We start from the raw sequence: 70,545 nt of genomic DNA, 5'->3' as shown, positions 1-70,545 counted from the left end.
CAACGTTACATATGTGATCACACGCAACCTGGCAACTTCAGACAATTCCCAAAGCACTCCATGTGCACTTGGCTACTAAAGTACAGAAAAAGGAATTAACATCAGAAATAGCTGCAGTCAAAACCATCTAAGAATCCAAGTCTCCAGGAAACAAGGAAAGCAAATCCTCTCCAGGACTATGTTCTAAAAGGAAACAGATCAGAAAGGTGAGTTCTTCCCCCCTTTGACCACCCACTCATGGAACGTCCATGTCATTTCTAAGTATGCTGCCCAGACCAAGACTGAGGATGCTTCAGAAGAAGACCTTCCCTGCTAAGCCAAACAGAACAAGTAAGGTAGCAAAATATGTAGAGCCAAACGAGGAAAGGTGCTCTAAGAAGGTAAGCATCACAAGAGACCAACAGGAATACTTACACAATCCAAACAATGCACAATTTCTGTTCCACAAGCTGCCAAGAGGAATGTGTGCAGTACTCACAGCGCACCATGTACACTGCTTACTGCAGTCATACTGCTTCGTAGGACCAGTCCAACTTACTAAAACATTTTAATGAGCAGTCCGAACTGTCTGGATCAGCACGGTTCACTTGGAAGGGACCTTCAGAGATAAACCTGAAGAGGTGAGGCGACTGCACTATCTAAACCTTAAAGCATATAGGACCTTAAAGCATAAGCTTAAAGCACAGAAGCATGACCAGCAGGTCTAGGGAGGTGGTGCTGCCCCTCCACACTCCTCTCATTGAAACCCCATCTGGAGCACTGCACGCAGTTCTGGAGCCCTCAACACAAGAAGGACTTGGAGATGTTCAGGCAGGTCCAGAGGAGGGCCATGAAGGTGATCAGAGAGGGCTGAAAGCACCTCTACTATGTGCACAGGCTGAGAGAGATGGGGCTCTTCAGCCTGGAGAAGACTCCAAGGAGACCTTAGAGTGGCCTTCCAGTATCTGAAGAGGGCCTACAGGAAAGGCTGGGGAGGGACTTTTCATAAGGGCAGGTAGCAACAGAATGAGGGGAAATGGCTTTACATGGGAAGAAGGTAGATTAGGATTGGATATTAGGAAGAAATGCTTTACTGTGGGTGTGGTGAGACACTGGAGCAGGTTGCCCAGCAAGGCTCCAATATGATTGCTTTGCAAGTTCCAAACTATGGCTAACAGCTAATGGAAGTCCTCAGTCCAGCAGCACAAAATTTTATATTATCTTCTTAATATTCTAATTGTGGATTTGACGTTCATATAAAGAGCAGAAGGGAAATTACTCTTAGAGCTCAAGTCATCTTTCACAGCCTGCGTCAACAAGAGCAGCACCTCACAGCCTTTGGTTTGAAGACCCGGACCACAAGCTAGCTAATGATTTTACACAGAATTCCAGAGTTCAAGTCATTGTTTATGCTAGGGCTGCAATTCTACTGAAAGCCTTCCAGTTCATCACACTTCATTATCAATGGCAACACAGATACCTCACAAAGAAGCATTATGACATCACAAAGGGGCATTATGATGTCAGAAAGGGCATTATGACATCACAAAGGGCATTATGAATCACAAAGGAGCATTATGACATCACAAAGGAGCATTATGACGTCACAAAGTAGCATTATGGCATCACAAAGAAGCATTATGACATCACAAAGGGGAATTATGACGTCAAAAAGGGTCATTATGACGTCTGAAAGGGGCATTATGACGTCACAAAGGGGTGTTATGACATCACAAAGGGGTATTGTGACATCACAAAAGAGCATTAAGACATCACAAAGGGGCATTAAGACGTCACAAAGGGCATTATGACGTCACAAAGAGGCATTATCACGTCACAAAGGGGCATTATGACATCACAAAGGAGCCTTATGACGTCTCAAATGGCATTATGACATCACAAAGGGCATTATGATGTCACAAAGGGGCATTAAGACATCACAATGGGTCATTATGACATCAGAAAGGTGCATTATGATGTCACAAAGGGGTGTTATGATGTCACAAAGGGGCATTATGACGTCACAAAGGGGCGCTGGGAAAGGATCTCTGTGTGGAGATTGCTTCTACTAGAGGTAGTTCTATAAGACTGTTATATAGAGCTGTGCAGGGGCTGTAAATCTGTCTGCAGAGGCTGATGATCAGTTCCAAGTGTCTGCAGTCAATGCTCATGGACAGAGCCCATCCAACCTGGCCTTGAATGCCTGCAGGCCTTGAATGGGGCATCCACAACCTCCTTGGGCAACCTGTTCCAGTGCGTCACCACCCTCTGAGCAAAAAACATCTACTTAAGATCCAACCTAAACCTCCCCAGTCTCAGTTTTAAACCATTCCCCCTTGTCCTATCATTATCCACCCTCATAAACAGCCATTCCCCCTCCTGTTTATACGCTCCCTTCAAGTACTCAAAGGCCACAATGAGGTCTCCCCACAGCCTTCCATTCTCCAGGCTAAACAAGCCCAGATCCCTCCACCTTTCCTCATAGGAGAGCTGCTCCAGCCCTCTGATCATCACAGTGGCCCTCCTCTGGACCCCCCCCAACAGCTCCACATCCTTCCCAGGCCTGGACACAGTGCTGCAAATATGGCCTCACAAGAGCTGAGCAGGAGTGGACAATCACCTCCCTCTCCTGCTGGCCACCCCTTTTTCAGTGCAGCCCAGAACACACATGGATCTATCTTTTCCATACGGATATTCCCATCTGTGTACATATATATACCACACCTACACCCCCGCAATCTGCTACAACTCCATAGAATTTTCAAGGTTGGAAAAGACCTGGATGATCTTATGATCTTATGATCTCAGATCTTATGATCTGGATGATCTTATGATCATCCAGTCCAACCATCACCAATACTTCCCAGTTAAATCACATCCCTCAACACAACACCCAAACTTTTTGTGAACTTCCCAGGGTTGGTGACTCTACATGAGAGAAAAGGGCACTCAGATAAGGGATTCTGCATTTGCTATTAGCAGAGGTGGGATGAGACCGAGCACTGCCCCAGCTCCTGGGATAACGCAGAAGGGCTGAGACCTTCCAGCTGCTTCCACCCAGGGTCACACAGCAAAGCCGACCCTGCAGGAGTCTGCATCATTCTTTGCATGGCATTGCTAAGAGGAAGATCCCCCCCCTACCCTTGGCTCTACACTCCAGCTGCTGTCTGCCATCTGTAAAGCCACCACAGCTCTCCTACTGGAGTTCCCATCTGCACAGTGACAGCTTGGTTTCTTCTTACTGTCAAAGCAGCCACAGCCTCAGTGCTTCTAAAATCTCCCCTTTTCAGCTGATTTCCACTTTCTAGTGGCTGGGCAATTCCTCCCTCTCACAGTCATCCCTCTGCCCCACTCTGTGCCCACAGACCCAGAGAGGGCACACAGAGCCAGCCCTGTCCCAGCTGCTGCTGCTGCTTCACATCTGACAGTCTCAGGAGCTGAGATCCAGGCCGAGACAGCAATGCCCAGACATGGTTTGTAGGACGTTTGTGATAGGAAATAGGGAGGTTTGTGATTAAACCTGCCCCCTAAGGAGGAAGGCAATGCTGCCTGCAGCCCCAGCAGGCATTACAAAACATCCCCATTTACAGGAGGGTTTTAAATAGCACAATTCAGGAACTACAACTGCACAAATTCCCGCATGCCCTGGAATAAGTTTGGGAATGGACAAGGTTCTACCACCTGTGCAGTGCCATAGAAATAACAACCATCCACCTGTAAACCTCCATCCTCTCCCCTGCTGCACAAAGGGAAGCTCAACAGCAGTGCACAAATGTCCCAGCAATGTCTGAGCACTGCTCTGTGCATCCCAACCTGCTCATCCCATCCACTCCTGGCTGGGCAGCAGGATTGGGGTGGCACACTGCAATGGGCACAGAGGAACATGGAAGCCCCACACATGTGAGGAAGGGGCTGGCTGTGCTCCACACTCACGTTATCAGACGTGATTTGCCCTTCTGTGGGGAGCCTCTGCTCTTTCCCAGCTCATCCTCCAGCGTCTGGGACTCCAGGATCTCATTCAGGCTGTTGTTGGCTGCGGGGCAGCTCCATGAAGAGCCGCCCCTCCACCGACCGGCACACAACAGCCGCTCCCGCGCACTGCGGCTCAGCCAATTGGAGCCGGCGGAGCTGCCGCTGCCCGATGGGACCCCCCCCCCCCCCACATATTGACCCCCCAGACGAGGAAGAGGAGGAGGAGAGCGACGAGGAGCTGCCGCAGGAGCTGACGTTGGGGCGGGGGGTCGGCAGTGGGGGGTGTTGGAGGGGGTGGGGCAGCATTACCCCTGGACCCCGTGGACCCCCCCCAGCCAAAGTGCTGCTCTCCGACCCCCGCGGGCTCTTTGTGCAGCCGCTGCCCTCCAGTTATAGGACCCCCCCCCCCTATATTGCGCTTTGCTCACCCCCACCCCCCAACTCCAGAACCCCCCCCCCCCACTCACCACATCGCCCCCTCCCCCCCTGGGTGGGGTTATGGGGGGTGAGGGTGGGGTCGACGATGTGCCGTAAGCCGCGCCGGGGTCATGTGACAAACCCCCCCCCCCCCATCAAGATGAATGGGGAGCTGTCGGGGGGGGGCTCAGCCGTAAGGATAAAGCGGGGGGGTTAATGATGGGGGGGGGGGGGCAGCGCTATAGGGAACGCAACTAATCTAAGCCCCCCCCCCCCACATTAACACCCCATTGTGTGTGGGGGTGGTGGGGGTGGGGCACACAATAACCCCCCCAAAGGCCAAACAGCCCCAACCCCCCCCCCTCAATGCCGCTGCCTTACGCTGTGCCCCCCCTGCATGAAGGGCCCCCCCCCATCGATTGAGCCCCCCCCAATCCCATCTATAGTTGAGAGCTATGCTTTTTGTAACCCCCCCCTTTTAAAGCCCCCCCCCCAATGTTGTCCACGTTGTGCTGCCCCCCATGAGCCCCTGACCCCCCCCCTTAAAAGATGGGGTGTGGGGGGGTGGTCTCGGACCCCCCCTCCTTTAAACGATGGGGTGGGGGGGGGATTGTCACTGCCCCCCCCCCCCCCCCCACCAAAATGGACACCCCAATTTTAAAGGATGGGGTGGGGATGGGGGGGGGGTGAAGGTGGTCTCGCCCCCCCCCCCAATAAACGGAACCCCCCACCCCTTTCACCCCTTTAAAGAATGGGTGGGGGTCAGTTACGGGCCCCCCCGGCGCTGTGTGTGTATGTGGCCCCCTCCCCGTTTTGCCCCCCCCCCGTGTCGGAGTGTGCTGGGAAAGGATCTCTGTGTGGAGATTGCTTCTACTAGAGGTAGTTCTATAAGACTGTTATATAGAGCTGTGCAGGGGCTGTAAATCTGTCTGCAGAGGCTGATGATCAGTTCCAAGTGTCTGCAGTCAATGCGCATGGACAGAGCCCGTCTCTGGAATTCCCATGGAGCGTGCACCTTGGTAAGCACAAAAACCCCAATGGAAATGGGTCAGTGTGTGCTGAGCAGCTGTGTTAGTTCCCTTAAGATGTTTCCTTTGACTTTAAGGATAGTAGTGCATTAACACACCAAAGGCTTTCCTTTATTCCTAGTTCTCCTATCTCCTATCAACCTCCAGCTACCACTAAAGTGATACAAGTTCTGTTTCTGTGACAGAGACATGAATATCCTTATCTTTTGATATCTCACATGTGCAAGAGGCAGAACTTTCTGTAACAGATCTTAAGCATAGAAATGCTTTTTCCAGCACTCATGCAGAGGGAGAAGTAGAAATGTACCTATGATTTAATATTCCATTTCTAATTGAGTAGAATTAGAGTAGAATTGAGATACCAGACTTGCATCTCAAGAGCATTAAGACATCCATGTTGTTCTTCCTCAGACCCAGTCCTGGCTGTGAAATCCCCCTAAAACTGGTGAAGCTGTACCTAACTACTCACAGCCTAATCATAAAGAATGTCACCAAGAACAATGATGGAGCAGAAGTGAAATTTGTTGCCAAAAATGTTGATGTCAGCACCAAGATGAGAGTGAGAGGTATTTCCTCTTACAGTCAAGGCATAGTTGCTGTGATGTGATGATTAGAACTGGGGCTGCAGGCATTCACTGACTGTACCAAATACCTGAAATTGCATCCCATGGACTGACGTGAGTCCTGGTAATGACCTAAACATGATAGCACTGAGTGTAGGGTAAGCCAATCTACCCAGCTGCTTGGTATCTGAACCAGATTGCTTCATGCCAGCTGATGAATGTCTGCAGTTCACAGCTCTTGGCCAGTGCATTCAGTCACCAGGTTTACCACTGCATCACCATAGAGCAGTACTTTCAGCTCCAGGTTCAGACAGCCTTTCTGATTGCACTGGAATAGTTTAGAAGTAGGGGAGCAATAATTCCAATAATAACTCTTTCAATCAGATTTGTGTGACCAAATAGAACAATTAAACATTCATTATGGGAGGAGCTGTTTGTCATTGGGTGGAAACCTCTGCAGAAGCATGTTTAGAGCATTATTAATCAGTAGAAGGAGATGTTTGGTTGATTTTTACTTAGTAAATCTGGCAAGAAGACCAAATGAAATATCTTGAATTGCTCAGCACTGACACAATGATGAGTGCAGGAACAGAAGGTGATACTTTTTCAGAGATGTTGCAGCAAACATTGACCACGTTAGCCTGATATCAATTGAAATAACGAGGCCTTTGCTCCTGACAGGTGCTGCAGTGAGATTTACCAAGAAGAGCAAAGATGTAGAAAAGATCTGCGCTCGGCTGCGTGAGGAAGCCAAACTGCAGGCTGAGCTTTCAGACACAGGTGCTACTGTGGAGTGGATGAAGGATGGGAAGGAGCTCAAGGCCAGTGAAAATTATGAACTGCAAATTGTGGGGAAGAAACACACCCTGAAAATTCACAACGTCTCAATGGATGATGCTGTAAGATGTCAGTGCATCTGTGAGGGGGATAAAATGCTCTATCAGCTTTCAGTGAAAGGTATGTGACAGTCTGGGCTGTCCTCTTCCTGCCCAGGGCCAGCAGACTGCATTCACCTGACTCCCCGACAGTCCAGCTGTTGTCAGACAGCATCTGGGGTGTTTTCAGTGGCTGTTTTGACTTGAACTGGCCAATCTGCTTTGTAGAGCCATTTGATTTCTGTGTTCTGTCCTGTGATTCGTCCCTAAGATATAGAGGAAATCAAGGGAAAGATAGGAAAAAGAGCATCCCAGCCTTCCTGCTCTTCTGTCAGGGTGGCCACAAGAGATGATGTCAACAGCTCTTTTTGTAGAAGTGATCCAAAATGTAGAAAACACCTGTGAAGAGTCACAGGGACTAAATTGATGGAGAGCAGAACTTCCTGCCAAGGCTTGTCAGCTAGTCTTAATTTTGCTTTTCTTCTCTCTCTTTGTCATGTTAGCATAATATTTCATACTGGCAGGTCTGCCCACAGAATTAACTGGCACAGGCTGCCCAGGGAGGTGGTGGGATCCCTGGAGGTGTTCAGGAGCTGTCGAGATGTGGCCCTGATGGATGTTATCAGGGGGCATGGTGGGGTGGGTTGGGGTTGGAATCAAAGGAGGACCCCCATGTATTTCATCGGGAAGCACTACTGGTAATAAGACCTTTGGAGCAAATCCTGGTAGGGCCACGCTCAGCTGGTCCAGTCCGGAGGCTGTTTCTCCTTACTGCAGTATCTGCAGTGAAAACCAGCAGCTGCTTTTGTGTGGTTGGGCTCACATCCAGCAGTGGTGACGGGACTACAATGATAAGAGACAGTTCCTGAAAAAATGAATGAAATTTGACTGTATGATAGGACGGAGTTAAATGTATTGACAGGATCTCAGGCATCCCAGTGTCCATCAGCTGGCTCTCGAGCTCCTAAATACAGGCATTCTGTAGAACGTTGTTGAATTTGTATTATACATGCGTGTTCTTGGAACTGCAGAACAAATGCATGCATAATCCAGACTTTGATTTTAGCAGCTCTGACTGTGCTGTCTCAACAGACCCAACTCAGTTGTGTGTGCTGTTTTGAAATGATATGTTAACAAGAAGTTGGAAAACAAGCTCAATTACCCTCAGTAAAATAGGACTGTGGACTTAGGCTTAACCTTTTGGCTAAGACAGTGGTGAGATTTTGAATCTTTGAAGTCAATTATTCCACTGTGTGTTAATAGGGGCCAGTTTTATCATCTAACTTTTGCGCTCCAATTAATTTCCATAAAGGAATTCTGTTTTTCTTTTCAGTCCTAAGTGATATCTCTATCTTTTAGGCTCTATTTGTTTGCCAGGGGGTTACAGTGCAGTAATAGATACCCCCTCCATTGATTTCCTTCTAGTTTGCTTGTTCCAATTCTTTCCTCAGTTTTCCTATTTTAGACATTTTCTGGAAGCCTTGGGCTTCTTCCTTTGGCTCTGTCCCCTGTACAGTGTATGTCCTTAAACTTGTGGAGATAAGGTAATCTGGTACGTGGTTTATAAAAGCTGCCAATTTGCCAGCATCTGAATTAGAATCTAGCAATTAGAACTAGGAATAAACGTGTATGTTTGGTCTTATGATAAATGAATGCCTCATGGTCACCAATGTCCCTGCAGTTCTTTACCATCATATGTATTTTTTGTCTTCATATTTTGTTTCAGCACTGGCAAACTTCATAATCAAAGAGACAACTGGAGGAGTAATCAGGGCCGTTGCTGGAAAGCAAGCTGAATTTGTTTCTGAGACCTCTGAAGCCAGTGTCATGGTGAAGTGGTACAAAAATGGCAAAGAAATCACAACCAGTAAGAAATTCACAATGGAAGATAAAGGGAAACTGCATAAGCTTGTGGCTTCAGTTGTAACGAAAGAAGACGAGGGAACATCTGCAAAATTGGAGATGACACTCTGATTTCTGATTGGAATGTCTCAGGTAAGTTTGTGAGGCAAACATAGGATCACAATCCATGTAAAGCACTTCAGACTTAATTCATTTTATTTGTCCAGCCCTGTGGGTTTCCAGTATTTAGGACAAAGATTGCATAGCTCTATTGAAGCAATTCTGATCTTACTGTTGTCCCTATGCAAATCCACAGCATGAGCAAATAATGTAACTGTGTTGTGATGAATTCAGGACAGCCTTAGCTCCAACTGACGCTGGAGTCACGACTTGAGCCCTCACATCTGGGTTTCATTCTTCTAGTTCATGAATTGCCTCAGCGCTTACATCATCTTTAAACCTCTGACTGAAATGGTCCTAAGTTATTAGCATTGGAATCCTGTCTCCTCTTTGGACAAAGTAAACTCCATATTTGGAGAGTTCAGTGTCTCCTGCTGTACCCGAAGGATGTTGTGATCTCTGAGGTGTCTCCCTGAGGTGCTGTAAGCACAGCCATTAGCTCATAGTACAAGTAAAGCACTGTCAGGTCAAGCCTGGAGGAGTAATGCTTGTCACTGACCTGTTCCTGTTCAGGGTGGAGCTGGAGGGTAAAATAACACAAGAAATTGTCATTGAAATTCAATATCTGTGAAATTCAGCTGGCTGCATTCACAGAACCTGGCGTTAAGATCTGTTTTCTGGTTTCTATCTTGAGCCTATTTTCCATAACCCAGTCCTCATTTATGAACTGAAGCTCTACTGAAAGCCTTTCGCTGTGTATGCTCATGCTGCAGTGCAGCCCTTGTGACCATTAACAGCACATTCACGTTCCTCTGATCACAGGATCCTTAAGGTTGATTAAGACCCTCTAGTCCGACTGCTCACCCATCACCACCATGATGCTCACCATCAGCTAGCTAAAAACTCAGCAGAGATGATAGATCAAGCACAACACTGGATTTGGGATGGCTAGAGATTCCTAAGATATTGAAGGATTGCTTGCAGGTGGTGTTGGCTCAGGTACTCACCCTGCATCCCACCTCCCGTTCTGTTTGGTTGAGAATCATGCATTCTGCAATTTCACTTTGTAATTCAAAGACCCTGGCTTTACCTGTTGAAAAACTGATCTAAAACAAGCCAAGAAGACTCCGTTGGAACTGGTTGATGCAGAACAAAGGCATCCCCAAAGGACAAGTTGCACTGTTTGATGAACATTATTGGATGAGAGCTAAGCTAAGATTTAAAAGGTTCTGGAGCTGTCTCTGAGCATCAAATACAGAGGAAGCCTGCATGATTCCCTGAGAATGGATACCTCCTACTTTGGTGTAGGGTGAAGGGAACACTAGCAGTAACTCCTATCACAAAATGTCACATGGCTCAGACAAAAAAGCCATCAAGAGGGCTTAATTAGGAGCACCAAATGGTCACAAGATGGTCTTAGGGCAGGGAAGTAATCTATGTATGTGATATTGGTTGGTGCTATTAATTCTTAACAACTTGACTCTAGAGGGACTGTTCTTCTTTGGTCACCTAGTTTTAAAAGCATAGATGTCTCCTGTCTATTACAATTTTTAAGGCATTATTTGTTCACTGATGCCATAAATGTGCCTGGCATAGCAATTGGCCTTGGTATATTCAGTGACTGAAAGCGACAGTTGTTGCTCTAAGAAATGCAATACTAAGCTAGGTCTGCCTGTAGCTGACAGTCATCAGCTTGCTCCTCAGGCAGGTTCTGTGTGGATGGAATGAAGGGCATGAAATACTAATGTGCTCATCAAACGCTGCTTGTTAGCTTAGAGACAAGTTGTTAAATAGGTTTGTTCATGTATTGCAAACATGTTACTTATCTGCCTTCATTTTAGGTTCAGAAGAACATGTGCAGAATACAGAATTGATTAAAAGAAATAAGAACTGTCTGCATAGAACTTACTCTTTCCTTACACAGGAGAATCAAGCAGATGTTTGTATGTGAGTACCTCCAGAGGTGAAACTCGATCACCCAATTGTAATGAGCAGAGACATTACAATCAGTTCTAACTGTATCTTAATGCTGTGCTGAATAAGCCTGAGTCAGGATGTAAACCACTTTCTCTTTTTTTCTTCAGATGAAGCCATAAATTCTGTCAACAAGCCCAAAATGACTCCAGAAATATCAGTCAGTCCTTCTGAAGACCTGGAGCTGGTGTGTGAGGTGTCAGCTGCAAGCGGAGCTGTCGTATGGAAGAAAGATCAAACAGAGGTGAAGCAGGACCAGAGGACAACTATCATCTCCCAGGGGACTCACCGCAAGCTCATGGTCAAAAATGTGACCCTGAAAGACCAAGGGAGCTACAGCTGTGAAACAAAAGATGACAAAGCAACATTCCAAGTGAAAGTCAGAGGTGAGAAAATGCTTGAAATCCCAGAGATAAAGGAATGCTTCATTTTATGTTTCTTGCATTTGGAGGATCAACTGACAGCCTCTCTGGTGCAAAACACTTTGGCTATAGGACTTTCTTTGTCATCTAGTGTCATAACAACACTTTTCTACATGTGCTTTTCCATCCAGGAATGAATTACTGCAACAAACCATAGTCAAGGAGGGTAACTTGTGCAGCTCTTGTAGTCAGCTGGTGTCTGCAGGGTACAGTGCAAGAGCACACCAGGCATGCAAGGAGTGAGAAAAGGGGAGGTGTTTGAAGGGAACTGGTTACAAAATTTGAATGACACAATTAGGTGGAAAATGCCACTAAGCAGACTCATAAATGGCCTGGGTTGCAAAGGCCCACAGTGCTCATCCAGTTCCAACCCCCTTCTTCCTATGTGCAGGGTTGCCAAGCAGCAGCCCAGGCTGCCCAGAACCACATCCAGCCTGGCCTTGAATGCCTGCAGGGATGGAGCATTCACAGTCTCCTTGGGCAACCTGTTCTAGAGGACCGTTCCCTTCTGATTTACTGGAAATGTAGAGAGACATCAGAAGAAAAAAAGATAAGGGAGGAGGTTCAGCAGTGCATGCAGGTGTTCTAAATCTCATGTCCAAATCTGCTATCAGACTGTGAAATGTTTAGCTTTGTGATATGATGTGATATGATATGATATGAAATGATATGCTTATCATTTCCCAAGGCAAAATAGAGGGGAAAGTATTTTCCTGTCTTAATGAGGCATCACGATGCTCCCTGTGAAGGGTAAGTATAGTGAAAACGGGGAACTGGAGTAATCTCTGCAGCAGACTACAGCAAAACGGTGTGACTGTTGTGATGTCCCTGCAGAGAAAGAAGATGTGTTTACAAACAAGGACAAGGTACAAAAAGAGGTGAAGGCTGTACTGACTCAAAATGCCACGCTGAGCTGCGAGGTGGCCCAGGAGAAGACGGAGGTGAAGTGGTACAAGGAGGGGAAACTGATTACCTCGAGCAAGAAGTTCAAGGTGGAGTCAGAGGGCAAACAGCGTCGGCTGGTGGTGAGCCAGGTGGAGAAGAAAGATGCAGGGGAGTACAGCTGCGAGGCTGCTGGCCAGAAACTCACCTTCAAGATTCATGTAACTGGTAGGAAACACATTTTGGTTGATATTCTTTGATTATTCCATAGTCTGGCTGTGGAAACGTCTGTGTGAACGTGTCCTCTTGATTCTTCCATGAAACTGTTTTGGGGAGGATGAAAAGAAATGCTTACAAACGTGCAGCTAAAATGATTATTTGTTTTTAACAGTGTTTCATCCAGCTCTTCCCCTACGACTACTTTTATCATCAGCTGTCCATGGATGTCCAACTGTGATGTGTACAATGTGCAACACTGCTCTACCAGTTGATATTTCAACAGTAGTAGTTACAGATCTCTACTGTGGCTGCACTGAGAAGGTTTGGTTGTCGGTGTCCTAAGAACTTTTAGTCAGAGCCATTGCACTTGCCTTTGGCTTGTTGAATCCCATGTTGACGACCATTCGTTCCATGTTCTGTAAATGTAATGACCAGTCATGAATCCATTGATACCTTTCTAATTGTACATTTCTCATTAGTCTGAGGGTTTAGAACAGAGGCAGATCTCTCACTCCAGCTGCAGTAGAGATTGCTCTGGTGTCAGTATATTTTGCACAAGATCCGGTAAATTTTAACTTAGACTCCAGATAGCCATGGGCACATCAGCTGCATTCTGAGTGACCATTAGTGAGCTGGCTGATGACGAGGGTTTGTCTTCTGTTTTATTTGAAGCTGCACTCTGCTGGTTTTTGCTCGTAAGTCAGCTTGTTCTCTGTTAACTTTACAGTTCTTGTCTTGTATTCTGAGCTGATCAGGACAGGGAATCTGTTTTCTCCTCTTCTTTCTTATGGCAGTGAACACATTGGAGCTTAATCCTGGTCAAGGTTTGGCATTTGATCAGCTATGTGGAGGAGCAACTGTACTGGGAGTCTACTGCCTTTCTGCTCACACAGACCTGGTGTCCTTGCCGGGCATAGCTTGCGTTCTGTTCCCTTGTAAAGGTTGCAGTCTTTGCTCTCTCCATCTTGGGGCATTCTGCTCCTTCAGTCCCTGGTGTGCAATGTATCTCTGCTCCTGTAGTAGACAGTTTTGCTGCTGCCTGTGGTGTAGACTCTAAACCATCAGCTCTTACTATTCCCACACCACGTGGATGTGATTCTGGGGCCTTTGGATCTGTTCCGTGAGTTGTGTCGCTCATGCTTTTGGCTCAGGAAATTGGCAGTTTCAGCAAAGAGTGGATTACAGAAAGGGTAGATTTGGGAGATATCTGTCAGAGAAAATGAAATATGAACAATGACAGAAAGACTATGGCAACAGCTGGAATCTACCAAGTTAATCCTCAGCAGCCAAAGCCAGCCCACGTCTTATTGCAGAGGTGTAGGGAGAAAACCCAGAAATGTAGTGCTTTTACACTTGAATTTTGCTAGCTGAGGGCTATTATTAGCTGTTTGCCTCAGAAACCAAAGGTTTTCTGTTCTCTTTCAGACCGGATGAGCTCATGGCTGCACAGGGTAATGTAATACCTCCTCCTCTGCCATACGTGGGGAGTGCTTGCCTAGCTACCGTTGCTGTATTTCTCATGTGTACCACTGTAACATGACGTGCAAGTCCAGCCCTCACTGCAGAATGATGTGGTGTGAAAGTCAGGAGGGATTATGAGTACTCTTGGAGTGGTTGGCTCTTTCACTACAGAAATCCTCATCTTACTAGCTTCTCCCAAAGTGCAATGGCTTCCTGAGTCTTAATTTCTCCTCTTACCATTGCACTCAGAAAGATTTTCAGGGTTCCTCTACCCCAGGGTTCCACTGGTAGCACAGAACAATCCCATTTTAAGGACATGTTGAATGTTAGGTGCTGAGTGTTGAGCATTACGGGATGCAGATTAGACCTTCTTGCTTAAAAGAAACAAGTGCTGCACACCTTGGAAACCTATAGAAAACTAGAGTAAAAAGGGCTGATTCTGCCATCTCATTATCTCAGTATTTGTGGTGCACGCTGAAATCCTTATTTGAAGTGGGCCAAAGCTCCATTGCATTTGTGAGAAGTTTTGTATCACCTGGTTGGTCTAGGCCACGTTTGTTGTCTTGCTAATAAGCAAGCCTTCTGATCATCATCAAATCATTGCGTTTGGAAAAGACCACAAAGATCCCCACATCCAGCCTCACCCCATCCCACCATGCACACTGCCCACGTCCCTCAGTGCCACATCTCCATGTTTATTGAACACTTCCAGGGATGGTGACCCCACCACCTCCCTGCAAAGCTGTGCCACCACATCACCATTCCTCTTCAGAAGAAGTTTTTCTTAACATCCAACTTGAACCTCCCCTGAAAATCATCAGTCAAAACAGGGGCTGTTGAAGATGGGCAGAGAGAATGATGCTTCTGCAGTCAATACAAGCAGGGAGATCAAATGTAGAGTGTATCAACTGCATTCTTGCATTGGCTTGCTGCCCTGCTCCCTCGCCTTCAGTGGACTGCAGTGCTGGTGGTAGAGCTGTGGTGTGAATCCTGGGATTGCACGTACTGCAACGGTCAGCAGCACAGCAACTTGAGCTGAACTTACCCTCCTGGGCAGCTGCTGCCACTCAGAATTCAGACAGCATGCAGAGGAGAAAGTCATGAAGGAAGGGAAAGGGATGGCAGCAGAAGGCTTCACAGAGTGACAGCGGGGAGGAAGGAGATAGGGGACAGGTCATGGAAGGGTTTGCCATGACTGCTGGGGAGCAGGAGCCTTCCCGGTCACCTGAGCTGTGTATGCCTGAAGATGCTTGCATGAATGATCTGAATGAGTGGTCTTCCATGTCTCCACTGCAAATAAAAGGCAATGTCAATCCCCCTCACACCTGCTAGTCCTGCATTCATGCATGGAGCCTCTGTCTTGGTATCAACATCAGGACCCTGGGATCTTTCCTGGGACCCAAACAAGCATAGGAAGCTTATTCAAAATTGCTCTGCTGTTAGAAGCTGGCTAGCACTAGAGAAGTCCATGATGTAAGTGCGTCAGAAATATTCTGCACTTCTACAGCCTTTTGTAGGGCAAACCATGGAATAGAAATGGAAGCCCATTTATTTAGGGTTTATCTGTTCTCCCACGCCTCAAATAGGAACTAGCATGAACACTCTCAGCAACCAGTTGTTGGTAAAAGGAGAACCAGATAAAACAGTCATTAAAGTAATCAATAAAAGATTCAATTGATCCCACTTAGCAAAGTGATTAACTGAATCCCCTTAACTGAAGTGTGTATGCCTAACTAATTACACTTGATATCTTTCTGATGCTAACTCCATTTGTTGACACAAAGGGTAAGGTGGGCTTTAAACACTTTCTTCTATATGTGTTAGGTATTAAGAGGAGATTACCTCAGCCAGTTCTCTGAAGAATCAGGGGTTGCTGAGAGTACAAAACCATGCTTTATGCATAAAACCGAGCTACAAAATCTAATGTAGGCCAAGTATTCACCATATTAAGGGCTATATCATTACCATAGGGTAGAGTCAAAAGATGGTTTTCTGCTCTTAAATTTCTATGGTTTCCTGATTTTGAGGTCTTCACTTCATAATTGAGCTGTATTTGGCTGATCTCCAGTGTAGAGTGGAGCAATATCAAAAAGACAGACAGATCTGTCATTGTCTTCATTAGAAGAAATCGGAAAATTAGGAGTCCAAGCTGATAGTAAAGACTACCCAGAGGGATGGGATGACCATAGGGACTGTGCTGAGGATGCATTATAATGTGTGATAAACACTGTGAAGCAGTGTTGCTCCAGGAAATGGTCCAATACAACATAGAAGCAACTTTTAATGTCTACCAGTCACAAGTTGTTCATATCTAATGTATATTTTACCAATGTTTTCCAGTTCCAGAAGCAGAGGATGACTTTATCAACAAGCAGAAGGTGCAGAAGGAGATGAAGGCTGCACCAACAGAAAATGCCACGCTGAGCTACAAGGTGGCCCAGGAGAAGACGGAGGTGAAGTGGTACAAGGAGGGGAAACTGATCACCTTGAGCAAGAAGTTCAAGGTAGAGTCAGAGGGCAAACAGCGTCGGCTGGTGGTGAGCCAGGTGGAGAAGAAAGATGCAGGGGAGTACAGCTGCGAGGCTGCTGGCCAGAAACTCACCTTCAAGATTGATGTCACAGGTGAGAGAAATTGTTTCGACTGTATTGAACCCCCCAACAAAGAAGGAGGGGAAATTTAAGTGGTTTGACACATTCAACCCCAGCATTCAGTGATGTAGACGGTGCTTAAATTCTGTTTAATTCATGTGCTTTTCTGTTTGCCTTCTGAAGCTATGAACACTTAGGACTTGGGTAGCCTCAGCTTAAGAAAGGCTGGAAATAATTTGGGAATTTCCCTGGGGATCTCAAGTAGATGCAATGATAGCAAAATGTAAAGTCAATAATTACAGGGGAAATTAAAGGTTATTAAAGATATCTTCAGGGCACAAGCACACCCCTGCAAATGCTTCTTCCTAAATAGTCTCAGAGACAGCATTTGGTCACAATGCTAGAAGGTGGCATTGGTGGTTTCTATTAAATTAAAGAAACCTGCAACTAAAAAGGTTTTCCCGTATTTTCTTTTGTTTTCTTCTCTATAGCAGGTGCAAAAGAAATGCTTAAAAATAGAAAGGCTTCAAGCTGGTGCTTTTCTTTCCAGAAATGGAGGAAGACAGGCATTCTATTTATTAGGAGAGTCTGATAAGAAAGTGGAAAAAGGCTTTTTACCAGGGTCTATAGCAACATAAGAAGGGGCAATGGTTTCAAAAGTGAAGAGGGTAGACTCAGTTTGGACATGAGAAAAGTTCTTTATGATGAGGGTGGTGATACACTGGAACAGATTGTCCAGTGAAGGTTGTGGGTGACTCATCATTGGGAGTGTCCAAGGCCAGGCTGGATGGGGACCCCGGGCAGCCTCATTTAGTGAATGATGTCCCTGACCACGGCAAGAGGTTGGACTGGATGATCTTTAAAGCTTCCTTCTATACCCAAATCGTTCTATGATTCCATAGGGGAAACCATTTTATTACTGCAGCAAACAGCATCGGCTGGTGGTGAGCCAGGTGGAGAAGAAAGATGCAGGGGAGTACAGCTGCGAGGCTGCTGGCCAGAAACTCACTTTCAAAATTCATGTCACAGGTGAGAGAGAACACATTTCGGCCTTTCATTCTAGAATGTTTTAGAAAACGGTCATTAGTTTGTAAGTTTTCCCTGCTATGCTTAAAATTTTTGGAGCTGAACTTTGGGGTGGTTAATTTCTGATGAGGAAATTGAACAAATTATTCTAAATACAGTTGTGAGGCAGCTCCACCCTTTAAAATCTTCAGGAATTTCCTTTTCCTGTGGGAATGAGGCCATAGACAAGAAAGTTCTGATTGCACTTCTCCATTCCCACGTGCCTGTACCACTAGAACAACTCTGCAATGCAGCTGCGTCTCAGGAAGTTTCAGAACAGGGGCTTTGTGTCAAGCACTAGGGGGTGTGCTCTATGTAACATGTTTTTGTCTTGGAAGGGCTCATTTAGCATGAAAGAGAATACTACAGGAATGTTTTGTATAAGTTGATGTTTTGAAGACATAAGTAAATGGCAGCTAGGGGACGAAAGAGTCATGAGAGTCATACAAGAAGCCTCACAGAATGCCTTTTGTTGGAAGGGACCTTGAGGATCATCCAGTTCCAATCTCTGTCCTGGAGAGGAACACATTCCTTGAGACTAGGTTGCTCTAACACCCATCCAGCCTGGACTTGAACATTTTCAGGGATGGGGCATCCATAAATTGCACAACTTCTCTCCACATCATTCTCTTGGGGCATCAGACTGGGAGAACTGATTCATTTTTCTGACTCCTTCCCCAAAACCTGCTCTTCTTTCAAGAGGCCAAACTAATGTATCTCTCTCTTTTCAGAGCCAGAATTTGTATTTACAAAAAAGGAGAAGGTACAGAAGGTGGTGAAGGCTGCAACAACAGAAAATGCCACGCTGAGCTGCGAGGTGGCCCAGGAGAAGATGGAGGTCAAGTGATAAAAGGAGGGGAAACTGATCACCTCGAGCAAGAAGTTCAAGGCTGAGTCAGAGGGCAAACAGCGTCGGCTGGTGGTGAGCCAGGTGGAGAAGAAAGATGCAGGGGAGTACAGCTGTGAGGCTGCTGGCCAGAAACTCACCTTCAAGATTCATGTCACAGGTAAGACAGGTGTTGTCTGAAATACAGCAGAGAACAGTAAAGTAAAATCTAGTTTCTATTATACAGTGATCCAGGTGCAGTAGTCTGTGCTGAGGTTTTTCCCCTATACTTGATTGCCTGGGTTTGTAGCAAGTATTTGGTTTTAGTATGGCACAAAGACCTGTTTCAGTCTGTCTGTAGAACAATAATTAGTAATATATGTACAGTGGAAGCAATATTCAAGATATTATTCAAATCTCTCCTGTGCTTGAGATCTCAAACTGTAATTCTTGTTCACCGAAACATTTGACTAAGAGAAGTATGTGCAGTGAGGCTGGAGTGCATGTTCTACGTGCAGCCTTTCGTGGCAGGAGAAGCAGGAACTTCTCCTAGTAGTACACTGCCTTTTTACTATGCCTTTATGTTGGAGGCTGCATCTGGATAGGTGAGTCTGCTACTCACAGTAAGAGACCTGGTAGAGCTGACTATTCCCAGAGCTCAAAGTAAGATAGATATCTGCAAATCACACACAAAGAATAAAGGACTGCGTTGGTGAGCATATTTCCTTTGTGCCTTTTACAGTCACAGTTGTGGCAATGGTAGAGGCCATGAGGAGTCTGTTCAGGAAGCCAGGAGTACTGTTCTGGGTCATGAAAAGGGAGCCAGTGGTTTGACTATCACACGTTTATGTGTTTTGATGTTTCACAGTGGGTCTTAAGTAAAAGGAACTCAGGTTTTGGTTGCCTGCAGGACAGATGTTCTTTTGGGTTCAATATGTTTGCATAGTGACTTGCAACCATGGGACTGGTGTTCAAGGACCCTCTTGGTTCCTTCAGTTCCTAGGTTCTTTCTTGCCTAGATTTGACACTTTGTTTCAACAGAAGAGCTGATATTCTCTAGTGAAGGCTATTAGTTTGGGCACAAGTGGTAACCTAAACCTGTTCCAACCTGTACATACAAACCTGCAAGATGGTCTCATTTCAGTCCTTCTGTTTTTCTTTTCTTCCCTCAGAGCCAAAACCTGTGTTTATAAACCAGGAGCAGGTGCAGAAAGAGGTGAGTGCTGCCCTTGCAGCAAGTGCCTCCCTCAGCTGTGAAGTAGCACAGGATACAACCGAAGTAAAATGGTACAAGGATGGAAGACTGCTTGCCTCCTCCAGAAAGTTCAGAATGGAATCTGTGGGCAAAACACGGCGTCTGGTTGTGGAGCAGCTGGAGAAGAAAGATGCTGGAGAATACATCTGCGAGGCTGCTGGCCAGAAGATGACCTTCGAGCTGGAAACAACTGGTGAGCATTCAGAAATTCTCAGCCAGGATTTTGTAGCCTTGTTGTGAACTGGGTTTTAGGGTGAAATCTCAGTTTTCTTTGCACCTGACAGTGTGAGAATTTGCTCTGGCCCTTTGTGTACCTCCCCGGTGCTCAGCTGTTCCTTCCCTTACTTGGGGATAACGTCATTTATTCAAGGTGATGTCCAAACAGGCTTGTTAACAGTCCTCTGCAGTGCTTTAAGCTGTCATATGTCAGCCAGAATTTATGCATGTTCTATAGCCATTCCTACATGTTGAAAACACTGCACTGTGCTTAAGCTTCAGCATATGTTCCAGTAAGTACAGTTCCATTAATTCTAGGGAATTGGGTGAATTAAGCATAGATCTGAAGGCTGCCTTTGCCCAGTGCAGAGATGGAAGGACTAATGTAGATTTGACTTGATATTTTCCCTTCTAGGATGGGAAGGAGCTCCGTCAAAGTAAAAAAGTGGGCATTACTTCCCAGGGAAATAAGAGAAGTCTCATTATTCACAGGTGGTGAACTCTCATTTTCTCTCTCAGTCTGCAACCAGGCTGGGTTGCTGTTTCAGTACAGGCTGTTTTATGCAGGAACTCTGCTCCTGAGGTTAATCCAAGTTGTATCCAGGCCCTTCAGAAGGAAAGGGAAATAGCAGCACAGAAATATGGTCTGATTCTGACATAAAGAAGTGCAGACCTGGAGAGTTAAAAGGGATTGTGTGATGTTCAAGGGATTTTGAAGCAAAGATGTCCCCTAGGTAAGATTTGTGGCTGACATTCCCCATACATTGTTTGTGGGCACACAAGCTAAGGAGAGACTAGTGATGAGCATGCAGAGAAGCCAATGATTCAGACAGGTTTGTAGTGACACGACATTGTAGAGTTCTGTCTATTTCTCCTTGGCATAGTTTGGAAAATAAAGATGAGGTGATGGTGGTAACCAATATGGCTTCCTCAAATTCAAGCCATGCCTGACAAACTTGGTGGCCTTTCATGATGGAGTAACAGCATCAGTGGATAATGGGAGAGCAACTGACATCATCTACATGGACCTGTGCAGAGCATTTGATCCCATCCTGCATGACATCCTGGTCACCAAACTGGAGAAAAATGGTTTTGATGGATGGACCATTTGCAGGATAGGGAACTGTCTGGATGGTCACACTCAGAGAGCTGCAGTCAATAGCTCAGTGTCCAGGTGGAGGGTGGTGTTGGGACCGGTGTTATTTAACATTTTTGTAGGCAACATGGACAGTGGAATCAAATGCAGCCTCAGCAAGTTTGCAGATGACACCAAGCTGAGCGGTGCTGTTGATGTGCTAGAGGGAAGGGATGCTACCCAGAGGGACCTGGACAGGCTGGAGAGGTGGGCCCTTGGCAGCCTCATGAACTTGAGTGTGGCCAAGTACAAGGCCCTGCACCTGGGTCAGGGCAATCCCAAGCACAGGCACAGGCTTAGAGGAGAATGATATGAGAGAAGCCTTGACCCTGAGGAGAAGAGTTGGTCTGGAGGGAGGTGTCCCTGCCTATAGCAGGGGGACTTGAACTAAATGACCTTAAAGATTCATTCAGTTCTATTGTTTTTCTACCCTTAATTTTGCTTGAAATGTTTTAGAATAAATGAGATTCTGGTTTCCATGAAAACTGTTTGCAGGTAGCTCCATTGTAGCTAGTAAGTCTATCTTTAAATTCAAGGGCAATAATGCATTGAGTGTGTTGAAAAGGGAAATGACTCAGGAATGGATGATGGTTTAGAATAAAACATAATCCTACTTATTTTCTTTGCAAATATGTGTAAGGAAAAGATGCTGCACTCAGTTCTGGAAATATCCTGACAAATATATCTCTACTGTTTCACAGCTGGAGATATCAAGATTGTTAAACCACTGGAAGATGTGGAAGTGAATGAATATGGGAGTGCATCTTTTGTCTGAGATTTCACACGATGAGGTTCAGAGCCAGTGGTACAAAGATGACAACAAGCTGAAGGCTGATGATAACATCAGAATGCGGCAAGATGGTAGGGTGTAAGAGGGGGATCTTTCTCCTGAGTGGGAGGTGGGTTGGAGATCAAGCATATAAGACATCTGAAATGAAGAGGGTTCAGAAGGGAGTTCCCCTTTTGTTTTGGGACTGAGGTTAGGGTGGAACAAGTGACATGGTGGGATGCTTAGTGTGGGAAGTGTGATGCTATCCCACCATCCCACACTGCCAGGAGCAGGTAGGAAATAAGTGCAGTTATTTCCAAAGTGGGGGTGAACAGGGCAGTCAGTTCACCTCTCCAAAGAGGTTTTGTCTGACAGTGAGTGTGATCCTTCTGTATCAGGTACTTTGAAGGTGACGACGGCCACATTTGGTCAGTCCTTTTAGAAGCCATGTTTAGATTCTGCTTTGGTGGGGATGTGGACGTGGGGGAATGGGTGGTTTCATTGACATGAGAGAACAGGCAGTGATGCTGTGAAACCAGATGGATGATGCTCAGCCTGGCCATGTGCCTCAGAGCTCTTTGCTCAAGGAAGCCAAGTGTAGTTGTGGGTTTGCTCTCAAGAGCACAGTTTGGTAGGGATGAGCTGGCGGTTGGACTAGATGACTTTAGTGGTCTTTTCCAGCCTTAGTGACTCTGTGGTTCTCTGCTTCAGGAAAGAGCTACTCGCTGACTTACACACGTGTCCAAGTCAAGGATGCAGCAGAAATCAAATCTTTAGCAGAAAAGGCAGAATCTCGTGCCCATCTTACAGTTAAAGGTAATTATGCTTCTGATGACGATTTTGATTAAATTATCTTATGTTATAAACGAGCTAACATCCTTTGCTTTAATGTCAAGGAAGTTAAACACCACCAGGACCTTTCACAGAAATAAACAACTCCTACCTACCTACCTTTCTGCCCACAAAATATCCAGCTTCTCTTTTGGAATTTACTTTTGCTAAGTAAAACAGATTATTTTCTTAGGAGGTTGATTTTCTACGTTTAGACTTCAGATTTGTGTTTGAACGTTGAGGGATAAAAAACATAGCTTGACTTTTTCTTCATTTTCTCTTGCTGTTTGAAAAGAACACAGGGTTTTGTTTTTTTTTTTTAATATATACAATGTTAGAATATATATATGATGTTAAGTGTGATAAAGAAAAGGGAGACATTTGAGTTAGCACACTACTCCAGAGTTCAGTCCCCAGCTTTGCCACTGTTACCATTATAAGGGCAAGAACTTCCTGGAAAATGAATTTCTCCTAAGTAGAGTCATTACATTTGAGCTACAGAGACCTTTAATAGGTGAAAACTTGTTGTTCAGAGCTAAGTTGCTGTATTTAACCAAAGTAATTATCAATGTCCGTGTTTCATTGAACCTCTATTCCATTTCGTAATGCGAGGAGTTTGATATTGGGATGGGAAGGTCATGGTTTGATTTAGATGTTGGACTGGGAATCAGAAGATCTGGGCTCTCTTCAGATTGTCAATCTTATTGTCTGACTTCTTAAAAACATTCCTTTCTTTATATTATTTTTTAATGATGTTTCAAGGCATTTTGAGCTGATAGGTGTAGTGTTCATGTGCAGTAATGCTGATGTGAGTAAGTGGGGTGATAATGTAAGGGTTTTTTACATTCCTTCTAAATCTCTGCTTTCTCTTGTTCCATCCTTCTTAAAGAGCAATCCATTAGTCTAGTAAAGGAGCTGTGCGATGAGGATGTGACTGAGCCTGAAAAAGCCAAGTTTGAATGCGAGATATCCATTCCTTCTGTGAAACCTCCCAAGTGGTATCTACGTGGGGAAGTCTTACAGGCTGGCAGAAACTTGATTATGCAGCAAGAAGGCACCATCCACCAGCTTGCCATAGCGAAAACCACCACTGATATGACAAGCACCATTCAGTTCTCAATTGGCAAATCAAAATCCACAGCCAATCTGCTTGTCAGAGGTAACATATCCAGGCTTGGTTTACATCATGAAGATGAAGAATTAATTAACGTACAGTCTTCCTTCACTGGGGTCTTTGAAATATTGTGTGTGTGTCTGGAGGGTCTGCTCCATTTCCAGATCAAAGTCGTTGGACACTAAATGAGACAGCTGCATCTCAGTAAAAGATCTGTTTGAATAGCTGTGATGTGCTTACTATTCAGATCTACAGAGCTGAGGTTTTGTCCTTGGCTATACCAAAGAAGTCAAATCAGGTGAAATTAATTGTATTTCTGAACTAGACAAGTTTAAGTTTGGTAGCACCTAAATTTGATGCAGTTTGTCATTGATTTCATCTGAAAGAAACTTGCAGGCTTTTTATCTGCTGTTGTCCCCAGCATAAGAGTCTCCATTCACATCCTAAAGTACTTGTTATATTTTCAACTCACTCTTATTTGAATAAAAGCCTCAACAATTGGGAGCAATTTAATTAGCACAGAACAAGAGCTGGACCTTGCATTTGGTAGATAATATACAGTATTACTTTATAGAAATGTAGTCAATGGCATTCCCTATAGACAATCGTTTGTTTTATCTTTAGAGTCGTTCAAAGAACCATTGTGAACTTGACATTAATTGGAATGGAATACACACAAGAGACTTTCCTCTTCTTCCAATTGTCCTCATCCTTTCTTCTCTTCCACCCCTGCTTTGCAGATTACCATATAGAAATCACCAGGAAGTTGGAGGACAAGACAGCTTTGGAACATCATTCTGTCATCCTGTCCTGTGACTTCAGGCCTTCTCCAAAGGTTGTGAAATGGTTCAAGGGCCGCACACCCATCGAGCCCTCTGAGAAGTACAAGATCAAGAGGGATAAGCATTCAGCAGAGCTCAAGATTCTGAAGCTGAAGCCCGATGATGCTGGTGTGTACAAGTGCAAGGCAGGAATTGCAGAGACTGAGGCCACGCTGACAGCTGAAGGTATGAGCAGGGAGGGTGGCCTCTTCCATGTCCTATTTCACCTCAGATTTCTCTTCTTGAGGTTGATTTCTGCCGTTCTCTCCTGCTAACTTTATAAATGTATAATCTTCACTGAGAAGATTACACAAAGATCATCTAGTCCAACCATTCTACCACATCCCAGTATGATTTATAGTAACAGTGGTAACAGTTCACCTTGTTTCCCCACAGCCCGCAATGTAGAAGTAACGAAGCACTTGCAGGATGTAGAAATTGAAGAAGAGAGCTCTGCTGTCTTCTCCTGCGAGCTGTCCCATGATGACAGGACGTGGAATGGTTCCTGAATGGCAACCTCCTTTACACCAACAATTACAATGACATCAAGAACGTTGGCAATTGCTGCACACTGACAATGAAGCAGGTTAAGCCTGAGGATGTTGGCACAGTGACAGTGAAGTCAGACAAGGTGTCAGAAAGCGCACCTGAAGGTGGTAGGTGGGTCTGATCACACCCCTCCTGGATGTAAGAGATGCTAAGGATCTCCAGTTCATTCTATTGTGCAGCAGTCCTGCTTCTAAAGCTGACCTCTCTGGGGTGACAAGTCATCAGAGGCTTTCTTCCAGTTGAAGGTTCCATTGCAGCAGATATCAACGAAGGAGGATGGTTTTGGTGTCCTGCCAAAGCATTCCATTGCTTTTTATCATCATTTTATTTAGCACAAGGAGAGTTACAAGAGCAGTTTCTTTACTGCTTCAGTAACATGCAGTGTCAATGCTGTTGTCTCCAAGGATTTATGACTGCAGGGAGAGATCATTCAGTGTGTGTTTTGCCTCTGGGATGACTAATGACCAGGCTGTGAGCAACCTGATCTAGCTGTGAATGTCCCTTTTTATTGCAGGGGAGCTGGGCTAGATGGCCTTTAAGGGTCTCTTCCAATTCTAAGGGTACTGTGATTCTAATCTGCTCTCCCCAGCAATTAAGCTCTTTTACTCTATGCGCTCAGAGTTTGAAGGATTTCCTCTTTCTCATTTCTTTTGCATTTGGTGGAAGTTTTTCATACAGTATAAGCATCTGATGTGTGAAATAGAAGAGAGATAAAAGGAGTCAATAAAACAGGAAAATCAAAAGTGTTAAGCAGCTTATCCTCTTAATCCTGTGGCCTGCTGTATGACCTCTGCTCCATGTGAGGGCAATGCCAGCTCTCCAGCTTTAGAAGAGCTGCATCCCAATTACTTCATATGATATCAGTCCCACCCAAGGCAATGCAGGCTGTCCCTCCTGTTCCCTGTATTCTCCTACTGATTAGTTCAGAATTCCATAAAGTGCATTCAGTCAACACACATGAAACCGCTTTAGGTTCTATATTGGTGTCGTCAGTGCTGGTAAAGATTTATTTATCCCTCTTTAAAAATCTGAAAGCAACTGGAAATGTCTCAACTTCTGTATCACATTTTTCTGTTTTGCCCTTTTAATTGCAGAGAAGCCTGCTGTCTTCGTGAAGTCCTTGGATGATGTTTTTGTTGAGGAGCGGGGTGTGATTAAATTGGAATGCGAAGTCTCTAAAGAGAAGGTCAAACCAGTGTGGAAGAAGGACGGTGTTCTGCTCACTTCTGGCAACAAGTATGAGCTGGTACAGTCTGGGAAGACCCTATATCCCCTTATCCATGACTTCGAGAAGTCAGATGCAGGTTTCTATACCTGTGATATTGGCAGTGATGTTGCCAAATCAAAGGTCGGCATTCAGGGTAAGTACTGTGGAAAGTAAAGGAGTGCTGAAAGCACATTCAGTGTGGTCACTATGTCTTACACCTATTCCCCCACGAGCCTTAATAGTTTCTACAATAGAAGTGTATTACTGCAATTTAGCACAGTGATGTCTGGAAAATTCCCATTGCTTTTGATGTAAATGTATCTCATTTTGCCATGAAAATCACCAAACACATCAAGAATGTCCTGGAAATATTTCCTTTCTAAACATCCCTAAAATGGAGAAATGGTTTGAACACCAGTAGGGGTAGGATGGTAACAAATTAGCTAATAGAAACATTTAATTTCTTGTCATAGGCAAAACCCTTTTTCTCACGCAGCATCCTAGAGTTGTCCTCTCTGTTAGGTTGTTCCCTCTGTAGCTCATTGAATCTTCATTCTGCTCCATGGACTGAGCTGCTCTAATTGTAGTTCTTCCAGAGCAAAGCCAAGAGATTTACGTCTCTTTTTTTTCATAGCTTTCTGGTAATTCTGAGTGGAGAATGTCTTAGAGAATACATCAGTAAGGAATGCAGCCATGTTCTGCAAATCCTGAGTTAAAACACCAGTACTGCTACTCATGTCAGTCACAAATGCCTTTTCTCCATATAAACCTCATACTAACCTATCTCTTACCTTCCAGAGCTGAATAGTGGCATTACCAAACGGCTGAAAACCACTGAAATCCAGGAGGGAGAAGATTGTACTTTTGAATGCATTCTGTCCCATGAAAGCATTGATGAGTTCAAGTGGACACTGAATGGAAGCAGAATGGAAAATGGTGGGCGATTTAAAGCTTCTAACGTGAGTCGGAAATATACTCTCATTATCAAAAGTGTGACTCCTACTGACGCTGGGGAAGTCGTTTTTACTGCCCATGGTCTAACCTCCAAAGCCTCTCTGTCTGTGAAAGGTAATGAGATGGGAGAGATTCTGGGGTCTGATTCCTTCAACTGTCTTCTGATAAGATTGTCGTGAGAGCTAACTCATAATATGGTTAAAGTGAATAGCAACCTTCTACTTGAACCTCGAAGCACTGAGAATTTCTCTTAAAAATAAGTAAAAGGAGGAAACATTTTACACAAATGTGAGAACTACCCAAAGCACTGGAGTAGTGTTGGAAATGGGCATCTCACTACAGCTTGTTCCATTAACAGTAAATCAGGAATGATCTGTTGAGGGAACTGTGGGAGCAAATATCCTCTAAGTATAAGCTGAAGGGATGGCCTTCACACCATCTAGCTGTACAACAAATTCCTATCTAGAACATGTGCATCTGAGAGCATCATCCGAGGCTCCCAGTGTGATGAGTGGAGAGAAGAAAGAGGCAGTTTTCAGACATGGTTCATCATCCTCATTTGGGTAGATTTAAGAGAGAATAAATGCTGCCTGGAATTCTATTGTCTGTACTTTGCAGATTGCTGCTGGCTGTAGGATGGCATCTGTTGCAAGTGCCTCTCTAACTTATCTCCAGCATGTAGATGCATGTATTTTGAGAGAGGCATCCTACCCTAAGTGTATGTTACTCAAAAAGCAATGTTTTCTTCCAGGAAAACCTACTGAGGTTTCAAAAGAGCTGGAGGATAAGACAGCAGCAGCAGGGCAGGACATCAGCCTGATCTGTGAGCTGTCAAAACCGGATTTGAACATCAGGTGGTACAAGGATGGCAAAGCAATCAGAAAAAGCCAGAAGTACGACTTGCAGCAGGAGGGAAGTGGGGCCATTCTGATCATCCATGACTCTACTGCCAAGGACAGTGGGGAGTACCCCTGTGAGACAGAGGACTCCATAACAAAAGCCAGGGTCACTGTGCAAGGTGAGTTGAAAAGCACACTGGGGATGGCATGTAGAGAAGTCGAGGTAAATATCTGCAGCCTGTGGGTGATGTTTTTCTCTTCTGTTTCCTTGAGCAGGATCAATTCTTAGTTTTCAGAAAATATGATGGATTAAAATCTTTTCCTTAAAATAATCTGGAAACTGAATGATTCTCCAGTGTGATGTGGATCTGGGCAGCCTGGTCTGGTGGTTGGTGACCCCTTGGAGGGGGTTTGAAACTAGATGATCTTTGAGGTCCTTTTCTACTCAGGCCACTCTATGATTCTGTGATCATTCTATGATTCTATGATCTTGGTTGTTAGTGAGCCAAGAAAAGATGGCAATCTGAATTAGTCTATATTGAATATGTGTAATCCAAACTATATGCAGTTTATCAGATGAGATCCTACCAGCGCATGTATAATGGTATTGAACTTTCCAGATATCTACTGGAATTATCAAACCTATGTAAATGGGTGGACTCTGTGGTCTTCTTAGACTCTTTGCATCTCTATGTGATATTCTGAAATGAGGGCAAAGGAGATTCAGGACACCTCTGTATGCTTGGGACTTGTTGGGGTAACAAATCCCTTTGTCCTACACCCTCATCCTTTTTTTTTCCTTCCAGAAAAACCTAATTACTTTATCAAGGAACTTTCAGATGTGAAAATTGAAGAAAGTGGAAGTGCACTTTTTACATGTCAGAGCGAGAAAGCCGCATCCTTCGTCATATGGAGGAAAGGCATTGCTGTGCTCAGGCCTGGCAGGAAATACAAGAGGGCACAGAAAGGACGAGACCTGCAGCTGTGCATAAAAAATCTGGAGAAAAGTGACAGTGACGTGTACACCTGTGACATTGGTGATGCCCAGTCCAGAGCCAAGCTGGTTGTACAAGGTATGTGTGAGAGCCATATGACTGCGCATCCTGTTTCTCCACTACCAAGACATTATCCTGGTAGAATTTGTACATTTATGGCAGGTCTTTGGGGCTGCAGCTGTCTGGCCTGAATAGCAGTTCACAAGCCATGCACAGAGCAAGCTGCATGGAAAGAACTACCGACTAGAGCAGTGCTATTGAGAACTTTATGTATCATTTAAAAACCAAAAATGCTGATGTACGGTGAGGCTAGTGACCCAGAAATCAGTGTGAACTTTCTATCTCTGACCTTTCTGAGTTAAAAATAGTCCTCCAGAGTTCTAGGCAAAAATTCCCTTATGCTGCATTCTGGGTAGTTGTCACGGTTTAAACAAAAATCTACCTGTGTCCGTGACAGGGGGGCCACAGGCAAGCGAGGTGCTAGAAGGAGCTGAACCTCTGTCCCAACTACTTCAGAAGCAGCCCAAACCCCCTCATACATGGCTAAGATCTCCTTCTCAGTTGGAGTGTAGCACTCCTCAGACCCTCTATATGCTCGACTCCAAAGTCCCGGGGGTTGGCCTTGGGTGTTGATGAGGCTGCCCCATCTATAAGTTTGGACTCGAGAAATTCTCGTAAAGAAAATCTAGCTTTTGGCTCCTCTTCAGACTCTGACCCCGACCCTTGTGTTATTTCCTCCAGGTAACCCTCCTTCTTTTTCCTCTCTCCTAACTTCCTCTGCTCCTCTAAATTCTTCTGCTCCTCTAACATCTTCTTATTCCCCTCAGACATCCTCTGCTCCTCCAACTTCATCTGCTCCTGAAACTTCTTCTGCTCCTCTAACGTCTTCTTATACTGCTCTAACATCCTCTGCTCCTCTAACTTCTTCTGGTCCTCTGACTCCCCCTGCTCTCCTGAGTCCCCCTGCTCTCCTGAGTCCCCTTGCTCTCCTGAGTCCTGCTCTCCTAACTCCCTCCACTCTTCTAACTCCTTCTGCATTTTCTCTAACTGAGTTGAAACTTGTTTTGTCTTTCGCCCTCTTACAGGGGCAACCAACATTGTATCTGGTGTCCCCGATGGTTGGTCTAATTGAACTACATGTGCCCCCGGTGGCTAGTCAAATTGGACTACATGCGCCCCCAGTGGCTGGTCAAATTGGACTACATGTGACCCTGGTAGTTGGTTAAATACATTCAGCTCACCCCGGAGGGCACATAGCTGGTCTCGGAGAGCGTTCCGCTCGAACTGGACAGCACCCAACTCAGTCTGGAGGCTGTTGTAGTTGGACTGAAGAGTGTTGTACCCGAACCGGAGGACGTTATGCTCGGACTGGAGAGTGTCGAGTTTGGATTGGATACTCTCATTCTCGGCCCTGAGACTCTCTCTCTCAACCTCAAAATCTTCCCTCTCAGGAATGGTATTGAATAAGGCCTGATAAGCATTAGCTAGGCCCCAAGTCATTTGTGCCTCCTTAGATCTGCCTGAGTCACAACATTCCTGTCTCAAATATGCAGTCAAACTCTCAGGATTCTTTTAAGTGTTCAGGAGTAAAGCTCCATGACACTAAAGATGTCTGTCCTCTAAAAGTCTCTCCAAAGTTTCTCCACACTCCCTGCCACTCAGTATTCTCTGACTCTAGGGAAGACTTCCTCCTGAGGTTATAAATCCAGATACCGAGTGAGATCACTACAATAACCAACAGCAAATTGAGGGAGATTAATATGATTGACAGTGTGGTCCACTGGGACAACTGGTCAGTCGAAGACTGCTTAAAAGATGCAAAGAAAAAAGGAAAAGCACGCTCAAAAACCACCATATCCGTACTATTGGTTGCATTAGTTGCTCCCTCTGGAGCTGCATGCAAATACCAAATAAGCATTGCTAACCATGCTTTCAATCTATTATACATTCCTATAACTTCATAAGAAAAATAGGCTAGCTGAAACATGGTCCAATATGTTTGGAGCATCGTAAAAGAGGAACTAATGAAATGCAGTACCTTATAAAGCACACTTAGTAGAGGGAACTTTTTTTTTTTTTTTTTTAAATAGAGAGGGAAAAAAACTAAAAAAAAAAAAAAAACCAAAGCTCAGCAGTGTTTATAAAATAAACTGGAGTATTGGCAGTCCACCTGGACTTTCAAGGTCAAGCTCACAGGTGCAGAATTGCAAACCTAAGATAGCTCCTTAACAGGAAAAAAAACTTGTAGCTCTGTTAAAAGCTAAAAGAGCAACAGAAGAAAACACAGAAAAACAGCAACTCAATTTGCCCGCATTCTCCACCAAAATCTGTCACGGTTTGAATGAAAAGTCCACCTGCGTCCGTGACAGGGGCCGTGGGCCCCGCAGGGGCCCTAGGCCGAAAAGGAAAAAGTTAATTAGGAAAAGAAAACAGCGGCAACGATCTAAGGAGGCACACTTATTTACTAAATACTATATCGAAATACCGGATAACACAATATAATACAATATAATTGAAAATTGAAAATTGAGCTAACGAATCAAGCAAAATAGGAGAGAGAATGAGTCCCGTAACCGAGAGGCCTACTATAAATCTAGGCGAACGGCTGAAGGCTCCCACACACTCCCCTGAACGCCAGAACTCGAAAGACAGTCTGTTCTGCGACAGAGTTAATATAGAGTCCAGGTCCCGTGACCTATCGTGTTGTTCTCTGGGAGATGTAGTCTTCTTCTGTAAGTTGCAGATTCAGTAAAATTATTCATGCTTTATATGATGTTATGATGTGGAATACTGATAGCAAAAATTACAAAATTATTAAACCATGACACCCTGGTATTTTTCCTTTTTTTTTCTTCAATATTTTCCTTTTTTTTTTTCTTAAATATTTTCCTTTTTACTATTTAAATGTTATGGGCACATCTTATAGAAACACAAGGCTGTTTACAAAGAAGTGCATGCTGTGTTGCTGTATGATGAGCAAGATACATCTATTCTTCATCTAGCAGGAATAGTTGCTGAGCCTTAGGAACAGTTTCAGAAAGCTTTGGGAATTTGGGCGTTTTCCTTGTTTCTGCAACACAAAATGAAAATTTACACTGTATACAAAGAAAAGGGGAGTCCGAACTTGTACGTTAAATTTGAAGGAGATCAATCTGGGGTAATATTCAAAAAAAAAAAAAAAAAAAAAAAAAAGGGAGTGTGGTCATCAAATACTATAAAATATATTAGCTGTTACTAGAATGCCACTTATCTTCCCCCCATACGAATCACTGTCATGTTGTATGTGAAGTTGTGAGGTGGGTTTTGAAGCTGAAATTAAAAACTTCTTGTATGGCTGTCTTCATAGTGGCTATCCAGACTATCTGTAGAAATAACAGCTATTATGTAGTCAGCTATTCACCAGTTTTAACTGATTATAAATTACGTTTCAGGGTGGAGAACATAGCATAGTGCCTGACACCTGTGTTGATCCTGAGGGCATTCTTGATTCTGTGCATTATGATGTCATGGATATTAAAGAGCAAGCTGAGGCAGCACATAGTTCCATTGTATCCCTGGAGGACCCGAAGGAAGATACTGGCTGGTTTGAAAAGCAGCTGGAGAAAACTAACTTTGAACTGATGGAGACCAAAGAAGAGCTAACAGAGAAAAACACCAAACTACTTAAAACTGAAGAAGAGCTGATGCAGAAGAACAAAGGTGAGTTATGCGATGTGAAAAGTAGAAGACAGAAATAGTTCATTAATCTAAAAGAGAAATAACCAGTTTGAGTAGGAATTAGAGGAGATGTTCTACCTTTGGAACCATAGCCTGTAGATAAGTGATAGTTTGTTCCTTGTGTATATTCAGGTTCAGCAATTCCACGGGTTTTGGTTATTTCTTTTCTTTTTTTCCCCCTCTCCTTTAAACTGCAACTAGCAGCTTTACGCTTTCGTAAGTATGGGGTTAAATGTCTATATCTTGATTTTTACTTTTATATTGTAATCTCTACTCTTCTTTATGTCTTGTTGATGCAATGTTTTCGTTCCAAGAAATATAGAAAACTTTTGAATCACTCCCAATAAGTGAAGACCACATGCAAATTAATTAATCTGTTCAAAAGCTACCTAAACGTTAGAATATCTGGAAAAATTGATTACTTAATAAACTATCTATTGGCTACTTATGTAATACAACCTTTTCTGTGTGTCACAGACTTTGAAAAGCAGGTGATTAAATTGGATGAGTCTGATGAGCAACTTAAAGAAGGAACTGAGGTAACTTTATCAAGAAGATGTTGTGCAAAATTGTTTTAATACCAACTTGTGGTAGCTTAAAATGCTATTCCAGTAGGCTCCATTAATAGATTTCTTACTGAGCTTAGCTTAACTGAATTTGCCTTTAATGCATTGTGTAATTCAGCTACTTAACACTACATTAGAAACTGATGACTGAATTTTTTTTATTTTTTATTTCCAAGAAAATGAATGCACAAAATGAAAGGATTCGAGAGCTAATGGACATTGTGGTGCAGAAAGATGACATTATTACAGAGCTACAAGACTTAAAATCTCATTTAGAAGAAAAAGTAAAAGATTATGTGAGTTTTACACATCTCCGTATCCTTATACAAAAAAAGGAAAAAACTAATTCTATGCTTGTAATCAACACATTTTTGGAAAACTGATTTTCTGTATGTAGCTGGTACTCGCTTGAAATTGTAAACAATTCAAATTTATCTGAAGGTAGTTGTTGTTAACACAAACAACAAAAATATCAGTGTGTTCCACTATCTCCTGCCTCACACTCCTACATCAGAGGAAGAGCAACAGTAAAAGTATATTGAGTAGAGTTTGAAGTACGAGTATGAATGGTCAGGATATCTCCACGTTCTATGCAGTCCATAAAACTTTATCCTGACTAATGTACCGCGAGCTACTGAATATGTGAAGACTAGCTTGATTAAGTATGTGTGCATACCACTTCTGGTGGTTTTTGTTCATTTTTTGATGTTTGGTAGCCTGAAGTAGCTCTGAAAACATTTATAGTTAATTCTGTCACTCAGATCTCTAGCCTTGTAAGCTTAGCAACTTGACCCTTCTTAGTCTTTGACTGTCTGTATCACTGCAACTTAGTATTTCCATGGTATTAAAGCTGACTGTGATGAGTAGTCATGTCCTCACCTATTACTTCTTCCAAGAACAAGGCTCCAACTCTATCTGTGAGATTGTGTCGCCTGAACACTTCTGAAGCTTTTCTTTTCATAAGCTACTAAAGATGAATAATCAGTCCTTGGCAGTGCCAGCATGGCTTAACAATCGTCATCTTGTAAGTAAGGAAGCTTCACTTGTGGTCAAGGACACAATCTAAAATATGCGTGACAGAGCTGACTAAGCTTTAGGGTTGGATTATATCTGTCACGATGAAAGTGATTTTAGCAGCTTAGCAGAAGTGTGATGTGATGAACTTGTATGAGAGCTGACCATTTGCTCTTTGACCATGTTTGACTTCTTGGAAACAGGAAATTCTTTGATAAACTGGTAAACTCTTGATTGTGTGCAAGTCTTTTACTTTGTAACCTGCTAGGCTCTTGCTTTCCCTTGTATACTCTACCAAGTATTGCACTTGTCATTATCTTATGGTGTACTTGTTCTGTCTGCTATTGAGATTTGTAACTGATGTCTATAGAGTCACCGGGTAAATATTTTAGCTGTATGGTTTTGTGTAAATATTTGCCTACAGAAGATTACTGAGACTTAAGTGCTCCTTTTGTTAAGCTTCAATGTAACTGATCTTATATCAATACAGGAAAAGACTACCTACCATTTAACTACCATTAAAGCAGAGCCGGCAGAAGAGAACACTAATAAAGGAACTGAAAGCAGCCAATTTTCAGTGCTTTCAGTTAAAGCACTGAAACAAGAGAAAACTGAGTTGGAAGTGGGAAGAAAGCGCAGTACTGATGAAGATAAGCCTACTGTGGAAGAGCCACCTCCAAAGAAAGGTACAGTTTCTTCCATCGTTGAACAGGGTGTCTTCCAAAACAGTAAATTACTTCCTATTCTGGATAGGAAGCAAAAGGCTGTGAAGCACGTACCTTATGGTATAAGGAGAAAAGCCACTGTGTTAAACTGTAAATAGAAGTAACTGTTATGTAACTATCCCTTTTTCAGAAGGTCCTATGCTGTTCATTTTTGAATGCTTAATAATAAAAGTTTTTTGCACTATTTTTTTTCCTTTTTGCTGCTTTTTCCTCATCTGTTGATGCACTTGCAGATTTGGTAATAGTTTTAAAGCAGTTTCTTTAAGATCGTTTAACTGCTGTTGCTGATCTTCTGAGTAGCATCAGCTGTTCAAGTGCTTTTTTTTGTTTGTTTGTTTTGTTTTTTCTGAAGCAACTATCAAAATTGTTGACGACCTGCTAATTGCTCGCTCATGGGCAATATTTGAGCAAAATGGTTTGGATAAGCTCTGATGCATTTAACTTCACTTCTGGGCACAACTGAGCATCAGTGTTCCTAGAATTACGGAAGGCATATACAATGTAGAAGGGAAAATCTAAAACTTAGCTGTAGTCCCTTCCTTTCTTGTATTCCTCTTGCAAAATATGTGCAAGGGAGAAAGTCAAGGCCTTCTTTGGATGAGATGCTGTTCTTGGATGATTTGTCCCTGCTGCCTTTATTTGGCATAAATATTGAATCCTAATGTGACCACTGAATGGCATCACGTATATGCATCTTACCAGAGACTGAGGGAGGGATGTGGACTCCTCCATACTCCAAATAGTAGTGGGTTTGTTATAATCATATGACCAAAGCTCTCATTTAAAAATTGCAGACAAAAAGGTTGAAGAGTTAAGTAGCAAATAACCAAATCTGATTCAAGAAGTTATGCAGCTGAAAAACAGCTTAGAGCAGATGAAACGCTCTCTTCGGGAAAAGGAAAAGAGTGAAATGGAGAAAGTGCAACATATAGAATCGTAAGTAACAACTGAGTTAACTTAGAGCCCCTGAGAATGAACTAGAGTTAAAAATAGTTAATGGGAACATCCCTTCGACTTAATGCATCTGCATGCTTATCAATGGCCAAACTACTACTTTAGGATGCTTTGGTATGCTACTTGAGTTCCAAGGGAAAACAGGAGTGTGCAAGGAAATAAAGAATAATATGGGGATTGCTGGTGGTTTTGTTGTACATCCCTCAGAATAGCATCTGAATAATTTATTGCTTCAGCATCTGATTATGAGAAGCAAGCTGAAATTCAAAAGTAATTGTTTAAATCTTGTCACTGGTCTAGATAGATTTAAGAGTCAATTTACAAATAGAAACCAACAGGCAGGGCATGGATTAAGCTGTAATTGCTGTTTCCATGAGATGTGTAACAGTAATGTTCTTTGTCTCTTTATTTTTAACATAAGGCTAGAAAATATTCTTTCTGAGAGTTCTGCCCTTGTACTGAATTTGAAAAAAGATTTGCAGAGGAAAGAAGAAGAGTATGCAGATCTAAAAGACAAACATTCTGATGCCGAGAAACAAATTCAGCAAGTACAAAGCGAGGTTTGTAGTCAACTGAGCTATTTTTTTCTGTAAGATTATGCTTGGCTTTCTGCTGTTAAAACTTCTCAAACTTTAACTATGAAGCTGGAAATTTCACACTAGTGTGGCTAGCAGCAAATCTTAGGTAAAGTTGCCATTGAAGCTCTAGAGGGGACCAGAAGTTAAAACATGGTTTAACATAGATAATGAACAGAGGAAAGTAAAGTTGGTTGGTAGTCTGGAATAAGGTTTGTGAAGAGAATAGCTAATCTGCCTCTGGAGGGGACTTGTTATTATCTCTACGTTACTGGTGACTTGCCATTGGTATCCGTGGTAACTCCAAAGCCTAAAACCTAAGTCTTGTGAAAAAACGCTGATAACTGGGAAGAAGAATGCTATTTACTTGAAGAGAAATAGACTAATTTCCAGAGGCTCTTTAATATAAGCATGTATATTTTTTTTCTTCAATTTCAGCTTCAGTGATGTTAATAGTTAAAATTTAATTATTAAACAAGAAGATATCTTAAAACCCATTTTGCAGGATCTTAGTCTGAAAGGGTGTGCTTGGGGTGGAAAATTGAAGCTTAAAAATGAATTCATGTCTTCCTTGGTAACCTTGCACTTGCTGTCGTTTTCCTACTCAGCACTTGTTTGTGAATTCCTCTTTATTTAACAAAGAAGTATTTGGCCAGGTTGGATTACAGAAGTCTTTTAATGAACTGTGAGCTGTGCTTACATTACAGGTGTCCACGATGCGTTCTGTGGAGGAATCCCTCAGGAACAGGATGGATGAACTTGAAAGGATTAATAACCAGTTTAAGGATGAGCTGGATTATAAAGACCATACTATCCAACAACTTAAACAGGTATTTTACTTGCTCTTAATTTTTATTACATGAATGATGCAGGTTTTCCAAGCAACAGGAAAATGTCCAAAAAAAAAATTAAAAAAAAAAATTGGAGCAAAATGAAAGTGGCCAACTGAAATTAGCGGTAGACCATGAAAGATATTCAAATAATTAGTCACTACAGAGCACTGGCAGATTGCTTTAAATACAATAATCTGCATAGTAAATACATATGTAATACATGCATATAACCTGATCTTGTTGAGTGACATCACGATATGTTAATTGAAATGTCTTACCATAAACTCTTTTTATCAGCTTGAGTCCTTATTTATGCTATATGAAAAACTTATTAATTCTAGGCTGTCTAAAAGATTCTGCTTGTTTCTACTGTGTATGCCTTTCTTTCAACATGAAATATAGGAGCTGTTGGAAACTGAGAGGATGGAAGATGTCTCCAAAGACTATGACCAACTATGTGACGGTCAGCCATTATTTGTGTGTGTGTGTGTGTGGAATATCCGTGTAAATGTTGTCACATTGCTAATGACTTTGAGTCTTCTATGTTTCGATTTCAAAACATGTCTGCATATATTTGTATGTAAATATTTCAATGGAGATGCTCTATTTCTTTTAAAAGAGCTTTTGGTCATGGGAGAATCTTGATTTGAGAATAATGGGAGCTAGTAGGGAGTTCATCTGTAAATTTTCAAACCTTCAGATCTGTGTGCAAGGGATAGAACAATTGAAGTTATGCGGATGATATTAGAAGAACAAGCGGAAATGCATCTTGAACAAGAAGACATGCTTGAAGCTCAGTTAGAAGAGAACGAAAAATTAGCTTCAGGTAATCTTTCCAGGGAAAGGGAGCAGGGATGCAAAAGGGGTTTAGACGTACTGTGATAGCCACTTCCATTTTCATGTGACTGTTACTTAGGCATTAACGTTCCATAGTAAACAACAAATCTCTTGTAGTTAAAGGCTTCTGTTATTTCTTTATGTCTATAGCAGATAAAACCAAAGCGGCTTTAGTAAAAAGTCATTGGTGTGGTATTTCAAATATATATTTGAAATGATATGCTATCTAACCTCATTTTGTGTATTGAGTAGAACTGATTGCATGGAAACACAAATACAGTGAACTGGAATACCAGAGCAATAGTGACTGGCAGCAAAAGAACAACGAAAGTGATGAGGCAAATTTGAATGAAAACAGTACAGAATTAATAAAGCTGCAAAAAGAGCTGGAGGTAACTTAACTTCAAAGTTGTAACTTGATAAAGTAAACTGTTATATTGATTACAGAAACTTCCTGTAAAAGCTGCAGTGCAACATGCAATAGGGACCAGGTGCAGCTTTTTTGTGGTACGTTAAGAATGGCATCACTGATGCCCCCATAGTATAGGAAGTGTAGCCTTCCCTACATTATGCTGCCATGAGCAGTGCTTCTTTTGCTGGCCTCTGAACAGTTAGTTGTCTTATCCCATCTGATGTTATTTTTGTTGTTGTTGTTTGTTTGTTTTTTTAAATAAAAGTAGTGGGCTGGCAGTGGGAGTTTTCTAAGTGAGTATACAATAGGTTACATCCACTCTGTTAGTGGAATGGTTCTGAACTTCTTTCCTCCTTCACCTTGAGTAAGCTTATTCATGATTTTTTTTTTTTAATGCGCAGAGCCAATTCCCTTTTTCAAGACGAGGGGAAAGTTGAACATTCATTGCTTCATTCTATACCACGTCAATGTGCTATAAGCAGAGTATACTTATACAATTGTTGTTTGCAAGAAAGGAATACTAACTCAAAGCAAATTGTAACTTACGGTGTATTTGTCAAAACTGTTTTCTGTTAGTTGCTTGGGCAACTAATATAAGCTATCGAAATCATCATCTAACTTTATCACCAGGAAGCCTTTTTTGTTGGGCTGCGGGTCTACTAATTTTCCTTGGTTAAAAGACTTTTATTTTTTCCAAGCAGTTTCTCAGGTGCTCTGTCCTATATATGAGAATGTCTGCCAGTAGGTTTGATAGGAAAGGAGACTACTCCTACAGTGTAAACTATGTTGCTTTTCTTTGTCTTTCAACCCTGAAGGAGCTGCAAGTTTTTCTACAACTGCTGCAAGGCAGCGTAAAGTGTTAGAAGTTTTTAAGTTAAAAGAGTTTTTCTTATACTGACTTTTGGTGTAAGTTCTGTAAAGCTTGTGTGAACATTTATAAAGAAAAAAAGATGTTTTATGGGGGCTCTCCAGTCTGAATAAGAAATACTGGAAATGATTATTTTTTAATGGAAAAGAACTAATGATTATCCAATACCTGCCTTTGGGAATATTCTGTAGTAAAAACTGCTAATGTTTCTGTTATCTTGCAGAAACAAGTCTATTTAATGATGACCTGGCTTTTAAGTCTTTTATTCCTTAATGACTCACTATTTCATTTTTGGTTTCTTTGAAATAGGAAAGTGAGACTAAGTATCAAACTGATAGAAAAAAGTGGCTGGAGGAGAAAGAAGAGCTCCTAAATCAGTTAAAAGAAGCTGAGAATCTTCGCAACAAAGAAATGAAACAATTTGCTGAGGACCGACAACATTATGGAAAGCAACAAGCAGAAATCGTAAGTGATGAGGTCCTGGCAGAGTTGTCTGGTGCCTGTAGTTTGGAGACAACTACATACCAAGTATTAACAGTAAGGGTGCATAAGAGCAGCTTGTCCAAGTCCTCTTGCTTTCTTATGTGGCAAAGCCCATATGAGAACTGCTTGATTTGGAAAAGGAAGGAATGGGGGGGCCACAAAAAGAAAGATCTTTCATAAGTGCATAATGAAATGTCACGTATGTGGGACATCAATAAGAAAATTACAGTTGAAAAATAGATCACTGTTTAATGAGGCTAAGAAAGTATTTTGTACAATAGCTTTTGTTTGTTCTCTTTTCTGCAAAGCAGAAGGCCTTTAAGCCTTTATAAGGAAGAAAAGGCAATTGAGTTTCTAAAGAAACCCCACAAACTTCTCTCCAGATACTGAATAAAAATACTTGGTCAAACAGCCACAGTTTTGCTCCTTTATCACTTTCCAAATAGTGACTGATAACAAAGTCACTTGAGTTACTTGAGCTGTTTGCTGGGCTCTTGTCATGTAACTTCTTAAACATGTGAATCTGTACATTCTGCAAAGCTTTTTTTACATCTGGAAGTAGTTAGTCCCGACTTTCTGGACCTGCAAGCAGCATAGAAGGATGTGAGGAGCTTAGTATTATTATCACTTTGTGACTTTATTTTCCTAAAGCTCATTAGTAATCATTAAATGAGCAAATTGAAGTTCTTAAATATTACTAATATTTTTTCACAAGGAGGGTAATGTAGGTTGTCTAATAGAAGCATGGTTTTGCTTCTGTAGGTTTGTAGTGCAACGAGTTCTAGAGCTCCTGTGGATCTTGAAGAGATCATACATTTACTAAGACTGTAAAACGGTGCTAACTACCGAAGTGTTAGAACAGTTCAGTGTGTAGTAGGTGATGTTCACTGTTCATCTGTTCTTCATTTAGGAAAGACTTGTTGCCCAGCTGAAGGAAAAGGACCGTAATCTTCAAAACTGGCGTGAGGAGAGAGATCAGTTAGTAGAAGCTTTGGAAGAGCAGCTTAAAAGTTTGGCTTTAAATGAAAGCTTGGAGCAGATGAAACATTCTCTTCGGGAAAAGGAAAAGAGTGAAATGGAGAAAGTGCAACATATAGAATCGTAAGTAACCACTGAGTTAACTTAGAGCCCTTTGAGAATGAACTAGAGTTAAAAATAGTTAATGGGAACATCCCTTCGACATAATGCATCTGCATGCTTATCAATGGCCAAACTACTACTTTAGGATGCTTTGGTATGCTACTTGAGTTCCAAGGGAAAACAGGAGTGTGCAAGGAAATGAAGAATAATATGGGGATTGCTGGTGGTTTTGTTGTATATCCCTCAGAATAGCATCTGAATAATTTATTGCTTCAGCATCTGATTATGAGAAGCAAGCTGAAATTCAAAAGTAATTGTTTAAATCTTGTCACTGGTCTGGATAGATTTAAGAGTCAATTTACAAATAGAAACCAACAGGCAGGGCATGGATTAAGCTGTAATTGCTGTTTCCATGAGATGTGTAACAGTAATGTTCTTTGTCTCTTTATTTTTAACATAAGGCTAGAAAATATTCTTTCTGAGAGTTCTGCCCTTGTACTGAATTTGAAAAAAGATTTGCAGAGGAAAGAAGAAGAGTATGCAGATCTAAAAGTCAAACATTCTGATGCCGAGAAACAAATTCAGCAAGTACAAAGCGAGGTTTGTAGTCAACTGAGCTATCTTTTTCTGTAAGATTATGCTTGGCTTTCTGCTGTTAAAACTTCTCAAACTTTAACTATGAAGCTGGAAATTTCACACTAGTGTGGCTAGCAGCAAATCTTAGGTAAAGTTGCCATTGAAGCTCTAGAGGGGACCAGAAGTTAAAACATGGTTTCACATAGATAATGAACAGAGGAAAGTAAAGTTGGTTAGTGGTCTGGAATAAGGTTTGTGAAGAGAATAGCTAATCTGCCTCTGGAGGGGACTTGTTATTATCTCTAAGTTACTGGTGACTTGCCATTGGTATCCATGGTAACTCCAAAGCTTAAAACCTGTCTTGTGAAAAAACGCTGATAACTGGGAAGAAGAATGCTATTTACTTGAAGAGAAATAGACTAATTTCCAGAGGCTCTTTAATATAAGCATGTATATTTTTTTTCTTCAGTTTCAGCTTCAGTGATGTTAATAGTTAAAATTTAATTATTAAACAAGTAGATATTTTAAAACCCATTTTGCAGGATCTTAGTCTGAAAGTTTATTGGGTGTGCTTGGGGTGGAAAATTGAAGCTTAAAAATGAATTCATGTCTTCCTTGGTAACCTTGCACTCGCTGTCATTTTCCTACTCAGCACTTGTTTGTGAATTCCTCTTTATTTAACAAAGAAGTATTTGGCCAGGTTGGATTACAGAAGTCTTTTAATGAACTGTGAGCTGTGCTTACATTACAGGTGTCCACGATGCGTTCTGTGGAGGAATCCCTCAGGAACAGGATGGATGAACTTGAAAGGATTAATAACCAGTTTAAGGATGAGCTGGATTATAAAGACTATACTATCCAACAACTTAAACAGGTATTTTTCTTGCTCTTATTTTTTATTAAATGAATGATGCAGGTTTTCCAAGCAACAGGAAAAAGGTCAAAAAAAAAAAAAAATTGGAGCAAAATGAAAGTGGCCAACTGAAATTAGCGGTAGACCATGAAAGATATGCAAATAATTAGTCACTACAGAGCACTGGCAGATTGCTTTAAATACAATAATCTGCATAGTAAATACATATGTAATACATGCATGTTACCTGATCTTGTTGAGTGACATCACGATATGTTAATTGAAATGTCTTACCATAAACTCTTTCTATCAGCTTGAGTCCTTATTTATGCTATATGAAAAACTTATTAATTCTAGGCTGTCTTAAAGATTCTGCTTGTTTCTACTGTGTATGCTTTTCTTTCAACATGAAATATAGGAGCTGGAGGAAAGGGACCATAATATTCAAAAGTGGCGTGAGGAGAGAGATCAGTTAGTAGATGCTTTGGAAGAACAGCTCAAAACTTTGGCTTCTAATGTCATACAAAAAGAGACAGAAATAGCAGAACTGAGACAATCTGCCTTAAAGGATTCAAGCAAGGTCAGCTCTCCTTTCCTCCTACCTGATTAGCTACCCATAAATTCTGTAAAACTCCTGTACCTGCTCTTTGTATTCTGGGTGTGGTTCTGTTCTTGAACACTGTCGTATTGACATCATGTGCAACTAACCAAAAAAAGCACCAGCTTTTATTTTTGTTCTTCAGGAACAGAATTTCTGTAAATTACTAAAATTTCAATTTTTTCAGTAGTTCAGATAAGCAGATGTCAGTTTGATGCTTATGATTCTACAATTAGACTGGACATCTGTAGCTTTTTCCGATAATTCACAGCATTTCCGGATCCCAAGCTAGGCTCAATACTCAGACAGTAGTTCTGTCTCAGGTTTCTTACTTTCTTTGCTTTCTCTGAGGTAGTATCTACAATGGCATGAAAAGACAGAAGGGGACGTGGAGAGAGATTAAGGGAAGCATCAAAAAGCAGAGGGGGGATGATCTCTGGAAGTTGCATTTCTTATTTCAACATCCAGCTTTTAGTCAGGATAGCCGTAGCATAGAATTTCGGAAGCTAAACAGAAGACTAAATGAGTTGTGCTCTTTTGAGAATGTTTGGATTCACTTTCTCTGAGAAGAAAGATGTTCTCATAGCAAAACTTCCCCTACAACTGCCGACTTTCTCACAGTACCGAGGATTTGGGAACAAATAAAAGCTCAGGTTATTATATCTTAAGAGAGATGAAGGCTGAAGCACATAAGTAAAATAGAAGAATCAAAATATATTGTATTACAACTTCCCAGGCAATTCTGTGACTACTGCACTTGTAACAGTGACCGTACAAATCCGTGAAATGTTACTGTTCTTGAATAGTTAAGTGTTCTAGCCTGCAATTCTAAAACTGATGCTACTAAGTAATTGCAATACTGCTTGTGTGTGTTAATTCCTTTTGCAATCCCACAACTCAGCAGTTTTTACTGTTTATTAGGATAATGCAACTGTGATAGAAGAGTTAAGAAAAGAACTGGCTGACAAAGATGACTTTATAAAGGAATTAAAACAATGCATTAACCACAGTAGCCCTCAATGTTTGCCAGAAATACCTTTACTTGAAGAAAGACAAAGTAGAAGGAATGACTCTGTAAAAGAAAAGGTACGATTATATTTATAGAAAGTCAGTACTTAACATCTTGTTAACCCCTTTTTGTTCTTCTGTTTTCCTAGGAGATACTGGAGCTAGAATCATTTTTCTTAGCATATAGTCCTTTAACTACATATTCATCACATACAGTGATGAGTACTTGTTGGTTCTTTTTCTCTTCCACTCAAACATGAGCTCTCATCTTCTCAAAAATATTTTATTTACTAGAACACCATCTCTCTGTGTACATTATGGAACTTTTCCATGCAGTGTTCCATGTATTTGTATGTGGATGCTGAAGATTAGGCAGAGGTTTAGCCTTTGGTGTTCTAACATAGCAGCTGTGAGCGTGCAGAGTATGGGGGGAATGGATGACAAAACGACCAGCGTTACAGATTTTGTCCCTAAATAATGTCTCGCTTTCTCTCTTTTGGAGGCAGAATATTGCCTGAGACTGTTAGTGAGACCCAGTAGGGTGTATCTGAAGATCACACAATGAATAGATGTTACTACCTTCCCACACTTGTGCTGTGTTTCAGCTTACGTGTTCATGTGGCGTCTGAGCTTGAGGTTTTACACTGTAACTTTAGAAAACTCGAGATATTTTGGAGGTCTAATGCATAGCCTAATCTTTACTCCTTTTAAATATTTACAGCCTAGGAAACAACAAAGCAAAACTAAAACTGGAGAAAGTATTCTATTAAGATGCAAAGCTGAAGACAATTATTTGTCACATCCATGTACTAGGAGCCTCACTTCATTAAATGAATCTGAGGTTAGTATGAAACTTCAGATCTGAAAATGTTGTGATTGTATTGCTTTTGATAAGGAATGAGTAGGAAAAGATCTCATGTTCTCTAAACAATTCCCAAGTTTTAATTTATTTATCCCTTTCAAGGTGATCAGATCACCTGTTTTTATAGCCTTTGATAGGAATAAAAGCTGTTGAAACAATTGTGTGATGAATTTTTGTCAGGTGCTGTTGAAAACTCTCCTCATGTTAATGCTTATGAAGTGGCTCATGATTAGATAAGTTACTTGGAAAAAATTCATGGAGCCACTGAAACAGGCACAGCAAATTGAACTTATTTTCTTCCTCTGCAGGATTTCTGGATATTGTTTTGTTAGCAGATGATGTTAATCATTCCTATATAAGTTTTTAATTGCTAACTTTCATAAAATAGCAGTTACATATATTTTAAAAACAAAGTATTTATTAACCAACTTAATTCTTGGAAATACAGTGGGTGGTGATACTCCATTCAGATTCTTAGCAGAGCCTGATAAAGTGGCTCTGACTACTTTTTGTCTTTCTACAATCTTTGGTAACTTTTTGAGAGGAAGAAGACTCCCCTCAGGGGGTTGGAACAGTGTAAGTAGTAAAAGCTGCTAGTCTGTGTTTGGGACACTGGAGTTTGCTAGTTACTAGCAGCAGTAGAAGCAGCCATCTACCATTTTCTGATGTCCCCAGCAGCCTGTCTTCCATGTGTTCAACCAGCATCTGAACTCATTTTTGATATGCTAGCTGAATTCCTGCCATAGAGAAGGAGGAGTCCAGGTGATCTCAGTTCTGACTTTGTTGTTCCTGTTGAGAAAAACAGGATTGGGTGGATTGTGGACAGTAAGTGCTGCTGGGGAAATGCATACTGACATTTCCCTGTCACTTAGCTGTGCATTTGCTGCCATTTGACCATGAGCAGGTACATGATAGCCTTCAGCTTAAGTACGGTGTCATTGCTTGAATGTCTGTATTCTCTCCAGGGAAAAGATAGCAATGGAGTTCTTTAATGACTTGTACTGGGCTTGCACCTTGCCAGCTGGACCTTACTTATGTAAATAACATCTCTAGTGTAGAAGAGGAAGGGCAAATTCCCTAAGATTAAGCTGGAAGTTAATTGAACACTTGAATCAAATGCTCCTGTTCCTGCCCAGTTCTGACACAGCAGAGTTGAGATGAAGAAAATCGTGTCAGTTCTACCACCATTCTCTATTAAAAAAAAGTGTAGTTGTCTGTGCCCTTGAGAAAAAATGACTTGTAAAGTATCAGGCTCAGTTTAACATGGAGAACTTTTTTTGTGATCATAGATTGGAAATAATTTTAAATGTAACAAGTTCTAGGAAAGAGGGGTAAAATTCTGCTGTAACTGAAATAGACTCCTTCTGTTACAAGTGTTCTTACAGCAGGAAAATCGAATGCTTACATATCCTTTTCCAGATGCTTTATAGCTTTTTAATCTCACGGCTACCTTAACACTTGCACTTAAAATTCTTCTGTGCTATCAGGAGCATTTGGAAACTGTCCTCGACTCTTCTGGAGTGTCCGCAGAAAATGGCAAAACTAGTCGGTTCCCAAAACCGGAGCTGGAAATCCCACTGACACCTCTGCAACCTGATAAGACGGAGATAAAGCAGCATGGCAGCATGATACCTTTAGGAGTGAAAATGCCTAAGGCAAAAAAGAAAAGAAGTGATGACATGGATGATGTATGACCTAGACCCAACAGAAAACAAAATATCTGATGCCTTTTTACCATTCTCATTTAAGCATTAAAAAAATGCTATTTCTACCTCAGTAAAGTAGTTGAAGAATTTAATCAATGAACTGCTTTAATGAACAAAACTAATAGCCAAGCTCAGTGATAATGGTTTAAGAGAAGGGAATTTCTCTTAACTCCATTGTGTATTTTCTTTGAAACCTGTAGACATAAATCAGCTTTTTAGACATCATGAGATGTCTAATACTGATATCTTCATGTCCTGTTTTTATAATTGAATGCTTATTTATTATTTGATTTACAGTGGAATAGTTACCACTAGCAAATACTTCCCTACTATTAGCAAAAGTGTTTAAAGTGTTCACTTTTGTGACATCAGTTGTTCTTTTTAAAAGAATCATGGCTGAAACTTGTCTTATTTTCCCAGGATTTTGTGAAAAGTGAGAACACGAAAAATACAAAATCTGTCATGGCTTTTAATTCACCCTCTGCAAGTGATGAGAAAATGGTTGGTTTTTGTTCTAGTTCTGAAGCTAGCTTGGGACTTCCTGTAATTGTGTGGTCACACGAAAGAAGCAGTGTCTTATCCTTATGTGTATACCTGAATGGGAATCTTACATGCTTATGAGCTCTTCCTATTAAATTCCATAAGCTAACCAAAGGGCAAGTCAGTCTGTCCCCAGAGCGTGTAATGGCTGTACTGTGTAATGATTTGGAGGGAAGGATATTGCACACTGAATAGTTGGGAAGAGAAGCTTTAGTGTATTATCGTGTGCTTTTGTAAGTGAAGCCCTTGTATTAAACTAAGGTTCATATCATTAATATGCATGGCAGTTATTAAAAACAGATGTTCACATGTGATAGCAGTATCCTTGGCATGGTCAGAGTATGAGTAGTAGATTTTTCCCATCTGTTGTCTTCTGTTTTGTATGTTTGTTTATTTTATGTAATTAGAACAGCTTATGTAAGAAACAACTCCACAGCTTGGGAGCTACTTTTAAAGAAACTACTGCCTTATTTAGAAACTTTAAGAAACGTATGCCTTGAAATAGCTGAGATTTTGACAACTCCCTAAAGGGTATAAAATTGTCTACATTACTTGCCGTTGTGGTATCATCAGCATAATGAACAGAGGTGTCAGTAGTAAAGCTCAAAATGTCAACTTAAAATAACGTTGAACTAAAATGAAGTTTAAACAATGCTCTTGTTTCACATGTTCACATCTCTGTTGAACAGAAATCCGGAAAAGACTACTTCCTGAGAAAGCGAGTACGTGCTTCAAGACTGACTAAAAAGAAGGATGAAACACTGCAAAAAGTTGGAGATTTTATTCAAAGCTCTCCTTCTATTATACACTCTAAAGGTTGGTGTAGAATAAGTTTTATTCCATGTTTTCTAGACATTGTAGAATGGCTTGTTTCTGCTGTAGGCTATTAATGTATGTGTTCTTAGACTTGTCTGCCATGTTAAGTTGTCCTTTGATTTATGAAGTAAATGCATTTATTCGTCTCTTCAGAGATTCATTATTACATTTGTGAAAACCTACAAGTATACAGAGAAAGTTGGTTCTGTCTTGTGCTTCTGTCAGCACGAAAGTTAGGCCTGTTGTTTAACTCCTGCTGAAGTTTCTGACTTCCAGCGACTTCTGAGCCATGATTGTCTTTCATACTCCATTTTAATGCGTGCTTTAAGCTGCCGTAACTGAACCTATAAACTGTTTCAGCTATAGAAGCAATAAAGAGCCTCGATGAACAAATACAATTTCTGAGTATTTTCACTTAAATTTTACGTGTCATTTATAAACCAGGTTTGTTACGAAGCTTTTTTTGCATTCATTGATTTAAAGACTCACAAAACCAGTAAGTTGATTGGTTTATGTATCAAAACAAATTTCTTCTAGCCAAGAAGCTGATGTCAGCAGTAAGTTCTCCTAAATCAAACGAACCTGAAAGTGTCGAAGAAGGAGAGACCAAGCCAAAACGATCCAAAAAGAAGCTGTATTCAACTGTCGTTTCTGGCCCTCTAGAAATACCTGCTTCTTCGGTAAGCGATTATACTGTAGTCTTGGCTTAAAATAAACTACTAAGGAGTCCAAACAGACTGGAGGTTTCATCTATTTGCAGGAGGAGGTTGAAAGTACTGAGGTATTTCTTTATTCTACCAAGTCATTCTTGTTGGTCTTCCTGCTGTTCTGTTTTATTTTGTCCTCAAAGATCTCTGTGTTTGGCTGGCTTACAGTTTACTAAGTAGGTGATGTAGCAATCATGGAGATGTCTTCTAATTTGGAATCATAGATAATTTCAGTGTGTTGGAGTGGGATTATTCTACTACACGCTTTTCTAGAGCACAACTTAGACAGCTTTTTAGGTATGCTTAAACTATGATCTCCTGTCTAAGACAACTTGCAAAGGATCTGATGTGCCAGTTTCATGACTCTGTCGGCAGCTATTGTGCTAAGAACATTCTTGCTCTGTTGGAACTGCATCTTTTAATTATATTAGAGTCCTTTTTGTGTTCAGCATAGTGATCATTTGCCCATACTGTAATATCCCTCTGAATTTTTTGATGATTTGACGAATGATATGAGCAGAAACCAAAATGTTATTTTTTTTGTTAGAGGATGAAGAAGATGAGACAATTTCTTCTCTCACTGTAGTTCTGAGAACATGGAACTGAACCGAGAACTGAAATTCTGGGCAAGTCATAGCTACAGGGATTGAGGCTAAAAATGTTTTCTGAACGCTTCATGTTTCACAAAACAAGTATTATAATACTCTTTTGAAAACAAGTATTTCAAAATGAAAGCTGCCTTCAGGCTTTCCTCAGACGTGTGTGCTTTTTTAAGATAAACAGGATTTTGTACATTCTCCATATTTGTTCCTTGTGATTAAGCTGCATTAAAATGATCTCGGTATCCCATAGTTTTCTGAATAAAATATAATAAGCAAATTCCATTCTGAAATCCATTTAGGGGAAGAAATATGTTTGCGTGGGTCAAGAAGAGCTTGTCAGTCTTGTGTGAAAAGATGAGTAACTTTTGAAATGATTTCTTCAGGAATCTGAGGAACAAAAGAAGGAAAGTGATCATCTGATCATCAAGCGACGGCTGAGATCCAGAACAGCTAAAAAACCTTGAAGAAGCGTGTTAGATGCAGTCATGCTCCTCTGTATTTGGTGTGTTAAATCCATGCTGCGTGGCAGCAGTCAGTGCAATACAAAGGTGTTCTGTGTGCCACAGCATTTCTCCAGGGGCTGCGAAAGGTAGAAGCACAACACAGCACCATCCTTCTGACAGTAATGTCTGTGAGTGTTAGACATGTGAGCACTGCATCATCCCCAGCGTGTCAGTGCTTTTCCACACCAACCTGACTCTCACACTCTCTGCACTGAATGTAACTCTGCTCTTGTGGAGACAAATGCTTTCTGTCACATCCTCCATCCCTGCAACCATTTGCCGGTAGGCAGCTCTTGCAGAAGAATCAAGCAGCAGAACCTTTTGCTCACCCTACAGCATGCAAATGCTATGAAAGCAGAAATAACCTGGCGTGCTCTGGGTCTGCAAGGCTGCACAGATGGGAGAGGTAGATTGTGTTTTTGCAGTGGAAGTTTCCAGTATTTTCGGTACATAGTGTAGGCCCTAACTGAATGTATAACCCTCTTGTAAAACAGCTGTATAAGTAGTTTTTCCACCAAGAAAGTTGCTGAACAGAGTTAAGTTCAGACTGGGGGCATTCTGACATGGGGAGAATTGAGACAAGCACAAGATAAATACGCAGGGTGGGTAGAGCCCAGCACAGGACAGAATGAATGTACTGACTTTTGGAAACATTGCCCTTCTCTCTCCACAGAAAAGTACAAGGCAGACCTAAAAACAAGAGGTTGGTAATTGACCTTATATGGAAATGAATCCTAGCAACAGTCTCGAGGAGTCTGTGAGCCTGAGATGCTCAACCAATGAGAGCCATGAGAGCATCACCTGCATTGGGTTTAGGGCATAGAACAGAATTGATTTCACTGACTGGTGTGCAATTTCTCCCTTGCCAATAGGGGATGTGCGCGCAGTATTGCAATAATGAATAAGCACTGCTGCTATCGCTGCCATCTTTGCCTAACTAGAAATCTTTGACTTTGAGAGTTTCTCACACAAGGGGAGAGGGTAAGAAAGTAAAGAGGCACAGAAAACAAAGGAAAACTGCTCTTCTTATCTATAAAAATTGATACAATTGATGCTGTCGTGCATTTTTTAATTTATTTTTAATTTTTTGCCAATGTGAGTTAGATTGTTTTAAAATATCCACACACCAAAATCTGACTACCAAGCAAATGTAATGAAAATGAAATGAAGGTGAGTTAGCGGGAAGCACAAGGCCATATTATATTAGGCTCCAGCAAATTTACAGGCAGTCACTGCACGAAGAGGTAGGTCTGATTTGCACATTATATGATTTCCACAAAGATTAAGGAAATCTGAAGCTTTCAATATATTTTTTTAATGCTTTTTTCATTTCATTTTTTAAACACCTGACCCAGACCCCAACCCTCACAGGAGCTGTAAAGACAACAGCATTAACCCGCAATGTAACTCTAATCCTAACCCTTACCCTGATTCTAAAATCGTCCCTAACTCCAAATGTAACAACAAAAATGATGCTAGAAGTTTGTAGCAAAAGGAACCTTAACCCTGATCATAATCCAAAAAAAAAATCATTATGGTAACAATAATCTTTACCTTAAGAGTAATATTAATCAGAGCCCAGATGATGCCTGTATCCAATCAGAAGCATGCTTTGCATTATTTAAGAGTTGTATTTTTTCCAATGAACTCTCTCTATTATCACGTTTATAAAGTAACAGAGTCTGTTCTTTTTCTCCTGACACTATGCCTTACTCCAGACATCCCCTGGAAATGACCCAGATAGGGCACCATCAAAGTAATGCTAATAGTAATGTCAATCCTAAGGGTATCTCTAGCCTCAGTGTTAATGGGACGCTAACAACAATCCCAACAGCCTTAAACATTCTGGTGGTGTGAAAGAGGTGCTGCCTTGCACATGCTGGGCTGTCCCATTGCCTGTTAAATGCAGGCGGCAGCGTAGAAACATGATGCCCGTGGTCAGAATGCCCTGTGGCAGATCCTGGCACCGGAGAACTGACCGGAGAACCATGAGAGAACTGACAACAAATCACTCGACATCAGAACCGACCCAGTGGTTATTTACAAGCCTTGGGTGACCCAGACAGGATCTCAGAGTGGTGAATGTAGGTACAGAAGTTGTTACTACTCTGTTTTCTTCTAAAAGCTGCTCAGCTGCTTTGCGTTTCAGACCATCCCTGGCTTCACTGTGTGCATCTGTCCAATTGATACCAGGTGTTTTTTTTTCATCTCAGAAGTTGGGGGGCGGGGAGGAGGGGGAAACGGACATCAATTCAATTACTCATTTATTTATTGACAGACATTCAAGTTTGCTACGTTTGGAGAAGTTTTTATTTGTTTGCTGTGGTTTGTTTTTTTCTTTTTTTTTTTTTTTTTTTCCCCCTTCCCTCCTCTTCCATCTTTGTGTTCTTCCCCTATAATCAAAAGAACGGATCCCCAGGGTCTGTCCCGCAGACGTTCTTTCCGTGGTCTCTGCTGCCACCTGCTGGCCAATACACGGAACTGCCACTGTTGGGCGTTTGGTGCCGCAAGAAGCACAACGCAGATCTGAGTTCTGACCGGTCTACGCAGCAAATCCGCCAATCTTTATTGTGATAAGCCCTCCACATGGCATTGCGCATGCACTCGAACACGCAACAGGCACAGATTTCTCCTAACTCCTTGAGGAGTTATCACCATTCAGAGCCTGCATCTGGCCACAGGCACTCTTGTCTCCCCATCAATTGGGCAGCCTGTTGTATTACAGCATCTGAGGGCCACTGGGGGGTTCAGTATGGATAATATAGACCCATCCTGATGTAAAGGTGATGGCTGTAGGATGAGATCCCTCGTTCCTGATGAAAAATTTATTGACTGGGCTCTCAAAATCATCTTCATAGATTGCCTCTTTCATGCCTAATTCTCTAATATAATTTTGTTAGTCCTCCATAGAGGACCACAGGCTGATATTTAATGGTATGTCATTCTTATTTGGCCATGTTATATGACACACAATTATCCTCATTATGTTGGACTGAGCATACAGTCTTTGCCTGAAGGCAGGGTGAGTAGTAATGGATGTCAGTTTTGAAATTTCCAGTCCATTCACCACAGCGCTTTCTGCCTCCATGTCCCATAACCTGAGCAGCTTTGCTGGCATGCTCTCTTGGTTTCTGTCTAAACCACTGTACTATATCCATCAGTTCAGCTGCTGTATTATGGGCAGCAGGGTTTGGGGGGTTGGACACTGGTCAGGGCACTCCCACCAACCTATCCTGCATTTTTTTTTTTTCATTTTAGGGTTACAATCAGTCAGATCTCAAATAGATCTAGTCCAAATGGAACCTCAAAATCTGACCTTTTAGTGCCTTCATTTACAGAGTCCATTTTATACAGATTCCCTTGTACAGGGTCCCCATGGTCTTCCAGAGAGATGTTCCTGATCTTCCATAGAAGAATGATTGAATTAGGTTTTTTCCCCATCAAAACTGCCACCTGTCTTTCCAGTTTTTCAACACTGTCATTCAATAGCTGATTTGCATCAGCCTGAGCCTCTTCAGTTATGTTCAGACAGTTCAAGGCCATCAGCAGTGGCCATGCCACCATGAACACAGCTAACTCTCATTCTCAAGTTGTAAGTATGTCTTTGCTAAGACCATGGAAATACTCAGTCAGGTGGGCCAGGGACTCATGGACCCTCCCTCCGTCCCACACAGGGCCCCATTTTTCAGTGACAGAAGCAGTGCTGCATTTTGAGGATCCTAGGAATCCCAGGACATGCCCTGACAAAAGGTCATTCAAAGGGGTAGTCTTTCCCCATCCAAACCACCCCATGATATTCACAGAATCACAGAATTGTAGGGGTTGGAAGGGACCTCCAGAGACCATTGAGTCCAACCCCCCTGCTAAAGCAGGTTCCCTACACCACGTCGCACAGCTCGGCATCCAGGCAGGTCTTGAATATCTCCAGAGAAGGAGATTCCACAACCACCCTAGGCAGCCTGTTCCAGTGCTCTGTCAACCTCACTGTAAAGAAGTTCTTGCACACATTAATGCGGAACTTCCTATGCTGAAGTTTCAGCCCGTTACTCTTAGTCCTGTCCCCACGCACTACTGAAAAGAGACCAGACTCACCACTATGGCTCCCACACTTCAGGTATTTATAAGCCTGGATCAAGTCCCCTCTCAGCCTTCTTTTTTCAAGGCTAAACAGACCCAGTTCCCTCAGTCTCTCCTCATAGGGGAGATGCTCCAGGCCCTTCACCATCTTTGTGACCCTCCGCTGGACTCTTTCCAAGAGATCCCTGTCTTTTTTGTACTGGGGAGCCCAGAACTGGACACAATATTCCAGATGAGGCCTCACCAGGGCAGAGTAGAGGGGGAGGATCACCTCTTTCGACCTGCTGGACACGCTCTTTTTAATACACCCCAGGATGCCATTGGCTTTTTTGGCTACAAGGGCACACTGCTGGCTCATGGTCAATCTGTCGTCCACCAGGACGCCCAGGTCCCTCTCAGCAGAGCTCCTCTCCAGCAGCTCTTCCCCCAGCCTGTACTGGTGCATGCAATTATTTCTACCCAGGTGCAAGACTCTACACTTGCTTTTGTTAAACCTCATCTGGTTTCTTACTGCCCAGCTCTCCAGCCTGTCCAGGTCTTGCTGAATGGCAGCACAGCCTTCAGGTGTGTCAGCCAATCCTCCCAACTTCGTGTCTTCAGCAAACTTGCTGAGGGTGGTCATTGATGAAGATGTTGATCAAGACCGGACCCAGCACAGACCCCTGGGGGACGCTGCTAGTTACAGCCCTGCAGCCAGACACTGCACCGCCAACGACAACCCTCTGCACTCTGCCAGTCAGCTAATTCTCGACCCACTTCACTGTCCACTCACCTATCCCATACTTCCTCAACTCTGGTATAAGTATGTCATGGGAGACTGTATCAGTTATAGAGGTTATAGAGTTCAATTCCTGTAGTCAATTTGGCGGCCCAGGTGGGACCAGCTCTGTTTGCTGCAGGACCAGCTGAGAGGGAGACACTTTTGGCGCACCCTGAGATTTCTCTGAAGGACTCCCTTCCTCACCTGATCACTGCAGGGACAGACAAGGACCACCCACAGGTGGACCAGGTATGTGTATGGTAAGTGGAGCCCATATGTCTTGAGGAGACATCCTACACAGTTTACAGCCATACGTGCTGCTCCCAGGGAGGTGAGCTCATGGCTTTGGTTGCCAGCTGGGGTAGGAAGACTCCTTGAGTGAGTTCCTATGATTGGGAACTGTATGTCATATGAATGGAAACAAGAACAAATACTCTCTCCTAGGTGGTTGGCAATAGGAGGGACCTAGGTTGGTCTCTCCTACGGGTATGGGATATAGTGGATAGCCTGTCAAATGGTAGCCTGGGTTCTCCAAGGTGTAATCATGGGGCTTATAGGTTGTATGTTCAATATTATCATCTGCTTTAAGTGTTTGGTACCGTGTGTCAAGCCGACTCTGGGAAAAACATTAACGTTTGCAACTGGTCGACCAGAGTATGAGTGTTATTAAGATTCCAGCTAGAAAACGTTGTCAGCATTGTGTAGTATGAATAAACCATGGTTTTTGATCTAAATGTCAGAGTGAGTGTGGTGTGAGTGAGACACAGAACAGCTGCAGGGTGAGTGCCGAGTCCCGATCCATGTTTCCTTCCTCCTGTGAGGGAAATGGCCAGACACGGACAAAGTGAAAGACTGTGTTGTGTGTCCACTCATAAGTACTTTCTGCTTGTATGTAAGAAGACGGGAGTTTGTACTCTGTAGATTAGTAAGATTGTCCTGAGGAGAGGTGTACATTCCACCCGACCAATGAATGTCAACCCATTTATGTAATACTGTGTACTGCTTGTGAGGAAGTGTGTGAGGGAGGTGGTTCAGTCAGTGCTGGTTCTGTGGCACAGTGTTTGTAACTGAAGAATACAGACTGTATTAAGGGAGTTTATGTGAACTGAAGAACTGTACTGTTTGACAAACTGTTTTGATGGTATAAGAAAGTGTAATTGTTAATGATATATGGAAGTGTACTTGAGGGAATGTAAAAGTGTATCTGAGCATAGAAATAGAGGAAGCATTTACAGAGGAAAAAGGATTAAAGTGAGTTTACCTGCACTGACATGAGAGCAACACCCTGCACCGCTGCCCTGTGAGCTGAGCAGAGCAGAGCAGAGACACAGTCCCCATGTATCAGGTAGTGTTAATTCTGCTTACCAAATGAATGAGTTCACTACAGAAGAGGCAAATCTTCCCCTCTGCTCCATTTGTGGCATACTCTGGAGTTCAAGGCATTGCAAAGCTATGGCACATCTACTTTCTTTCAATGATGACACCTTAGTGTGCTCTGGGCTCTCATTTCAATTGCATCTAAAGAAGTCTAGGGTCATGCCAGCTGACAGGAAGCTGGAAAATGTTGTCTCGTTGTAAGGAAGAGCAAGAAAGACGACATGGGCAATTATGGACCTGTCAGTCCAGAGCCTGGTAAAATTATGGAGAAAATGATGGTGGGAGTTATGGAAAAACAGCTGAAGGACAATTCTGTCATTGGTCGCAGCCAACACAAGTTTGTGAGGCGAAGGTCCTGTTTAATTTAAGCTCATTCTGTGACACAGTTATCCGTTTAGTTGACCAAGGGAAGCCAGTTGATGTAATCCTTGAGGATTTCAGTGGAGATTTTGACACTGTTTCTCACAACAACCTTCTGGACAGAATGTTCTGCATACGGCTAGACAGAAACACAATGTGGTGGGTGAGCAGTTGGCCAGTAGGTCAGTCCCAATGGATTATAGTCAGTGGGTTCCATCAGGCTGGTAGATGGTCACTGTTGGGGTCCCCAGGGTTCCATTTTGGGGCGACTTTCCTTTCATGTTTATGCAGATGACTTGAATGCAGGACTAGAAGATGTTCTGAGCAAGTTTGCTGATGAGACCAGATGAGGAGGTGCTGTTGCCTCCACTGAGGGTGGAGAGGACTTGCAGAGAGATGTGGACAAGTCAGAGAAGTGGGTACCAGTTGGTACTAAGCACCAAGTGCATAAAGTATAACAAGAACAAGTGCCTGATTGTGCACCTGGGTAGGGGCAACCCTGGACATACACACTGACTGGATGTGGGACACTGGAGAGGAGTCTGACTGGAAAGGATTGGGGTGCTGGTCAGCATCACAATGAATGTGAGTCAGCAGTGTGACAAGGCAGCCAGGAAAGCCAACAGTCCCCTGGAGTGCATGAAGCAACTTATTGCCAGCTGGGTGAGGGAAAGGATCGTCCCTCTCTGCTCTGCATTGCTACTGCCTCACTAGCAGCACTAGGTGCACTTCTGGGCACCGCAGAACATAAAGGACTTCAAACTCTGGGAGAATGTGCAAAGGAGGGCACTGGAACTGAGAGATCTGAAGTTCAGTTTCACAGGGATTGACTGCTTGTTCACACTGAGCCCTTCTCACATCCCTTCTCACATCCTGCAATGAAACATAGGTCTCATATGGGACATGAACCTCACAGCGTCCTTGCACCACATGTAGAGCCTGGGATCTTCTGTCCCCATGTCTTTCATTTAACATCATACAAAATTCCAACCCATTGCCCCAGGAAATGCCCGGAGCCAACATGAGAGACAGGATCTCTCTACCACTGGTCTTGCAATCAGACCTGTCTGCTTCGTAAGGCAAAGGAGAGGTTTCTTAGCATGCCAGTGCCTTTGCCTGCCTGTAGTCATGGCTTTCAGTTATCTTCTCTAACAAGTCCCTTGGGAAGCTTACTTGGTAATGTTCCTCAGTGGGCCCATTAATACTCCAAGAAACTTCACTGTTACTTCTGACTTTGTCTTGTTGAGCACTTTGTGCAAACTTCTCTCTGCACTGGAGGCTGATGAACTCAGCATCAAATGCACCCTGGGACCATTATAACCTAAAGAATCTCCTGTGCCTTATGCCATCTTGTTATCTTCTTCAGGTTATCAGAACTTGTTCAGCAAAAAGGAGGGATATCTGGAGAGAGCTTAAAGAGAAATAATCCATTATAAATTTATTTTCTCTTTATTTATAGCTGGGTTTAAAGCAGCACTGTGCAACTGATACCAATCCAGGATGTCCCAATGAGTTCTGTACTGTTACTGTGTTGACAAAGGTCCTTCTCAACCTCCCCACCCAATTTCTGCTCACATTGGACCTATGGGACTTGCATCACTTTTCTTCACATCACTCTTCTCCTCTGCATTCATCCGCTCAGTGTTAAAACTGCTTTGCACCAACTCCCACTGGCTTTCCTCAGAGAACCAGCTACACATGGAAAATTAAAGATTTCTCTTTTTTATCTGGCCAGCAAACGGAAGGAAAGGTGATGCAATTGAATGAACAGTAAAACACATTGATCAACTGCATGCCATGTTCAAGCTGCATCTATTGAAGTTTGTCTTTCATATGGAATATTTTTAAAAGAAATGATTTAGACTGAGGTAGCATAGGATAGATTGAATCACAGTGAAGGAGTTGACAACAGAGGCCATCAGACTCTGGGAGATGGAGCAAATTCCAGTAATCTCCCTGGGGTAGATCAGCCAGGTAGTTGAGAGGTATCAACTTAAAACTGAACAGGACTTGTGAGTATTTCACACATTGAGAATGCTTAACACATTCTCATTTATTTATATCTTTGTCTTCAACTCATATTTTTAACTTTTACTGACATTAATGAACATCTTTTAGACATTGTGCTTTAAAAAAATTAAAAAGAAAGACAATGAGAAAAAGAAGTAAAAGAAGGAAAAGAAAAAAGAAGATAAAGAAAAATAAAAAAAGTAAAAGAAACAGAAAAAAAGAAAAAGAGAAAGGAAGAGGAAAAGGAAAAAGAAAGAGAAAGAGAAAAAGAAAAGGAAAAAGAAAAAGAAAGGGAAAAATAGAGAAAGAGAGAAAGAAAGAGAAAAAGAAAAGATAGGAAGGGATAGATAGAATTATGGTGAAGGATTTGACAACACAGTCAATCAGACTTTGGAGAGACAGAGCAAATTCAAGTAATCTCCTTGAAAGTCAGAAATCAGACAGATAATTGGGAGGTATCTGACTGAACAAGGATGGGGAAATATGGCAGGCAGTGGGAGGAGCGTGAGTCCAAATGGTCTGCTGAAAACATGCCCTTAACCACGGCCATTTATTCAGGACAGCTCCAGACACCTGAAAAATGAGGGACATCAAATAGGCAGCAGGGAAGAGCAGCGGCAGACACCAGGCTTTAGTCGCAGGGCAATGGCAATGGCACCACTGTCTGTGTCTCTGTACCCGAAGGCATTTGAATTATAGGAAAGAAAAAAAAAAAAAAAAAACAAAGAAAAAAAAAGACACAAAATCCCTACAAATTCTCATATTTACAACTAAAAATGGATCAAGACTCATGAGAATTTCTGATGATAAAAAGGCTTAACACATTTTCATTGATTTCTTTGTCTTCGATTCTTTGTTTCAGTTTTATTGACATATATGTTCATCTTTAAAGCTTACAGCCTCAAAACAAACAAACAAACAAACAAACAAATAAATAAAATTAGATCAATTTGTCTTTTGCACGTGGCCTGATGCCCCTCTCACCTTCACAATTTTCACTAGACCTTCATTGCCAGAGAGTATGAGATCCAGCAGAGCACCTCTCCTCTTTGGTTCCTCCATGGCTTGGTCAAGAAGCTGCCATCTGTGCTCTCCATGGATCTGCTGGACGGCACATGCCCTGCTGTGCTGTCCCTGCTGCAGATAATGGAGTGAAAAAGGCTCCCAAATAGGACAATGGCCTGACAACATGAGTACTCCCATGTGTTTGCAGAGGGCACTTTCTACTTGCTCTCCCTGATCAGGAAGACAGGAACAGACACTGTTGGTCTCCTCTGTTGGCCATTTCCATTAGCTCTGACATGGCTGCTCTTCCATCCCCAGGCAGAGCTCTGTGCACTCTCACAGAGGACAGTCGCCCTTCCTTGTCTCCTCGCCAACCCATCATAAAGAATCTGTATACCCCTTGTGCTACAGTGCAGTTGTAGAAGCCATTCAACTGTGCCACTGTGGTCCAAACAAGAGCTCAGGAGGCATGTAACTCTACAAAGATTTCTAGCTCCTCAAGTCTTGTTGTTCTCATTAGTGCAAAAATATAGAAGTAAACATACTCATTGGAAAGCATCACTGGACAGAGCCTGACTGGATAGCTCATCTATGGTATTACTGTGAAGAAGGTGGCACACAGACATTAGATCCATTGTGGGTCTTGGAGTTGACACAGCAGCACAGATACACCATGGGCATGGCTTTCCTGAAGGCCCTGTGCTGCATTTACAGTTGCATGTGAATGTGTGGGAGAGCCCAGAGACACTAGGCTGCTTCTGAAGCCATTCACTTGAGAGCCTACTGAAAACTGAGGTTATATCTGTTGAAGAATAAAGATGTATGTTATCTTTGTATTCCCTTGAGCTCCAGAATATGCCGCAGATGGAGAACAGAGAAAGATCTGGCTCTTCTTTTGTGAGCTCATCCATTTAGTCAGCTGTGTAACTCTGCATTCTCAGTGGAGTTGGAGACAAAGGCACCATGAAGTTCCCTAAACGCTGGGGTCTGTTGTCATTCAGGATGGTCAATAATACCTCTGTTCCCTCTCTGCCCCGCAGCTGATGCCCAGGAAGGAGGTGTCTGTCTCAGGGATTTCCCACACAGTTTATAAGCACTGGAACACATCCAGGAGCAGCCCAGGCACCTTGGGCATCACCCAGTGTCTGTGTGTGAGCAACTGCCTCCCTGCTGAAGGACTGAGGACTCAGAGCAGGAGCTCACATGCAGGCAACTCCTTGTGTACATCGGAGCTGAACCAGAGGAATCCTAATGATACTGTGTGTCCATGGGGAGTTGAATCCCATTTCAGCCCCAGGGTTTCCCATTAGGGATGAGACTCCTGCACTGCCTCAGTTAAATCACTGCCCTGCACAGGGGAAGTCCACCTCTCTCTGTCCTTGCCTGTATGCCCATTTTGTTTCATCACAGGATCTCAGTTATCAGGTCTGGAATCAGTCACTGACCACTGTACATCTGGTGTTTAATTCATCAGATTTCAAAGTACAATCGTGATGCTGTTGTTTTTCAGGATCTGTTGGCCAAGAGGACACAGGGACATCTCAGGGGAGACGAGTGGGAAGGATAAAGTATGACATCCTCTGCTGCTGAGCTGGGCCGGGCTCCTGGGACACAGGGAGCTCATACAAGTGGGCAGTGCTGCAGACAGACAGTTGTGCCCAGGAGCAGCTCTGGTGCACAGCACAGCCTGCAGCTGACAGAAGGAGAGGAGAGAAAGGGGAGAGAGCTTACAGGATGTGTACGGTGTGAGCAGGCTGTGAGCACACAGCAGGAACATTGCTCACAGACCATGAAAAGGTAAGTCTCACTGCTGACCATGCAGCTGCTTTTCATAGAGGGTTAACCAAACCAGGGACATCCCATAGAAGATCTTGCTGCAGGCACTGCATGTTTCTTTACTGTGGAAAAAGCCTTCTGCTCCACCCGAGGGCTTCCATGCTGCAGTGTCAGAGCACAGCCCTGAGTGTCTGCACTCAGCCTGCCCGGGGAGCTGCCCAGGGCGCTGCGGGGAGATGTGTGGGGGGAAGGAGCCCCCCGGCAGGGCTTGTGCTGCCACAGCTGCTGCCTGGGGCAGGGGATCACAGCTCCACTGCACAACTGAATGTTTGTGAAGGCCCTTTGCAAGAGGAGAGCCAAGGAAGGGATTTTCCATATCTTGGTCTGAGCTAAGGCAGAAAGGACTGGAGGTGGAAATCTAATAGAGGCTGTAAAATTTAAAACACAGCTATGTTACTCCCAAATATTTCTTTAATCAATTGCTTGTTTTGTGAACAGCCACACAGGTTGTGCTTTCAGCCTCTCGTTTCTAAAAGGAAAGAATCAGTTCATGTTTTTCTTGTTTTCTGCAGACTTGAATAGTGCACTTATCCTGCAAACAGGCATATTTGACTAAAACATATTGAAGTGCAAAGAGGCTGGGGTTGGGGGCACTAAGAACAGTTGGAGTGAAGATATGAGACATGTAAAGAGTTACCAAGAGGAAAATATTCAGGAGTCTGGGATATGATTATGAAATGAGAAAAAGTAAGAGCTCCTTAATCTTCTATTTCTTTAGGGATGGTGAAGCTCATGAATATAAATTCAAGTTATGGAGTTAAATGAAAATTACCCAAAGGTAAATGAAAACATTTCACAGTACAGCAGGAGGAGTGTGTCTGAGAATTGTCTGGACTTGTCATTACCTTCTGCACTCTGAGCAGGACTCAAAGCCCAACAACAACAGATGTCCAACAGCAGCTCCATCAGCGACTTCCTCCTGCTGCCGTTGGCAGACACACGGCAGCTGCAGCTCCTGCACTTCTGGCTCTTCCTGGGCATCTACCTGGCTGCCCTCCTGGGCAACGGCCTCATCAGCACAGCCGTAGCCTGCGACCGCCGCCTGCACACCCCCATGTACTTCTTCCTCCTCAACCTGGCCCTCCTCGACCTGGGCTGCATCTCCACCACTCTCCCCAAAGCCATGGCCAACACCCTCTGGGACACCAGAGCCATCTCCTACACAGGATGTGCTGCACAGCTATTTTTCTTCTCCTTCTTCCTCTAAGCAGAGTATTCCCTTCTCACCATCATGTCCTATGACCGCTACGTTGCCATATGCAAGCCCCTGCACTACGGGACCTTGATGGACAGCAGAGCTTGTGCCACCGTGGCAGCAGCTGCATGGGGCACTGGGGTTCTCTTTTCCCTGCTGCACACTGCCAGTACGTTTTCACTGCCTCTCTGCCAAGGGAATTTTGTCAACCAATTTTTCTGTGAAATCCCCCAGATCCTCAAGCTTTCCTGCTCAGAATCAAATCTCAGGGAAGTTGTGTTCCTCAATTTTAGTATCGGTTTAGTTTTTGGGTGCTTTGTTTTCATATTTGTGTCCTATGTGCAAATCTTCATGGCCGTGCTGCAGATGCCCTCTGAGCAGGGAAGGCACAAAGCCTTCTCCACGTGCCTCCCTCACCTGGCTGTGGTCTCCCTACTTACCATCACTGGGTTTTATGCCTACCTGAAGCCACCCTCTGTCTCCTCTCCATCCATGGACCTGATGGTGGCAGTTCTGTACTCATCTGTGCCACCAGCAGTAAACACCCTCATCTACAGCATGAGGAACAGGGAGGTCAAGGATGCTGTGAGGAAAGTGATTACCAGATGTTTTTCATATGCAGTGAATTGCCTGTCTTTTGGAATTTATGACTTGTAATGCAGCTTTTTACAGAATCGCTCTCTCTCTCATTGTTTGTTTGTTTCATGCCACTTAGTATGTGTAATTTATTCTGCTTATTATGATGTTTTTAAATACTGTAATGTTTTTCACTAAAACCTCATTATTAAAACCAATTCTTATTCAGCCTTTACCTTTGTATTGTAGCCCAAATACACTGTGCATAATGAACCAGGCTCTCTGTGAACCTTAAAAGAATAAAGGACGTGCAGTTACTCTGTCTGTCCTCCTTCTTGTGAGACATTTCTGGAGCTGTTGGGGTCGGATGTTCTCAGAAACCCACAATCCAGCAGGAAGCGCACAGCTATTCATCAAATTGTGTGGTGACTTCAGCCTGCAACAGTTTCCAGCTGGTCCCTTGCCCAGTGTTCCCCATAACGCTGACAATGGAGTTTCAAAATATTCTTTTCTTATCTGATCTGACATCCTGCTTACCCAAGCCCCTCTGCAATAGTTGAACCTTAGATTGTCCCCTTGTTCAAACTCAATCCCCCTTTTCTTAGACTTTGCAAATACTTTTGCTAGATTGCTACATTCTGGGAAAGGGAAGATTTCAAATAACTTCCGCTCTCCACTTTCTGTCTTAGCTTGTGCTTTTTCTATTCTTCACAGCTATTCCCACTGGTTTTACACTGCCGTAATGCACACCTCATTTCAACGTACATTAAAACAAGCAAGATGACTGCAGTAATACAAAGCAACAAAGAGCTGCTTCAGCCATGCAAACTGTGGTAGCCAAGCAGTGAGTTTTTCACACAATTTGGTAAATCCAAATAAAGTATCATCTATCGATACTTGATGAAGTAGTTTAGTATGTTCCCATATTGCCTGTAGACCAGATTCTCTCTTCTGTTGTTTTAAGAGATGTAGTTAATCCAGTCCACATTGTTGTTAATTGTCACCCACCAGAACAGTGATTCAAACCCTGCAGCAATTGGATTTCTTGCCTTAAATTTATCAGAGAAACCTCTGAGCATTCCCATCAAATCTATATCTATATACAGCATTATCAAATGAGAACCCTAAGCTCCTTTTGTTCCTTCTGGGGGTGTGTGACATCCCCTTCGTGAATGCCAGGGTGAATGGTAGAGCTCGTTGAGCAAGCACACATGTACCTCCCCAGTAAGATGGGAGAGTGGACTGTAAGATCTTCCCACATGCCGCAACAGCACCAGAGATCTGCTCTACAGATTCCCAATCTCAAATAGTTTTCTGCTGAATCTTCCATGACATTCAAGGTCTCACTGCATAGGGAGAAATTCCCTGTATGCCTGGTAGCTCTTACACCCTGTCTTGAGAGGCAAACTGTATGGTTACCCGAGGCCATGGGGAATGCAGGAGGGGTTTTGGCATCCACCTCAGGCATTGGAGAGAGCAGTAAAGATAGCGATTTACAGGCTCTGTTTCCCTAAGCGGTTTTCTCCTGATACAGGAGACAAATGCTGGCAGATGAGCAGAAGGTGGATTGCCAAATGGTTTAAGACCCCATCACTTGTGCATGGAACCCACTCTATATTGTACTGGTCAGGACAACAGGGGGAGATGTCTGGGGGAGATGAGCTGTGCAAAAGGAGGTGAGCTTGAACATAGAGCTGCATCTCCGATGGGAATGGTTCCATGGCAGGCTGGGAGCAGGGTGTGGTGGGCGGCACATTGCTGAGTGGCTGCTGACAGAGTACTGCGCTGAGATGGGGGCACCTGATGTCTCCTTTCTTGTCAGGAAGAACTAAAAACTCATTGAGGAATGCATTCTGTCCATCTGGCGTAATAGGAAAGTGCAGCATTGTCACATCCACAGGCGGCAGGACACCAGCATCCAGTTTCTTTCTGACTGACAGCTGAGAATTTGACAGCCTCTACGACCTCATCACCCACCACCGGGAGACGCTGCTGTCATACAACAAACTTGAGATGAGGCTGACAGAGCTGGTGCCTCAGTCCAACCCTTGCAGCAACACAGTCTGGGTGCCATGGGATGGTACAAGAGGGACCATGCCAATCCCCCTGATGATTTAGTAAGCGGTGTATAGGGATATGCTACCAATGGATATAAATCCTCCACAATTCTGTTGATAACCCTTGAATCTTGTAGTATCTGGTAGTTCCTGTACATTTTTCTAATCATGAGGATGGGTGAGTTGTATTTTTGACTCACTCCACAAACATCCAGAGTTTCTGAAAATGATCAATTATTGGCTGGATTTCTTTCCTGTCTTTGAATATGAGGAAGAACTGTTTAATCCAAACTGGCTGAGCTCCCTGCTTTATTCTGAATGCCATTGGTGCTGCAGCCTTAGCCCTTCCTTGAGTTTGCACAACAAACACCCCAGGGTGAACATGATCACTTACTTCATCTGAAATCCCAGTCCCTGCAGGGGTAGTGATCAGTGCAAAACTAAGCAGTTCTATTAACTGTTCTTCTTTTACTTCAGACTCCAGTTTTCCTTTAGACTTTATTTCAACTTCCATTTTTTCTAGTAATTCTTGCCCTAGCAAAGGCTTTGGTGAATGTGGCATCTACAAACCTTTGTGTATTCCTACCTGTCTACCTAGAATAAATTGTAAATTCTTAAGAAAGCAAGACTTTTCACTTTGGGGCAATAGTTTCTGCTGCTGTTAAAAAGCCATTTATGCATAGTAAGAAGCACCCATATCCACCAGGAAATAAACCACCTTATCCTGCTTCCCTAGCTACAATTTCACCAGTGGATCTGCTAGGGTAAACTTTGAAATCAGAGAAGGTTCCCTCTCACTTAGCTTGGTAGGATTTCTCCACCAGTGTCCCACTGCAGTTTGCACACTGCTTTCGTTCCAGTTGGGCAGAGAAATCTTGGGGTGAGCTGAAAGTGTTCTCCCTCTCAGCTGGTCCAGCAGCCGAACAGAGCAGGTCCCATCTGGGTCACCAAACTGACTTGTGGAATCAAACTCTGAAACCCAGAGTTAGGTTATAAAGCAGGGATGTGTTTATTCAGAGCAGGGTACAAAGGGGAATCACTCCTCCTGTCTTGCACACAAGCATGCAGAATCATTATATATTTCAAAACCAAGCTCATACATATTCAACAAATCTACAGGAACTCATCTACATATTCATAGGCAGTAGATGCATGTTTTTGCTACATGTTCTGCAGTTGCTCCATGCTCTGGACAGCTCCCGCTGTCACTCCACCCCTCATAATGAGCTCTGCAGTCACTCCTGCTACAGGTCCTGTAGCTGTTCCAAGTATTGTGATAAGGAAATGAAACAAATTCCTCCAAAGGGAGGTGAACTGTGCCAGGAGGTTCAGCCCTGTGGTCACTCTAACCCCTCCAAAGAGCCCAATGGCTGCTCCAATTCAGTCACAGGTCCTGTGGTGATTGCAGCTTTGGCAATGAGCTCTGCACTTGTTCCAGTTCCTGCAATACCCCGACAGCTGCTTAAGCTCCTACAGTGAACCTTGTGGCTGTTAAAACCCCTGCAACAAGTCCTGGACTTGCAAACAGCTTTGCATACGTATTATTATCTGTGCATATATGTTTGCTAATTCATATGTTGTATATATGAGAAAATATTCTAAATATATTATGTATATATAAATACATTTGTCATAATTATTATCATTTTCTCTTTATCTCAACCCATAAACTTTAAACCACAGCACTGCCCTGAGTCCCTTACAGATCTCCATGGGACTCTTCAATCTGACCTAGTCACGCAGTAAAGAGCACCAAAACATCTCGAAGCATTCTCAGGGAGCAGCTCCTGAAATATATTCCTTACACCAGCATTGGAAGAGGCCTCCAGTTCTCTGGTCCTTCTCTGAAGGGGCCCTGTTGTTATGGCAGTACCAGCAAGGAGACCAGCTCTGACACAGTCGTTCATATTGCTGGCTACTGACTGCAGCCCCGGAGTGCTGCTGTAGAGACAACTGGACTGTTTTGAGATACATAGGACCTTCAGGCCTGCACAAATGAGAGGACTTCAGAGCATTGTGGTAGTGTAAATAGAGCAGGATTTAAAAGAGCACTATGTTCTGCTGTCTGCGGCTGTACCTCCCTAAGACCCAAACAAGGTAGCAAGAGAGAAGGGCTAAGGAATAGTAAATTTTGAAAGCTTTTTAGGTATCTTTTTACCTATTCAGGAGATCTGTTTACATGAGCTCTTGGAGTGAGAAAAAAGAAAGTGGGTAGGAAAGAAGTGAAATAATTTGCAAAATTTTTTCCTACAGATTGCTGTACCATTCACAATCAAACAATGATGTATCAATAAAACATAAAGAACCATCACTGGGAACTATGTGAGGAAGATGTGCACATTATTGAAGCTGGAATAGTGCTTATTGCAACACCTTCCAGAGAGCCTGCTTGATCTCTCTGTTCCTCATACTGTAGATCATAGGGTTCAGTGATGAAGGCACTACTGAGTACAAAAGTGCCACCACCAGGTCCATGGATGGGGAGGAGATGGAGGGGGGCTTCAGGTAGGAAAAAATGCCAGTGCTGACAAATAAGGAGACCACAGCCAGGTGAGGGAGGCACGTGGAGAAGGCTTTGTGCCGTCCCTGCTCAGAGGGCATCCGCAGCACAGCCATGAAGATCTGCACATAGGACACCACTATGAAAACAAAGCATCCAAAGACTAAACTGGCACTAAAAATGAGAAACACAACTTCCATGAGATTTGATCCTGAGCAGGAGAGCTTGAGGATCTGGGGGATTTCACAGAAAAACTGATTCACAACATTCCCATGGCAGAGAGGCAGTGAAAATGTACTGGCAGTGTGCAGCAGGGAATAGAGAACCCCAGTGCCCCAGGCAGCTGCTGCCATGGTGGCACAAGCTCTGCTGTCAATCAAGGTCCCGTAGTGCAGGGGCTTGCAGATGGCAACGTAGCGGTCATAGGACATGATGGTGAGAAGGGAATACTCTGCTGAGAGGAAGAAGACAAAGAAAAAGAGCTGTGCAGCACATCCTGTGTAGGAGATGGCCCTGGTGTCCCAGAGGGCGTTGGCCATGGCTTTGGGGAGAGTGGTGGAGATGCAGCCCAGGTCAAGGAGAGCCAGGTTGAGGAGGAAGAAGTACATGGGGGTGTGCAGGCGGCGGTCGCAGGCTACGGCTGTGCTGATGAGTCCATTGCCCAGGAGGGCAGCCAGGTAGATGCCCAGGAAGAGCCAGAAGTGCAGGAGCTGCAGCTGCCGCGTGTCTGCCAACAGCAGCAGGAGGAACTCACTGATGGAGCTGCTGTTGGGCATCTGCTGTTGTTGGGCTTGGAGTCCTGTTCAGAGTGCAGAAGATAATGACAAGTCCAGACCATTCTCAGACACACTCTTCCTGCTATACTATGAAATGTTTTTATTCTCTTACAACTGTGTACATTTAGCACCATTACTTGCATTTAATTTCATGTATTTCAGCATTCCTTAAGCAGAAGCAGCATATGGAGCTCTAACCTTCCTTTTATTTTCTAATGCCTTCTCCCTGGATATTTTCATCTGTTTCATGTCTCATATCTTTACCCCAAGTGCTCTTAGAGCCCTTTACCCCAGCTTCTGTGGCATTCAGTTTCAGTTAGAAAATGCTACCTGTTTTTATGATAAGTGAATTATTCATGCCTGCAGAAAATGAAGATAATTACAATTGGTTCCATCCTTAGGGAAGGGGTAGACTGAGAGCACATCATGTGTGACTGTTCACAAAACAAGCAATTGATTGATGAAAAATTCTCAGATATCTGACAGCCCCTTTTAGATTTCTGACTCCAATCCTTTTTGCCTCAGAACAGGAAATGGAAACCTCCTGCCTTCGCTCTCCTCTTGCCAAGGGCCTTCGTAAAAATACTATTGTGCAGTGGAGATGCAGTCTCCCTGCCCCAGGAAGCAGCTGTGGCAGCACAAGACATGCTGGGGGCTCCTTCCCCCCACACATCTCCCCGCAGCGCCCTGGGCAGCTCCCCGGGCAGGCTGAGTGCTGAGCCTGGCAGGCGGCAGAGTCCCATACCCGGCACACAGCCCCTGGGGCACAGCAGGGACCCTGCTCTGCAGGACAGCCCTGGGCACCCGCCTGCAGCCCAAGCTGCACGGCCTGCAGCCATGCTGGGACACGCAGCCCTCAGGGCTGTGCTCTGACACTGCAGCATGGTAACCCTGAGCTGGAGCGAAAGGCTTTTTCCACAGTAAAGGAGCATGCAGTACCTGCAGATGGATGTGCTATGGAATGACCAAGATTAAGTTAACCCTCTATGAAAAGCAGCTGCATGGTCTTCATTGAGACTTACCCTGTCATGGTCTGTGAGCAAACCTCCTGCAGTGAGCCCGAAGCCCTCTCACACCACACACATCCTGTAAGCTCTCTCCAGTTTCTCTCCTCTTCTTCTGTCACCTGCAGGCTGTGCTGTGCACAAGAGCTGCTCCTGGGCACAGCTGTCTCTCTGCAGCACTGCTCAGTTTTATGAGCTCCCTTTGTCCCAGGTGCCAGGACAAGCAAGCAGCAGATTATGTCATTTTTATCCTTCCCACTCATCTCCCCTGACATGTCCCTGGGTCCTCATGGCCAACAGCTCCTGAAAGACAACAGCGTCATAACTGTGCTTTGAAATCCGCTCAATTAACCTCCACATGTCCAGTGGTCAGTGACTGATTGGAGACATATAGCGAGTACTATCAGAGTTCGTTTGATGAAGCACAAAGAGCACCTAGACAAAGACGGGGAGGTTTGGACTTTCCCTGTGCAGGGCAGTGATCCAGCTGAGGCAGTGCAGGAGTTTCATCCCTTGACAGAAATCCTGGAGCTGAAATGGGATTCAGCTCCGTACACACCCACAGGAGCTGGGATTCCTCTGGTTCAGTTCAGAAGTGCACAAGGAGTTGCCTGCATGTGAGCTCCTGCTCTGAGTCCTTGGTCCTTCAGCGGGGAGGCAGCTGCTCACACACAGACACTGGGTGATGCCCAAGGTGCCTGGGCTGCTCCTGATGTGTGCCAGTGCTTGTAAACTGTGTGGGAAGTCCCTGTTCTCTGCTGGATCTCATACTCTCCGGCAATGACAGTCTGGTGGGAACTGTGAAGGTCAATGAGGCATCAGGCCAAGTGCAAGACGCAAATGGATCTCTTTTTATCTATCTATCTATCTATCTATCTATCTATCTATCTATCTATCTATCTATCTATCTATCTATCTATCTATCTATTATTTATTTATTTGTTTGTATTTAGGCCGTAAGCTTAAAAGATGTTCATTAATGTCAGTCAAACTGAGACAAAAAATTGAAAACAGATATCAAAATCAATGAATATGTGTTAACCCTTCTCAACATGAGAAATTCTCATGAGTCTTGTTTAATTTTAAGTTGTACATATGAATCTTTGGCGTGATATGATGACTTTTTTTTTTTATTTTTTAGTTCTTTTTCTGAAACTACGATGTTTTCCACAACTGTGTTTGTTGGACACAAATGCCTTCAGGTTCAGGGACACAGACAGTGGTGCCAGTGCCAATGCCCTGTTATGAAGTCCTGGCG

At 43.1% G+C, this 70,545-nt stretch overlaps 4 protein-coding genes and 1 pseudogene across 4 annotated transcripts; 4 read left to right on the top strand and 1 right to left on the bottom strand.

Annotated features, from left to right (window-relative positions):
- The first annotated feature begins 23,329 nt into the window (after window positions 1–23,329).
- Window positions 23,330–27,264, top strand: LOC146752303 (obscurin-like). The gene is made up of 4 exons (XM_085532053.1): window positions 23,330–23,599; window positions 24,295–24,561; window positions 26,019–26,285; window positions 26,930–27,264. Exons 1-4 carry the CDS (start codon window positions 23,482–23,484, stop codon window positions 27,262–27,264), a joined length of 987 nt encoding a protein of 328 aa, XP_085388179.1. The 5' UTR covers window positions 23,330–23,481.
- Window positions 27,265–32,402: 5,138 nt separating this feature from the next.
- Window positions 32,403–34,986, top strand: LOC146752302 (uncharacterized). Its single transcript, XM_085532052.1, has 5 exons — window positions 32,403–32,618; window positions 33,114–33,175; window positions 33,379–33,498; window positions 34,707–34,902; window positions 34,970–34,986. Exons 1-5 carry the CDS (start codon window positions 32,426–32,428, stop codon window positions 34,984–34,986), a joined length of 588 nt encoding a protein of 195 aa, XP_085388178.1. The 5' UTR covers window positions 32,403–32,425.
- Window positions 34,987–37,186: 2,200 nt separating this feature from the next.
- Window positions 37,187–43,022, top strand: LOC146752301 (kinesin-like protein KIF20B). The gene is made up of 9 exons (XM_085532051.1): window positions 37,187–37,300; window positions 37,706–37,766; window positions 38,004–38,129; window positions 38,393–38,532; window positions 39,730–39,885; window positions 40,814–41,004; window positions 41,445–41,583; window positions 42,311–42,433; window positions 42,831–43,022. Exons 1-9 carry the CDS (start codon window positions 37,187–37,189, stop codon window positions 43,020–43,022), a joined length of 1,242 nt encoding a protein of 413 aa, XP_085388177.1.
- Window positions 43,023–43,931: 909 nt separating this feature from the next.
- On the top strand, window positions 43,932–49,905 carry LOC146752300 (kinesin-like protein KIF20B). Its single transcript, XM_085532041.1, has 7 exons — window positions 43,932–44,096; window positions 44,740–44,859; window positions 46,368–46,568; window positions 47,007–47,087; window positions 47,816–47,942; window positions 48,480–48,622; window positions 49,635–49,905. The coding sequence occupies exons 3-7, from the start codon at window positions 46,506–46,508 to the stop codon at window positions 49,713–49,715; spliced, it is 495 nt and encodes a 164-aa protein (XP_085388167.1). The 5' UTR covers window positions 43,932–44,096; window positions 44,740–44,859; window positions 46,368–46,505; the 3' UTR covers window positions 49,716–49,905.
- A 17,420-nt stretch (window positions 49,906–67,325) lies between these two features.
- On the bottom strand, window positions 67,326–68,289 carry LOC146752299 (olfactory receptor 14C36-like; annotated as a pseudogene).
- Between the last annotated feature and the right edge of the window lie 2,256 nt (window positions 68,290–70,545).

The sequence above is a fragment of the Coturnix japonica genome, unplaced genomic scaffold (assembly GCF_054131305.1).
Source record: "Coturnix japonica strain WE unplaced genomic scaffold, WE-NBRP24 Scf047, whole genome shotgun sequence".
NCBI lineage: Eukaryota > Metazoa > Chordata > Aves > Galliformes > Phasianidae > Coturnix > Coturnix japonica.
This window is presented reverse-complemented; position numbering and strand designations above follow the sequence as displayed.

Bases quoted from the DNA above. Each gene is read 5' to 3' on its own strand.
- LOC146752303 (XM_085532053.1), top strand. From the start codon at position 23,482: ATGCAGCAAGAAGGCACCATCCACCAGCTTGCCATAGCGAAAACCACC. The intron at 23,600-24,294 runs GTAACATATCCA...CCTGCTTTGCAG, and splicing joins AGCCAATCTGCTTGTCAGAG to ATTACCATATAGAAATCACC. The intron at 26,286-26,929 runs GTAAGTACTGTG...CTTACCTTCCAG, and splicing joins ATCAAAGGTCGGCATTCAGG to AGCTGAATAGTGGCATTACC.
- LOC146752302 (XM_085532052.1), top strand. From the start codon at position 32,426: ATGGATATTAAAGAGCAAGCTGAGGCAGCACATAGTTCCATTGTATCC. The intron at 33,176-33,378 runs GTAACTTTATCA...TTTATTTCCAAG, and splicing joins AACTTAAAGAAGGAACTGAG to AAAATGAATGCACAAAATGA. The intron at 33,499-34,706 runs GTGAGTTTTACA...ATATCAATACAG, and splicing joins AAGAAAAAGTAAAAGATTAT to GAAAAGACTACCTACCATTT.
- LOC146752301 (XM_085532051.1), top strand. From the start codon at position 37,187: ATGCGTTCTGTGGAGGAATCCCTCAGGAACAGGATGGATGAACTTGAA. The intron at 37,301-37,705 runs GTATTTTACTTG...CATGAAATATAG, and splicing joins CTATCCAACAACTTAAACAG to GAGCTGTTGGAAACTGAGAG. The intron at 38,533-39,729 runs GTAACTTAACTT...TCTTTGAAATAG, and splicing joins AGCTGCAAAAAGAGCTGGAG to GAAAGTGAGACTAAGTATCA.
- LOC146752300 (XM_085532041.1), top strand. From the start codon at position 46,506: ATGATACCTTTAGGAGTGAAAATGCCTAAGGCAAAAAAGAAAAGAAGT. The intron at 46,569-47,006 runs GTATGACCTAGA...TTATTTTCCCAG, and splicing joins GAAGTGATGACATGGATGAT to GATTTTGTGAAAAGTGAGAA. The intron at 47,943-48,479 runs GTTGGTGTAGAA...AATTTCTTCTAG, and splicing joins TTCTATTATACACTCTAAAG to CCAAGAAGCTGATGTCAGCA.